At 35.2% G+C, this 60,948-nt stretch overlaps 5 protein-coding genes across 5 annotated transcripts; 4 read left to right on the top strand and 1 right to left on the bottom strand.

Annotated features, from left to right (window-relative positions):
• Positions 1 to 14,341: 14,341 nt before the first annotated feature.
• LOC110707549 (ferredoxin-thioredoxin reductase catalytic chain, chloroplastic) lies at positions 14,342 to 24,403 on the top strand. Its single transcript, XM_021885569.1, has 6 exons — positions 14,342 to 14,556; positions 16,654 to 16,766; positions 17,447 to 17,496; positions 17,589 to 17,660; positions 23,774 to 23,834; positions 23,948 to 24,403. The coding sequence occupies exons 1-6, from the start codon at positions 14,451 to 14,453 to the stop codon at positions 23,990 to 23,992; spliced, it is 447 nt and encodes a 148-aa protein (XP_021741261.1). The 5' UTR covers positions 14,342 to 14,450; the 3' UTR covers positions 23,993 to 24,403.
• A 96-nt stretch (positions 24,404 to 24,499) lies between these two features.
• LOC110707548 (zinc finger AN1 domain-containing stress-associated protein 12-like) lies at positions 24,500 to 26,228 on the bottom strand. Its single transcript, XM_021885568.1, has 2 exons — positions 25,644 to 26,228; positions 24,500 to 25,390 (listed from the first exon to the last, which is right to left on the bottom strand). The coding sequence occupies exons 1-2, from the start codon at positions 25,746 to 25,748 to the stop codon at positions 24,923 to 24,925; spliced, it is 573 nt and encodes a 190-aa protein (XP_021741260.1). The 5' UTR covers positions 25,749 to 26,228; the 3' UTR covers positions 24,500 to 24,922.
• A 12,164-nt stretch (positions 26,229 to 38,392) lies between these two features.
• Positions 38,393 to 39,319, top strand: LOC110707605. The gene has a single exon (XM_021885632.1). The coding sequence runs from the start codon at positions 38,393 to 38,395 to the stop codon at positions 39,317 to 39,319; it is 927 nt and encodes a 308-aa protein (XP_021741324.1).
• Positions 39,320 to 39,421: 102 nt separating this feature from the next.
• On the top strand, positions 39,422 to 40,315 carry LOC110707604. Its single transcript, XM_021885631.1, has 2 exons — positions 39,422 to 40,001; positions 40,170 to 40,315. Exons 1-2 carry the CDS (start codon positions 39,422 to 39,424, stop codon positions 40,313 to 40,315), a joined length of 726 nt encoding a protein of 241 aa, XP_021741323.1.
• A 7,147-nt stretch (positions 40,316 to 47,462) lies between these two features.
• LOC110707547 (U-box domain-containing protein 40-like) lies at positions 47,463 to 51,202 on the top strand. The gene is made up of 2 exons (XM_021885567.1): positions 47,463 to 48,733; positions 50,050 to 51,202. The coding sequence occupies exons 1-2, from the start codon at positions 47,957 to 47,959 to the stop codon at positions 50,827 to 50,829; spliced, it is 1,557 nt and encodes a 518-aa protein (XP_021741259.1). The 5' UTR covers positions 47,463 to 47,956; the 3' UTR covers positions 50,830 to 51,202.
• Positions 51,203 to 60,948: the final 9,746 nt, after the last annotated feature.

Here is a 60,948-nt window from a genome sequence, read left to right as displayed (position 1 = left end):
ATTTAATTTATTCATTATATATACAACTAGTTCATTTGTGTAATTAGTAAATTATATTTGATTTGTAGTATTGCGTTTATTATTTACTAATTGTCATCCAAATATATTATATTGATATATTTTTTTATCCCTATTAAGCATAAATTGGTGGTATTTCCATTGCACAAAGTATTGGATAAGGCAAGCTAGTCTTACCCAAGAATTGGTGAGATGACCCTCATCTCTACATGAAGTCGCACCTACGGCTTCCCATTTCCACTCCAATGCAACTAACTTACTAAACCCCCACTCCAATGCAACTAACTTACTAAACCCGAATGTAGTGATCTATACGAATCTCAAACAAAACCCAATATCTTCCCATTTTCATTCTTTCTCCCGAACTTCTTTTTATGTCAATTTAAATATAAATAAATAAATAAATAAATAAATAAAACAAAAAACCAGGCCATTAAACCCCTCTTAATTTCTATGTATATTTATTTGATTTTTCTGAATCGATGATGATGAAAAGCAAACTAACAAACTCAACTGATCCTGTGTTTATTGTCTGCATATCTCATTTCCTTAAATTTATCCGAGATCTTCCTTTTTTTTCTTCATTATTTTTATTGTTTATTTGTGATTTCGAATTCCACATATTCGCAGATGTTTATAGAATTAGACTCTATTCTTTGAAGCTTCAGAGCATAGTTGGTGTCAATACAGCAGAAGCAAATTTCAGCAAATCTAAGTACTAGCTAGTTATCATTAGTATAATAATAATAATAATAATAATAATAATAATTATTATTATTATTATTATTATTATTATTATTATTATTATTATTATAACTATAATTATTATTATTATTATTATTATTATTATTGTTATTATTATTATTATTATAACTATAACTATAATTATTATTATTATTATCATTATTATTATTATTATTATTATTATTATTATTATTACTACTATTACTATTAGTATTATTTCTATTATTATTATTATTATTATTATTATTATTATTATACTATTAATTATTAATTATTTTATTAGTTATTAATTATTAATTATTTTATTAGTTATTAATTATTAGTTATTAAATATTAACTATTGATTATTAATACTAATTAGAGCAGTTTTCAGCAGGGTAGAGAAGAGTAGAGTGGCTTAAAAGAACAGAGCCTTACTATGATAGACCATTTATTGTCTATAGGATATTAAAATAAATGATAGACCATTTATTGTTTAGAATATTAAAATATAAGTGCTCATGACTAGTACTCTGGTAGTATATATATACAAAAATGGTTTTTGGGCTTTAGTGTTGCAGTGGTAGAGTGATGGAGTTTTCGGTTTAATTGTATCTTTAAATATCTAGGTTGGGTGATATGATTAATTGATTGAATCACGCAGTTAATTGTATGGATGATATTAGTAACTATTTTGATGATATCTTTAACACAATGTTTGGATTGAAAGAATTGGAGGGAAAAGAAGAGAAGAGAAAATAAGAGATTTATCCTACCTTCTTTGGATACCTTTTGATAGGAAGGAATAGAAGGGAAATGAAATGATTCATTTTTCCCCCCTCTTTAATAAACTAAATTCTTCCAAGAAAGATTTGGAGGGAAAATGTAATCTTACCTCCCCCCCTCCCCCACTTCCATTCCTCCCCCTTCCTTTTTCGTCTTCCCCTTCCCTTTATCTTCCACTTTGTTATCCAAACAAATCATAAGTGTCTATGCTAGATGATATAATTAATTAGTTGGATGACATGATTATTTATTTGGATGACATCATTTAAGTGTCTATGCTTGTTGATATGATTTATTAGTTGGATGCCATGGTTAATTGTTTGGATGGTATCAGTTGTTATTTAGGTGATATTGTTAAGAGTCTAGGTTGAATGATATGATCAATTGGTTGAATGACATGGTTAATTGTTTTTTGGATAATATGATTAATTGTCTGGAAGATACTAGTAGTCTTGAATGATATCATTTATTGTTTGATGATATTAATCATATGAAGAAAAAAAATATATTGGCTGGATGATATCATTTATTTTGTAGATGATATGATTAATTGTTGGATGATATCTGTAACTGTATAGGTTAGATGATATCATTCATTCTTTGGATGATATGATTGATTACATGGATGATCTCTTTTAGTGTTTAGGTTGAATGATAAGATTAATTGGCTAGATGATATTGTAATACCCCGTATTTTTATACGTATATTAATTTAAAACATTATTTTATGAAACATTTAAATAATTTGAAATGAATTATTTAGGGTATTTTAATAATTTAAAGAGGTTTATTTTAATTAAAAAAACCATTTTTATTTATTTATTTGTTTTGGAAATATTTTACTTCATTATTTAGAAACTTTGGGGCATATTTAATTTATAAAAGTAAGTTTTAAAGTCAATGGAGTTTTAAAGAAAGTCAAATGCCAATTTGAATGGGAATATGAATCATTAAGGGTGAAAAAGGAAATTAAGTTAGGAGGGTTTGAGAGAGAGTATAAATACCCATCTTATGAGCAAATTAAACTTTGCCCAAGGTGGAGAATATCTAAAGGTAAACTCTCTTTCTCTCTCCTCTTATTTTTCTTTCCCCATAATTTTTCCCCTCCCCTTTACTCACCTCACACGCACGGCACACACCACCACCACCACCACCGGTCGATGGCCGGCTGCCACCACCACCACAGGCGGCCGCCGCCAGCACAGAGCGGTAGCAGCAGCAGCAGCAACCGCGGGAGGTGGTGCACCAGCCACTCTCCCCTCCTTATTTGCGGTTTGCGGTTTTATAGGGGAAAAAAACACTCTTTCTTTTTTGTTTTAATTCAATCTAGCTTTGATTGATCATTGAATTTGGGTGTGTGTGAAGATTATATGATGTTTTAATAATGATTAATATGTATGTATATAATTTTCAGATTTGGTTTTTTGAATTAAAAAGCCCCAAATTGATAACCCTAGGTTTCTAAATTGATGTTTATTGATGAAATTTTATTGTAGTTGATTGAAACTATTAAAATTAATGTTTTTAAACTAAATTTCAAAAAGTTTAAGAGTTTTTATAATACTGGATTTTTATGTAGTGGCTAGAATTAAGTTTCTTGAAAGGATTTTTAATTACCCATTAATTGGGAATAAAAGTAGATGGTTTTAATTAATTTTTAGCATGTTTTAGAAGGTTTAAAAGTGTTTTTAAGAGTGTATGTATATATTGCTGAAAATTTATTATGAATAGGTATTAATGTCTCTTTGTAATTTTGGGTTGTAGTAGACTTTCAAGTGAGTGATTTTGTATAGTCGTGGCGATTTTGAGATCATATTCGAGGTACGTTCACGTACTCGGTAATTATTTAAGTGTGTAGGAGCATGCTAGGACTTGTTTGATTAATTTCGAGTTAGTATCATGATAGGTATTGGTTGGAATTATTGGTTGGATTGATTTGTAAAGCATGAATTATTGGAGGTGAATTATTGATTGGAATTAATCATGAGGGCATGTTGCATATGGACCACACATTTATTATTGGCATGATCAAGAACATGTTTAATTAAACTAAATGTCTAATTTGGTTTGGATTATGAAAAGAGAATTTTATTATAGTTCATATAATTTTTATTGATGCTATAAGCATGGAAAATGAGTTATTTAAGTGTTTATGTACACAGGGATTTATTTATATTTGGTGCCTAAGTGCACTTAAGCTGTTCTAAACACCGAGGGACATGATTTATGGTGCATTATGCGCTCAAGGTGTTATTTAACACCGAGGTAGTTTAAAATGGGTTCAACATTAAATTAATGCGGCTACTAATTATTCAAGAATTAAACTGGTATGTTTGATTGCTTGAATGATTTATGATGATGATTATTGTGTTGTGGATTGAGAGTTATCACCAAGTATAAAATATGTAAAAAACGTAAAGTGAAAGAGATTAAGCACCAAAACTCTTGGAACGTATATACCTCGAGAATGAACATATGGGGGAAGTTATGGGGTTTTAGATTCAACCATAGCTTCTACTGTTTCCTTTTATTATTATGCGCAGGAATTCCGTCACTTACGAGTGGTTCTTTTATACTGGCATGGTTAGCTCCCATGTTAGTACCCATTTATTGGGGCAGGTTAGGGAGAAAACTCGTTCAATGCATAATCAAATTAAATAAGCTATTTATTTGTTCATTAATTGTGTTGTATGCTTGTAAATAGGTGCAACAAGTTGTGTGATGCTAGGATGAAAGCATATTAGTGTGTATTGTTTACGCTTGTGTATTCAGCATTACTGATTGTGTTTTTGTATGTTTGTTTGGCCTTGTCTTTATCTTGGCCTTACGACGACCCATTTCTAATGGCAAGGAGTGGGGACAAAGTAAAGAGAAGCTTTTCAGGTAATAAAGCATATTCATGATGGGCATGAGTGAAGAGCGAATCCTGTTTAGTTTCCATAAGAATATGATGTGTTTTATTTGCTTTGATTATTGTATAATTGCTTGTGAGACTAACGCAACGATTTTAAATATTTGTTTTGGATTTTGAAAAGGGCCTACAATGGTTCCAAGATGTAGGTTGACTTCATTTGACTCTGATTTGACTTTACGTTCGTTTGATTTGACTTTTAAAGTTGACTTGTTTTGAATGGTTTTTAAAGTGAGTCTTCCGCTGTGTGTCTTAGATATTTGCCTTAGCCGTTATCACGGTGGCGGTAATGTCTTAGATTTTCCTATTTCGTATTTTTAAAAGAGCAAAACAGGTATTTTAAAGGAAAGGAATTTCTAGGGTGTTACAAAGTGGTATTTGGGAGCTTTGGTTGAGATTTTTATTACACTAAAGCCGAAAACGTGTTTTCAAGTATTTTGTTTTAAACTTGGCCAAGTGTTTAATTAATGAGTTATTTTATAAAGTAAGTTGTTTTATTTTATTCTACTTTATTTTTTTTTTAAAGAGGACCGATTTTTTTTTTTGTTTTTTTTTTTTTTTTTGTAAAGGGAAGGACTGAAATTTTTTTAATGTGGAGAAATCCATTTTTTTTTTTTTGGGATGTCCGATTTTTTTTAAAAAAAATTTTGGCTGAAAATATTTGGCCTTTTCGGTGTTAATTTTCAGAATTTTTTTTTTTTTTTTACAAAGGGAGTCAAAATATATTTGTTTGTTTGTTTTGTAGGGAAGCGAAGATTAAGGTATGAATTATGTGTTAAAAGTTTTTTAATAGCATGATCGTGAGCTTGGGTAGGAAAGAATTTGGGGCATAAAAGTTAGAATTATTCATGTTCGTGTATGCATTAAGTATTAAGGTTGTGATGCTTGATCATGTGAAATATATGACGTGAAAAGCACGTATTATGTGATTAGAAATAAGTAAGTTTCATTGATTGAACATTGAATCTATATTCATGCAAAAACTGTGTTATTTTATTTTATTTTTCTTTGGGAAGGGAATTCTTTTCTAAGTCTTTTCCTTTACAGGATGCCGATCTTTCCTAACAAACATTCACAAATTGGAACATTAATTAAGAAAGACTATGAACATCCCTTTGATTATGTCAAGAGAATCTGCTTTTATTTTTCACACCTGAGTGATGTCCTTGGAGACAAGCAGTATGATCTTCCTAATCGTGTTTCAGCCGTGATAATTCACTGTCTTCCTGATGAATCCCCATATCTTGCTGTCAAAACAAAGTTTGCTGATTTCTACTTGCCTGGGGACATCCCCAATTATTCTAAATATAAAGACTATTATGGAAAGTGGTACCCTGACTATAGATGTTTGATTTCTTACCTCGTTCGAATTGAGAAATTTCACTGCAAATGCTTACATATTCCATATCCAAATTATTATTATGATAACCCAGCAAGGAATAACTCCCCTTATACTAGCAACCAATCAGGAAACACTTCCCCGTCATAGGGTAATCAAGCAGGAACAAATGGAGGGCAAAAGGAAGGAGAACTAATGGATGAGAGTAACCATACTGTTGATGGTTCCATTATCAAATCCACCCCCAACTCCAATCATTATTGACATTTCATCTGACGACGAGGAAGATGAAGAGTTTATTCAAGTAGAGCAAAATCCAGAGACGCCTGAACCAATGGAGGATGAAGATGACCCTGAATTCGATCCTAGAAGCTACAAACAATCAAAGGACAAGAAGGACAATGTTCAAAAGGACTAGATTTTTGTAGTTTCACTTCTTTATAGGATTTCCTAGTTTTATTTTGCGCAGTTATAGCTATTTCATTTCCAGTAAAGTAATAAGTGGCATGATCACAGTAAGTCAATAAACTTATTGATTTGTGTAGGTTATTCGAACTCATTTCATTTTATTTTCCAGTCATTTCCTTATTCAGAAATAAAATTTATATTCATTTCCTTGTCAAGTGATTCATTTTATTGCCAAATAATTCATTTCGTTACCAAATCATTCATTTCATATCACCACTCCAATGAGCCATTTCTTATCAAATATTCCAAATAGTTCATTTCCAAACTCCAGGGAACCATGGAAATTATTTTTATTTATTATTGTGATGCCTTAAAAAATGTATGGTTGGTTAGCAATAAAAAAAATGTGTTGATTAAGCTGAAAAATTTGGGAGTTGTAAGTTTGTAACCTCAATTTTGTAGCTTAAATTTAAATGTGTATGTGTGAATGGTACAAGTTAATAGGATGGGTGTCTAACTTGAGAGCTAACCACGACCATAATTAATAAAGACCCCTGTTTTAATTCAGGAAAAGAAAGATGGCAGGAGGAAGTGGGAACAATAGTGATGGAGGACGTGAACTGAGTGAAATTGTAAGGCAATTGGCAGTGGTCGCCCAACAGTTAGCAAGGAACTCGACCAACAATAAGGATGCTCAGGGAGAGTTGTTTAAAAATGTGGCACAAAGCAAGCCACCAACCTATCAAGATGAACCAGACCCAATTGTGTTAGAAAACTGATTAAGGGAGTTTGAGAAACTGTTTGGGGCAGTAGGATGCCCAGAAAATTTGAAAGTATACCTATTACCTCAGGGGAGAAGCTAACCTTTGGTGGCAACAAAATGAGGCTACCATTAAGGCACTACCTGGTTTCAATTGGACTATGTTTCTAGAATAGGTTAGGGATAAATTTTACCCTAGTTTCTTATAGAAACAAAAAACTGAGGAATTTTCTAACCTAGCAATGGGAGAGATGTCAGTCACTGAGTATTATACCAAGTTTATTGAGTTGTATGTCAAGGTTTGCCAAGGAATTTGTTGCTACAGAAAAGGCAAAGACTAGGAAGTTTGAGAGTGGATTGACCACTGATCTTCAACTAAAGCTGTGTGGACAAGTATTTGAAACTCTGGATGAGGTTTATGGGAGGTTTGCACACCTTTATGCTTTGGAGTTGAAGAAAAAGAAGGATTTAGCTAAGGTGGAAGGCAAGGAAAAGAGAAAGGAGATGGGACAGGGTTCTGGAAACCATCAAGGTAACCAGAACAGCTTCAAGAAGCAGAAATACCACCACAACAACATCAATAGTTTCAACAACAACAATAACTTCCACAATAGCAATCGCCAGGGTGGATGAAACTTTAGTGCAGGGGATAAGAACTCTAACCACGAAGCTGATACCACGAAGGATGTTATTACTGGTACTTTTTCTATTAACTCAATTCCTAATAAAGTTTTGTTTTATTCTTGTGCAATTTTTCTTTCATTTCAAAAACCATTGTTTCAAAACTGTCGCACTGTTTGAAAATCGCAGATATTATAGATGTACCTATAGTTATTCCTACGGGAGGGGTAGTGCAATGTACCAAAACCTTTAAAGATTTGCATTAGAAATTAAAAGAAAGGTGTTTTTGTCTAACCTCGTTGAATTCGGGTTGAGTGACTTCGATACCATCTTGGGAATGGATTAGCTAAGCAAGTATAGTGCAAAGATTCGATGTCGATCGCAGAAAGTACAGCTAAGTAAAGCTAAGGGTGAATTCGTAACACATTTGAAGCATGGGGAATCAAAGTGTCCAAGGATCATCTCTATGATGAAGTTGGCTAAGTATATATTAAGAAGGGACATCCATTATATTTTTGTTTTGTAAGGGACTTGGACCACGAAGAGACAACTAAGCCTGAGAACATAGAATTGGTGAATGAATTTCTAGATGTGTTTCCAGAGGATTCCAGGGATGGCACCTATAAGAGGGAAATTGATTTCATAATAGAGTTAGTCCTAGGAACAGCACCAATTTCCAAGGCACCATAGCGAATGGCACCTGTAGAAATGAGTGAATTAAAGGAGTAACTGCAGGATTTGCTATAAAAAGGGTACATTAGACCAAGTGCATCGCTTTGGGGAGCTTCAGTGTTGTTTGTTAAGAAGAAGGGTGGAAGTATGAGATTATGTATTGACTATAGGGAGTTGAATAAGGTCACCATAAATAACAAGTACCCATTACCAAGAATTTATGACCTATTTGACCAATTGAGGGGCGCATCTGTGTTTTCCAAGATTGATTTGAGGTCTGGATACCATCAAGTGAGGATCGCAGACGAAGGTGTCCCTAAGACAAAATTTAGGACAAGGTATGGACATTACGAGTTCACAATAATGCCATTTGGATTGACGAATTTTCCAGCAATCTTTATGGATTTGATGAACAGAGTGTTCCATCCATTTATGGACAAGTTTGTCGTAGTGTTCATATATAGATGATATACTGGTGTATTCAAAAAATAAGGAGTAACATGTAGAACACTTGAGGGTAGTTTTACAAACTTTAAGGGAGAACAAGCTTTATGTGAAGTTTTCAAGTGTGAGTTTTGGTTAGAGAAGGTAACATTTCTGGGTCACTTTGTATCCAAGGATGGGGTAGAAGTAGATCCAACAAAGATTGAGGCAGTAAAAGGATGGCCTACGCCAAAGACAGTGTTTGATATTAGGAGTTTGTTAGGTTTAGCAGGGTATTATAAGCGTTTCGTGAAGGACTTTTCTAAGATTGCTAAACCTATGACCTCTCTAATGAAAAAGGACAAGAAATTCGAGTGGGATGAGAAGTGTGAGGAAGCATTTCAACTTTTGAAGCACAAGTTGATTACGACACCAGTGTTAACATTGCCAAATGATAGTGGAATATCTATGATGTGTATAGTGATGCATCCAAGAATGGTCTGAGGTGTGTGCTTATGTAAAATGGAAAGGTGATTGCATATGCATCGAGATAATTAAAACCTCATGAAGTTAACTACCCTAATCATGACTTAGAATTAGCTGCAATCATTTTTGCACTAAAGATTTGGAGGCATTACTTGTATGGGGTGAAATGTAGAATCTATACCGGCCACAAAAGTTTGAAGTACATCTTCACCCAAAGAGATCTAAAGTCATATAAAAGGAGATGGTTAGAATTTGCAACAGACTACGACTTAGACATACAATATCATGAAGGGAAGGCAAATGTAGTCGCAGACGCTCTAAGTCGTAAAACCAACCATGGATTGAATTCTTTGATAGTGGCTAATGAATTATGTAAGGAAATGAGCAAATTGAACTTAGAAGTGATAGAATGGGGAGGGCCAGCAGGTATACTTGCGAATCTAAGCATTCAAACAACAATATTCGATGAGATAAGAGAAAATCAGGCAGGAGATGTAAAGTTGGATAGGATTCGTGAGAAAATAAAGCAAGGAAAAGCTATAGATTTCAAAATTCATGAAGATGGGAGTTTAAGGTACAAGGATAGATGGTGTGTACCACAAAAATGTGAGGAATTAAAGAAATTGATGGAAGAAGGGTACAATACACCATACTCAGTGCACCCTGGAGGGGACAAGTTATATAAAGACTTGAAAATGTATTGGTGGCCTAGAATGAATAATGAAGTTGCGGAATTTCTAGCAAAATGTCTAACCTGTCAAAAGAGGAAATTAGAGCACAAGTGACCACAAGGAACCATGCAATCATTAGAAGTCCTTGGATGGAAGTGGGATTGCATTTCAATGGACTTTGTGACTTGCCTCCCAAAGTCAAAGAGTGGAAATGATACCATTTGGGTCGTGGTGGATAGACTTACCAAATCCGCAGTGTTCATACCAATGAAGGAAACCTGGAAGATGGAGTAACTTGCACTACAAGAAAAGCTATTTTCTGCAACTTGCACTACAAGAAAAGCTTACATCAAGAATGTTGTGAGGTTACATGGAGGTCCAAAATTTATTGTGTGTGATAGAGATTCTAGGTTTCTTTCAAAGTTCTGGAAGAGCGTTCAGGAAAAATTTGGTACAACACTAAAGATGAGTACAACACTTCACCCTGCCACAGATGGACTAACTGAAAGAACTATTCAAACCTTGAAAGATATGCTAAGAGCTTGTGTTATAGACTTCCAAGGGGGATGGGAAGATAGCTTGGACTTAATTGAACTTTCTTATAATAATAGTTACCATGTGAGCATAGGCATGGCTCCATTTGAGGCATTATATGGAAGGAAGTGTCATAGCCAGTATGTTCGAACGACATAAGTGAAACAATGATCTTAGGGCCTCAAATGATTGAAGATACAGTCAAGAAATTGAAGGAGATTCAAGCTAAGATTCAAGCAGCATAGGACTGTCAAAAGAGTTATGCAGATTTGAAGTGTAGGGAAGAAGAGTTTGAAGTTGGTGACAAAGTGTTGTTGAAAGTATCACCGATGAAAGGTATCATGAGATTTGGGAATAAAGGAAAAGTTAACCCAAAGTACATTGGCCCATATGAGATATTACAAAGGATAGGCAAAGTAGTTTATAGGTTGGTCTTACCTATGGAGTTAAGTAAGGTGCATGATGTATTTCATGTGTCTCAGTTAAGAAGGTATATACCTAAAAAGTCACATGTGCTACAATCAGAAACAATTGAGTTAGATCAAAGCTTAATTTATGAGGAAAGACTTGTCAAGATCCTTGACAGTAAAGTGCGTAATACACGCAATAAGGAAGTTAAGATTGTTAAGGTGCTATGGTCTAGCCAAGAAATGGTCTAACCAAGAATATGAGGAAGTAACTTAGGAAGCTGAGGATGAGATGAAAAATAAATACCTTGAGTTATTTCGGGTATGTTGAGTTACGGGGACGTAACTCGTTTTCTTTAAGGGGGGTAGACTACGGTAGAATTTTGCGCTTTTTTCCTATATTTTCAGTTATTTTAGTGGTTTTTGCACATTTTTAACGGTTATTTCGAGTACTTTTGGTTTCAAGGAGACATTAAAGGTAAAAGTATTTCAAAAGAGTACATTAATATTATACAAATTGAGGAAAAAGGAATTCAAAAGTTGGTATTTCTTTACTCATTTGAGTATGAATTTTGATTTTTCGTTACCTAAGTTTCGAGACGAAACTTCTTTTAAGGGGGGTAGACTGTAATACCCCGCATTTTTATACGTATATTAATTTAATACATTATTTAATTTTATGAAGTATTTAAATAATTCGAAATGAATTATTTGGGGTATTTTAATAATTTAAAAATATTTATTTTAATTAAAAAATCATTTTTATTTATTTATTTGTTTTGGAAATATTTTACTTCATTATTTAGAAATTTTGGGACATATTTAATTTATAAAAGGAAGTTTTAAAGTAAATGGAGTTTTAAAGAAAGTCAAATGCCAATTTGAATGGGAATAGGAATCATTAAGGGTGAAAAGGGAAATTAAGTTAGGAGGGTTTGAGAGAGTGTATAAATACCCATCTTATGAGCAAATTAAACTTTGCCCAAGGTGGAGAATACCCAAAATTAAACTCTCTTTCTCTCTTCTCTTATTTTTCTTTCCCCTTAATTTTTCCCCTCCCCTTTACTCACCTCACACGCACAGCACACACCACCACCACCGGTCGGTAGCTAGCTACCACCACCACCACCAGTCGGTAGCTAGCTACCACCACCACCACTTGAAAATTGAATTCAAGACTATCCGAGATATCTATGCTTTCCTAACCAATTTTTCCATTTTTTTTTTTTGTGTTTTTTTTTTTTTTTTTTTTTTTTGTGAAATCATCACCACGGTCTAGAGACAATATGTAGTTTGTTGAAAATAAACGATCCAAATTGAAATCTATTAATTTAGTGATGCTGTATCACGATAGAAGCATGAGAAGTTGAGAACACATCCTTTAACTCAATGAAGAATGTTCCCCTTATATTGTGCATGCCTATCTTGACCAAAAATAAAAAAAAAAAGTAAAAAAAATCTACTTCGTATATAAGTGTGCCATTAATTATATAATAGAAGAAAATTAAATTACTATTTTAAGTGGATCATTTAAATTTGGTCATAAGAAAAATTCTTTATTGGCATTTCTATTTTATAGGGGACTTTTTTTTTTAGAAGGGGACTATTTTTTTTTTTTTTGGGTAGCTTATTAGGGGATTGAGTTTTTTTAACCAAGGGACTATCTTTTTAACTCACTCATGGTTGCTATTTGCCCAAAAACTAAACTTGAGGTCCCAAAAGGTTAAACAAAAAACTAGAATGTCCCAAAAGGTGAATTAATGAAAAAGATAGACCCCAATCTTATACTTAACTCTACATTAGACCTGGCAAATGGGTCGTTTGGGACGGGTATGGGTCAGGTCATTTTGGGTTGGGTCAAATTCGGATCAACAAATATTCGGGTCGGTTTGGGTTGGGTCAGGTCGTTTCGGGTTTCGGGTCTAGTTCGGGCCAACATTTCGGGTCGCCTTTGGGTTGAGTCAAGTTCGGGTCGAGTCAATCTTCGGGTCCATATATCAGGTCAAGGTCGGGTCAAGAAAGGGTCAGGTCATTTCGGGTCGATACTTTGGGTCAAGCTTTATTAGTAGACTTATTTTTATACGAAATAATTATTTTTTATTTTACAGAAAATATAGTTGTTAGTGTTAATATCAATGTAGGGTTTTTTTTTTTAATTTTTACGCACTAATATGATATAAAAAAAAATTATTTTTAGAGACACAATATAAGCATTTATAAGTATATCACATATTATTCTAAAAAAAAATTACTTGGATCAATCTAGATGCCCGAATAAACGGACTAGATTCGGATCCTAAGATGTGAGTCGGATTCGGACTCAGGTCAATCGGATTCGGATCTGAATTTGGACCCGAGTCCACGATCTGAATATTAAACGGATCGGATTCGGATTTAGCCACATCCGACCCGAATCTGATTCGTTGTCATCTTAATTGCGGTTATTTTCTATTTGGGATTGCTTGGGTCAAGTATTTGGTTTAAATTGGTTTGGGTCATTTCAAGTATAAGGTACTATTAGTTCGGGTCACTTCAGATTTCGGGTCTGTTTGGGTCGATTAATTCAAGTTAAATTCAGGTCGGGTCACTTCGGGTATCGGGTCAACTTCGGATCGGATCAACTTCGGGTAAGATCATTTCAGGTCGGGCTACTTCGGGTGGGGTCAACTTTGGGTTTCAGGTCAAAGTCGGGTATGGGTTGGATCAGGTATGGGTTAGGTCGGGTTGATTTTATTCTCGGGTCACTGTTTTCAGGTTGATTTCGGGTCATGGTCCGGTCATTCGGGTCGGGTTAGGGTTAGGATTGCCACGTCTACTCTACAATACTTGGAAAACGGGTCATTCAGGTCGAGTCAATTCAGGTCGGGTTAAGTTTGGGTCAGCAAATATTCGGGTCGGGTTAATTCGGATTTCGGGTCAAATTCGAGTTAGCACTTTGGGTTAAGTTCAAGTCGGGTCGTGTCAGTTCGGGTCGAGTCAATTTAGGTCGGGTAAATTTTTATGACCAATTTTCGGGTCAAGTCAATTCGGGTCGGATCAGTTCAGATCGGGTCAAGTTTGGGCCAGGTCACCAAAATTCACTTACAAAAATAGTTGGAAAAATTAAGTAAAATCGTTAAAAAAAAAAATAAAAAAATCGTGAGTACCTATTACTTAGAAGAAAGAAACCCTATAATAAGTAATTCACCATTTCACCCTATTCATTTACGGTATCGAGTCACTTTGGGTCGGGTTAATTCGGGTCGGATCAATCAATTTAGGTTAATATCGGGCCGGGTCACTTTGGATTTCATGTCACTTCGGGTCAGGTCACTTTGAGTTTTAGGTTAATTTCGGGTCGGGTCATTTCGAGCATTGGGTCACGTTTGGATCAACTCCACTTTGGGTTGGGTTCGAGTTAGTTCAAGCTCGGGTCATTTTCGAGTTAATGATTTCGTGTCAACTTTCAGATCACAGATCAGGTCATTTGAGTCGGGTCAGGATTGTCAGGTCTACTCTACATTGGCCTGTGTTTCCTTCAAAGAAAATTACATTGGGTGTTTTACAGTCCACGTGTAGAGGTCCTAGTATTCAGATTCACATTTTTCATTCTATTCAAGAGAGAAGAAAAAAAAACCATTCGTGGGTTCATAAAAATCCGGCAAGTCGAATTAGAAAAACAAAACAATTGTCGTCAATTTCGAAAATCACCATGAAAGCTCTTCAAGCTTCAACTTCTTACAGCTTTTTCAGTATTCCTTCTTCCCAAATCCTCCGAACACGAACAACTCGTCCACAATGTGTCATTCTTTCAAAAGGTAGTACTTCGTATTCATCATCAATCCTCTTCCTGATTCAATTGAATTTTGCTATTTTGATTTTTATAGTTAAATTTACAATTAAAATTATTTGAATTGATTTATAATTGTCGCTAATTAGGTAAAGATTTTGGATTGTATAGATTAAGAAAATAATCATATGAACCTATAGCTTGATGTTCTGCTGCATTTTTATATATTAAATCACAATCATTTATTTTTTGTTGTTGATTGTTTTATGATTTCTAATGTAAAATTGATAAATCATGATTAAATATGTGGAGAGCATATTTTGATTAGTTGAAATTGGGTCTAATATGTAGAGGAGTGCTAATTTCTACAAAATTTCTTTCATCTATATATTTTCATAAATTTTAATTTTGAGATATAGGATGTTTAGAAGTTTATATTTAAATGGTACTTTACTTAGTTGGAAGGTTGCAATTATGGTGTTTAATGTTCACATTGTTCTAGGATGAGCCGTGTATATAATTGCTACCCACTATCTAGGAAGTTTCATTGACCTAATTCATTAAAGTCTTGTGATTTTATATCCTCAATATCCTTGTTGAGTATAGTTTTTCGGAGTTTCCGTCTTGTAAATGTAGATTTTCAGTTGCATACTACCCATTATTGTCTAGTTCTTCAACAAATCAACCACTATTGCCTATTCTCTTCTGGTTATTTTTTTTAGCTTGCAGACTCAACAAACAACTCTATTTTGATATTTGGTTGGGTAAATCTTGAATTTTCTTTGTCAATCAAGTTGAAATTACTTGCATGAATCAAATCTTAAGTGACAAGATTATTGGGATATCTATGTAACTGAAATGGAGGCCACTTTTGGGTGGATTGTTCACACATTCAACCATTTAAGCCAAAATTTTTATTTTAAATGTCTACCTATTAGGAAAGTTCAGCTAACTCTTTTTTTTTTTTTTTTTTCTTTTTTCTTTTTTATTCCAACCCTCTTGATGGGATAGGGAAAGGAAGAAAATTACTACATTTGCTTATCCATTTTTCAACAACGGCCAACTTACAAAATCACTAAATAATTGTTAAAAACATAGATGGAAAGGGTGGACAACTGGAGACTTGTAGAACAGAAAAATGAAGATCTCGGAGCTCTCCAAAAGAATTTCTTGATGTATCTCTCACTCTCTCATTCTCTAAAAGGAGTTTGTGAAAAGAAACCTTATTAACTCTCCCTCTTCCTTTCAAAATTGATTGATTGGTAAAAACATGAAATCATTTGGACATCTATGTAAAACTAACTTGGGTGGTGGTTAATAAAGGAAGTTGAGGACATTCAATAATAGATTTTCCCATGTATAGATTAACATTGTAAAACTATGAACTTCTATTATTGTGGTGGATAACAAGTTGATCTACAATTGTTCTTCATCGTGGGACTAGTTAGCTAGAGAAATACTTTGCTACACTGCTTACACACATCATTTGTCACTTGTGTTATGTAAAGTCAAAATTTTAGAGTGGTTGACTTTTAAACTTGTAGTACACATTAGTTTTGAGATATATAGGACCAATGGACCATTATTAGTAATGTGCTTGTATTTTAAGCATCTTGAATTGGAATATAGATCCATTTCCTTGTTATTTCACTTATATATTCTTCTCTTATCTCCTTTTAGTTGAATAATAAGAAGTATAATGTAACAATCATGTTATAATCTGTTATAAAAATGACCAGCTAGGCTTTAAAAAGAATTTTTGGATATGCTAGCAGACCCTTAGTCAACACAGTCATATGGGTTTATTGAACTTATTTTATTGTAGTTTCTTAAATTACAAAGTACTCATACTTTGTTGTCGATACAACTGATCAAGACTAATATGTAGCTGATGATAGGCTGATATATCTTTTATAACCATTATATAATTCATATGAGATGAATTACTATCCTTTATGCAATACCTCTCTGTGATTGTGGCTACAGTTGCAATTCGTAACCCTGCTATCGAGATTCCACAAGATTATGCTTAAAGATTTCTTGTACTATTGATTAATTTCTTGATATGTTTCTTTCATAAGCATGCATCATCTGATTGATTCTAACACATCCACTTGTTCTCCAGTGGAACCTTCAGACCAGTCTGTTGAAATAATGCGGAAATTCTCTGAGCAATATGCTCGGAAGTCAGGAACATATTTTTGCGTTGATAAAGGTGTCACATCTGTTGTTATCAAGGTATTTTTATTTTTATTATTATTTTTTGTTTCTTTCTGGCTATGTGATTGCCTTATTGTGACACATCCATTCGGCTATGTTGATATTTAGTGATGATTCCCCCAGCCCTTTTTCTTTCTCTTAAAATTATTCTCTTTAGGATGTCCTTACATGTGTGAAAAAAATGTGATTATATTACAGAAGAGCATTCAGAGTACTACAATCTAATTGGGAAATTTGTTGGAAGTTAAAAAAATAAAAAATTGGTGCAACAGATCTTTAAGATATAGTTTTTCTTGTATTATAAAGATTAATAGTAGATAGGAAGAATAATTATTATTAAATACTTTAATTTGCTCATACAGTATGTCTGATGAGATAAACTATCTTAAGGTGAGTTGTTTTCAACTTCATTTCTGCTGTAAACATAGTTGAAGTTGAACTAAACTTAGTTTGTTTCACAGAACTTAGTTGAATTTTACTGAGATTTTCTTGAAACTCAAGGTATATAAATTTTTCAATAAACTAAAGTTATCTGAACTTAACTTAATGTTATTTTAGTTTAAAATTCTATGAACTTAATTGAAGATATAAAATAATTTGTTGTTTGACAGAATGCACTCTTGACAACTATGGGCTATAGTTCTTTAGATTTCCATTGCCAGCCCATTATGTAAAGGTTTTAATTTGGAGTATGACAGGGATTAGCAGAGCACAAAGATGCACTAGGTGCTCCACTTTGCCCTTGCAGGTAAGCAATATTTTGGTCTTTTTTGAATGCAACACCTTTTATTGTAGATGTTTTGATGATTTAACATTGAATAGTATTCTAACATTCTTCAGATATTATGATGACAAGGCAGCTGAAGCTAGTCAGGGGTTTTGGAACTGTCCGTGTGTGCCCATGAGGGAAAGGTATGGGTCGCTTCCTAGTTCCTACCATAATCTGTAAATTATCAATATATATGCAATGTAACTTGAGAGCTGTTCATTACATTAAATACAAGCCAATTGTTTTGGAACTTATGAAACCTTAATGCAATTACCTTCTAACTAAATTTTTATTGGATGAAAGATCTTGAGTTATGTCTTTTGTGGTTGGTCTCTTCTGGAATATGGGAAATTACATTGTCTTCATCTTGTATCTATATTGCTTTTAGTATCTATAATTGATGTTCTGAGCTGATGTCGCCATGTGAGGACATTAACTGATGTATTTGCAAACCTAGGACAAGTGTTAAGGATGTTATTAGATTCTCTAGCAGAGGATTTTGACTTTTGAAGCAGTTAAATGATCCAAACCTCTTCCTATTGCCTTTATGTTTTGAGATTTTTGCAAAGTGGTAGCTATTGAGTTAGTGAGGCAGCAATTGAGATGCGTGATAACATCTATTCCCTTCATATTCTGGTAAATGACTCAGTCTTTATGAACTTGTTGAAACTACAGCTGTCTATTAAGGACCTGTCTCTATCTGCCAATGAAACTTTTCCCTCAATCTGTCTAGTGTTCTTTCTCTCTCTCATTTAGCTTTTAGTTTTCGACTCTCTAATTTCTACTGTAATTTTCTTGGAGGTAGTTAAGGATTCAAACTTATTCAGATTACTTATTAATTTTCATGAGTTCTGTAATCAGTAGCAGTTTGTATTTTTTTTTTCTGCCTTTTGAGTCTAGTGACTGAGATGCGCAATTACTGTATGTTACCTTTATCCTTTGGTATTTGGCACAGTTTTAATGAACTCGTTTAATTTAGGACGATGTCAGGAATTTGGTGTAATCCCTCCCTCCAAAAAAAAAAAAAAAAAAACTGTCTTGTTATCCTGATAAATTACAAAGTATGATGCTACCTCTGCTATACATTTCTGAGATCACCTTTTACTCACTTTGAACGGGAGCGACAAGTGCTCTGTACTTTCAGCACATTCCACTCTTTTTCATATCCTTGGTCTTCTTATTGAGTTAACTTCACTCAATGTATACTCCGCTAATCACTCATAATTACATTATTCAGTCACACTTCCACTCGTTTTCAATCTAACCTTCAAGAAAGTTCAAGAAAATTTTATAGAACGAATTTTTTTTTGTCAAGAACCCATAAAAATTCTCATCAATTTGGTATGGCTGTTGCTAGTGCTGTTTGGCAAGGGAAAATGTTCTGTCTTTGAAGGTTCGTGCAAAATTTGGTAGAAATCGTGCCTAAAAGCCTAAAACAATTTTGTAAGTCAAATTACTTGGCTTCGTTCTCCTTCATTACTAAAGCTTATGAGGTGATTCTTTTTTCAAATTGGATAACTTTGTCTCGTTTTCGCCTGCAAAATTTTTTAATTTATTAACTTGTGGAGTTGATTGATGTTAATTTTATGGGTTCTTGACAAAACGATTCGTTTTTTAAGTTTTCTTGAACTTTTTTGGAATTTAAATTGAAAACGAGTGGATTTGTAATGATTAGTGGACTGTTCTTGTGACTTTACATTTGGGATATGGAGCTTATTATTTGTAACGAAGGATAACAAACAACTAATTGTCTCTTCCGACGATTAGTTATGCCTTCTCGTGAATAGTTAATCAATTCACAAAAATAAATGTTTATCAATTTGAAATTGAATTTTATTAAAGAAATCAACCCAATTTAAATTAGGATTAACAAACTATCCTAATTAATCTAGAAATCCTAATTAGTATCTTAAACAAGATAAATATTAGATTTTTCTAAATTAATTCCTAAACCCACGTATAACCTAAACACAAAATTTCATGAGGCAGCCACATTTTTTTTTGAAAGAATGGTCAAGGTTACTTGGTCAGGGGTTACTCGGTCAGTTATGGTAGTAGGGGGCTTACACGGTCGGTCAAGGGCTACTCGGTCGGTCAGGGGCTACTCAGTTTGGAGTTACTTGGTTAGGGTTACTCGGTCAGGTGTTACTCGATTGGTCAGGGGCTACTCAGTCATGGGTTACTTGGTCAAAGGTTACCTAATAGGTGTTACTCGGTCGGTTAGGGGTTACTTGGTCAGGGGTTACTCGTGTGTTAGTTGGCCACACAGTGTGCACTTTTATTTAAGGAAATAAATTCCTAATTCTATTATCTATGTGTAACTTTTGGATTGATGCCACTCAATCTCACGGAAAAATAGGTGATTGAACAGAATTTAAAGAAAGCAATTAAATCTTCAATCTTGAGGCTCTTGATTCCTATCAACCCCGAAAACTCACTTCGTGTCACCCAAAACCCACCCGTAAAACCACCACAACCATCGAAATCCTAACCCTAGATTTCGGTGGAGTCTAGATGAGGAAAAAGAGAGGGGTTGGAGTGGAGGAGAGAAAAAGTGGTGGTGCTTGTTGGAGAAGAAATTGAGGCGGCGATGGTAGACTTGCTGCTTGGGAGTAGTGATGGAGAACAATAGAGTGGTCATTAATTAAATAATTTAGATGTAGGTTAAGAGTCATTAAGATTAAATAATGAACCACAAAAGCATGGGTTAGCTCGTTTGAGGATAATTAGTCTACTTAGACTTAATCAATTCTAGGGGTTCACTAAAAAAAAAAAAAAAAAAAAAAAAAAAATCCACCGAATAGAAATTCCGAATATAGAAGGCCTCCTTGCCAAAATAGCTCTTTTGTTCCTTGTCTCGGTTGCAATTTTGGGAATTATTATTAAATTTAGCTCTAGACATAATCCTAGTTTAAGAGGTTTTTTAATGAGTTCCTCACACATATATCATCCATTTTATATGTCATGGAGCTATGCATGTCTAGGTAAATTGCAACTACATTTCACAAGAAACTTATTTTTATTAAATTTTATTTCTAGATAGAATCCTTGCATTAGAGGTTCTTTGATGAGTTCTTCACATATATATCATCCATCTTTATTATGTCATGGAGCTATGCATGTCTATAGGTAAGTTGCAACTATATTTCACAGGATACCCCTAATTGTTTGCCCCAAACCAAAAAATCACTTTATTAAGGCTTGGGCAAAAAATGGTGCACATTGGTTGACACAAATATCAATGAGGAGAGAGATAGAGAGAGTGCAAGTGGAAAAACATGCCGAAAGTAGTATGGTGCAATCTTTTTGGGACACCTAAAAAAGGCAAGTGGAGCAAACAATTGGGAACAGAGGGAGTAGTCGCAAGATAGTAGTTAAGAGAAGGTTGCTTTTTTTCTAATGAAGATCCTTTACTCTTTTAATGCTCCATCTTGTGCACATTATCTCTTATATTTCCACATCACCTTCATCTGGATGTTCTTAGACTTTTCATGTCTCTTCTGTAGTATGGGCACTTGACACGTCATTTTACACTGGAAATGTTACGAAATATTTTTATTATTTTAATATGCAGCCAAGTCTGATACTTGACACTTGATGCTTCACACGTTTGCGACTATGTGTGTCTGACATTAGTTTAGAGTTCAAGTGACATAACAATAACTAAAAGTGTTTTTATTGGGAAATTGTACATTTGTACATGATACCCTCTAATGTAACAATCATATGTGGCAGATTAAATCTTTGAAATTTATATATTGACCTGTACTTGGTTATTTCTCGGTGGAATGCTATGAGGTTTGATAGTTAGTTGAACAACTAATTTTAAAATGAAAGGAAACACCCCCCCCCCCAAAAAAAATAAAAAAATAAAATTGTCAATATGGCGGTCAACATCAACGCCTTTTTTTTTCTCATACTACACTATTAAAGGTGTACAAGAATTATCAGGTTGTGAGGAAGAGCCAATACTATGTACATGACAGCTTCTAGACGTTTTGGTTGTTTGTTTAATACGAAGTGGTGCTTACTAACATGATTCAATAAATTTCATTGATTTGCCTCTGGACCATAAACAGACGTTACTGTTCCCATTGCCAAGTTATCTCCAAGAACTTATTTCCAGTTCAAAAACTGGCGCGATATACAATACTAATAATTTAATGAGGTAGGGAACTTGATTTACTCCTAACAAGCAAGTAGGAACCACTAATACTGTACTTTTCTCGAACCTTAAAAACACTGTATAGTATACAACAAGGTAGTGTTTCAATCAGGAATTTCACATTTAACTAGGTTTGCAAGCAGAGGCTAATAAACCAATTTTAAAAACAATACATGGTAGGAGTTTTTTGTATGCATAAGGAACAATTATTACAATAGTTACTGTCTCAGCTTCATTGTTTTTACCCAATTCTGAATTGTTTCTATCATTTGTAAGAAGGTCCAATGCTTTTGCTTTCTGGTGCAACATTATCTTGGTAGAGCCCTATGTTTCTTTCCATTCAAAATAGGATAGGCAGACTGTGATTGATCTTAACTGTATCTTCTTAGAAAGAGTTAGCACTAAAAACTTGCCAGATCACAAGTTCATTGAAGTATACCGAACTCTTAGAGAGAATAGCTGCAAAAGGTGATGCGTAGAACTTCTAATTGCAAACTTATTATGCAATGATCCTGATGTACTTGTGAAGAAAGACCAAAAATATTTTTCATGATTAGTTCACCCTTAAAAATGTGAGAATGATCAACCTTAAAAAATGTGAGACTAATGTAGTCTATGTGAGTTAGGCAAGTTCTCTGGGATTTGTAGAGATTGGTGTAATGCAGATGCAAACATGTGAGTGGTTGGTGGGAGCAATGTATAAAAAAGCTCAAGGTGTGAGCGAGAGGGGTTCTGCTGTGCCTAGGTGCGCCTCTTTGAAGTGAGGCGCACCATATGAACAATTAAAAAATTTTGGCCAAAGTTTGCTTCAGATGCACCTCATGTGCACCTCGCGCCTCGGGTGCGCCCCGTGTGCCTAACCACAAACGCCTCCGCCCAGACCAAGTTAAGCTCTTACCCCTTATTGTTTTGCTTAGGCGCACTTTTTCTAACACTGGTGGGAGATCGAGTGGCAGTGGAAGAGGTAGAGGCAAGGGATATTGAGAAGAGTGAGTTGAGTCTTTCCATGCTTGTGTAATTTTACTATCCCAGGCTTTCAAGATGTAGGCAATAAAATTTGGCACATTGGGGTCCACTTTCTTGTCAATTCCCGTGCAATTAGCTAGTTTGATCCTCGTGAGAATATAGGAATTTTGCCAATTCTTAAGTAATTCAGCGCTGTACTAGAAGCAGAGTTGCTTTCCTCTATGCCCAGTGTATTTCATATTATGCTGTCGATACTGACGGTGATGCAATGTGATATAACCATCAAGTGGTAACCCCTTCATTGTAGATTTTTTAGCCCATATACATGGAATTCTGAAAAGAAAACAAAAAAAATCCAAAACTTATGTTAATGTCTGTAAATTATTGTGCTCATTGTTGGTTACTTGCAAGTTTGTTTGGACCAAAAGATCCAAGTTCTGACCCTGGTTAGAAGCTGGCTTGATGTTTTATATGCTTACTGTTGAAATGATCACGCATTGCAACAAAGATGTACTTAAGGTTGTGTTATCATTATGTGGTTATTGATAAAGGGAGTTGGATTCAGGAGACTTTTAACTATTTGTCACTGGATATTGTGTCACTGAAGAGAAGTACTATCAAACTAAACATTTTCACTTTGATGTGCTCATTGTATGTGCACAATATAATGTAACTCTGTTACTGCAGAATAGTATTGCACTATTATTGCTATCACAACTGGCATCATGGTCATGGTGGTAGTCTTGATGATTTTACTTGCTGCTTAGATTATGGATCCTTCATGCATCTCTATGTTCAGTGATCATCCGTTTATTCAGGATGACACATAAATTTGAGAAAAGTTGTCACTCTTTATTTTTTCATAAACTAGTTATGGTTTTTGATTTAATACCTTAATTGCCCTTAAAGGCCTTAATGTTGGCTGCGGGATATCAAGTCAAGCAACTGTTCTTTTTAGATGCAAACACAACTGTTCGAGGGTATTTTTGTTAAGTCATGTCATGTCATTAATTGAATAAGTTTAGGAGATTTTGAGAACTAATCAATTCTGAGGTATTATATTTTTTTTAAGCTCAAGTTCAATTTATTGTCCATGTATTGATGAAACATATATTGAATCGACAGGAAGGAGTGCCACTGCATGCTTTTCTTGACCCCAGAGAATGATTTTGCAGGCAAGGATCAGGTAACTTCCACTTGATATTATTGAGACATATTATCATCATTGCATTTTATCTCTTCCGTATAGTTCCCAGGATATTTAACCGTCACTGCAATTTAACCACAAATTTCTCGCAGACTATTGGCTTGGATGAGATACGGGAAGTAACTGCAAACATTTAACATAATGACCTACTCGTTACAGAATTGTTTGGGAACTTGCAATCAGCCTGTACATTTTGTATTTTTACAAGGAAGCTGGGTTAGTGTTGTACTGTCTGCTCACCCATCAATGAACTTAATTTGTGTTTTGGATAGACGAGTATAGTTGATATATTGCTGTGACAATAAGCAATCGTTGCCTTTTTCTTATATTTTGTTTGTAATTAGGCCGATTTGCTCATCTGTAAGCTTATTTTTTTCATTGCAATGCTATATACAGAGCATCATTGAGTTGTAGAAGAGCAAGGCACCCTGTTATATCTTTGTATTCCTGCACCCGTGTTAGTCGTGTATACTGATCAGACTTTAAAAGAGATTTTTTTGGAGAAAAGAAAGGGGAATCGAAGGGATCTTTATCCCATCTTGATTAAACATACCAAATCTTTGCATTTCGTGTCGTAAGCTACTATTTTCTCCCCGTTCCTCCCCGCCCCCCTCCACAATTTAGTATCCAGAAATAAAGTAAAAATAATTCACATCCTTTGAAATTTACCAGGTAGTGCTCCCTCTCTCTTTCCTCTGAATATGGTAGCTTCTATCCTTGTTAGGTTTAAGGGGTTGTAACCAAAAGAAGAATTAGAACAGATGACATAAACAGAAATTGAATCCAATCTTCGATCCCAACTTTTTGCATATATGTCATTCGTATGGATCTGTTCATATTAGCAACAAATCTTATCGTCTACTACTTGCTACTCGTATATTATATAATCCATTGGCATAAAAAATACCAAGTTGTTTACTTGTGGTACATACAAATTGGGGCATGGGAATTCACATGGAAAATTAGGCACTACTTCCCTGTAAGTAATCAATTACAGACTACCAAATAGAAAAAACATATTTGTTAACTGTAACAAAGCAATCCCATTAAATCATTTAAAAATTACATCAACAAGCTTCAACCGAGCGCGAATTGCTTGTAGAGGAAAGCTGCCCACGATTATTATTAGCACAATCTTTTCCGTTTCTTGCAGCAAAAGCAGCCAAAAACTTGTTTCCTGAGCTACCATTATCAGAAAGCGCTGCAACGGACGAATTCCCTCTCCTGCAGGCATGATCTGCAGGGAGCCTATGCTTGAGGCAAACCTTAAGGTTGCAGCATTTACAAACTGTTGCATTAGAGAAGGTCAAATTCTCCCTGCAACGTTTAACTGGACATCGCGGCTTCTTCTTCTTTGAAGGGTCACATTCTTTTGACTTTTCGTGTTTTTCCTTCATAGCTGCTTCCTCTTCACAAGATAGACCCGTGGTTTCCATTGATTTTGAGCATATTTCACACACAATCACCTTCCTGCTTTTGTCGTCCGATTTCGGGCAATCATGTGACTTGTATGTTCTGTGTTCTACGCAGAAAACCTGCAATAATAGAATGGCTCATAATTTAGAATTACTCAAACCTTTTTTTTAGAAAACCTGCAATAATAACCCGCAAATATTGATACTGTACTTTATAATAGAATGGCTCATAATTTAGAATATATAATGGAGGAAGTATAAACATCCAACGAATATTGATACTGTACTTTATAATCCGCAATAGATAAGTAATATTAAATAGATTTTCAAACATACCCTCATCTTATGACAACGGGATTTTTAAAAGTTGTACCTTTTGGCAACGATTGCAGCCGAAGGGGAGAAAATCAAGCTGATGACAATCCGTGTATTGACAATGTCGTCCTAAATCTGGAAAACCTTCTGTTCCTCCTCCCATCTCAACCCCCTTGTTTGTTTTACAGAATAAGAAAATTATGTTGAAAATCGAAAGTTAAAACGTATGAAATTGGTGTGTTTATTGGAAAGGAAGCTTGAATTTATTATTTATAAGTTGCTTGTAGCTTGAAGAACAAGATAGATGCCCAAAAGAAGAATCGTGAATTTAGACTCTATACGACTTATGATGTCAGGGAACACGTTTTTCCTTTTTTTGTTTTTTTTTTTGTGTTTGAAAGAAATTTTTTCTAATGTGTTTGAGTTTAACCAAACCTTAATAGAGTAGGAGTCGACCGGGTGTTGATAGAGTATAGCCATTCATTGTCCAAGTTAATAGTCGTCATCTAATTTGGGCTGACTTTATTTATCTTCTAGAAAAATATTTTATATTTATCACAATGACAAACTTGTAATCACCGTCGGAGTTAAAATTCTTAAGTTGGAGGACAATTATGGATTTTTATTAATCCGAAAAAAAGTCTCAAAGAAAAAAATATTGATCATACAAACTGTTTAATTTGAAATCGCATAGTATACTTATTTCTATATGGCAAAAGAGGACCATAGGAGTTGTAAAAGTTACATCACATGTTAAGAAAATTATCCAGCAAAGTTCGTTTATAAAACCATCTTTAATGGTGAGACTCAACTTTGAGAATTAAAATACAAAATGAGTTGTTTTTCATACCCAATGGTAATACTCAACTCACTTCTCAATTTTACAACTCATGTAATATATAATTGATTTCCAATTATGAGACTCTCTTAAGTATACTAATGTCATTTTCCACTATACCCTACTACATCCAATTAAATAAAAATTTATAAGTTTTTACAAAAACATTAAAATTTAAATCAATGAACCAGTATAAATTTGATAAGGGTTCACTTTTTTTGTCAATTGAGACTAGAGATGGCAATGGGACCCTACCCAAGCCAGACCCTATCGGACCCTACCCTAAAATACGAGCATAGGTATTATTTTCTTAGACCCTATGGGTACAGGTAAGGTATGGGTCTAGGTGGCATCGGGTAGTGTAAGGGTCCGGGTATGATGTTTTCAGATCCAGACCCTACCCACGGACCCTTAATACTCATACCCTGCCCGGACCCGTACATAGACCTGCATAATATATTAACTTAAACAAAATTTCAAAGTCAAATAGAAAAAAATCTTAAGGATATTGATATTTTAGGATGTTAATGATGAAATCAAGTATGATACGAAAGACTATTATAAATAGTAGGCTATTAACTTTCTAGTTGTGCACTTAATTTTTACAAAACTTAATGTATAATGTTCTTATGGATAATAATTATAATTTGTTTATCTATCATTCTAATATTTTTTTTTTATTTAATTGTTTTACGATACGTCAAATTAATCGGTCATGTTCTTATATATTAGTTTATTTGTTTTTTGCACAATACATGCAATCGTACAATGAAGAATAGAGGATTAAATTAAAATTTGGGAAAATAAGGTTAGTAAAGGATCCATATTGGACCCTGGACCCTACCTAGACCTTGTTAGACCCATAAGGTATAGGTAAGGGTCTTAAAATTTTAGACCCTAAGGGGGTGTTTGGTATGTGGGGATTGGGGCTTGGGAATGGGAATTGAGGAGGTGGGAATATATATTTCCTTGTTTGTTTTGTGGGAAGGGGAATTGAAGGTGGGATTGAGAATGAGAATAAAATTGCTCTATTTCCATGATTTTATTACCTAGGGGTAATAGAGATGAAAATTGGGAATAAAGAGGAAAAGATCATTTTGCCATTAATGAAAGCATAAGGATATAACATTAATAAGGGTGTTATTGTAAATTTGCTATTTTATTCCCAATCGAATCCCTTCACAACCCAAACAAGGGATTGTCAATATTTTATTAAATTCCCAACCATAAATTCCAATCGCATCTCCACTCTAATCCCTAAATTTCCATTTCCACTTACCAAACGCCCCGTAAGGATCCGAATAGGGTATGGGTATGGATTGAAAATTCCGAGTACGAGATGGGCACCAATAGACCCGACCCATTGCCATCCTAATTGAGACTCAAAGTTGAGTATCTAAACTTAGCAACTTTTTTTTTCGGGTATCTAAGTTTAGATACCAACTTATTGATATCCCTTACAAAAAATACTCTCTTTTTCCTACAATATAAAAAAAAATTCCAATGAGTCTCACCATTGGAGATGTCTAAGTTGTAATCCTAATTTCAGGAATCCAAATTATATAATCCACTAATTGATGAATTAGAACCAATTATCATATAACTAATATATAAAGCTAAACTTTTAGAAAAATAATAGCGTGGGGATCAAAAGGGTAATTTTATAATATAAAATATAGTTAATGGTGATATATTTAATTGTTAGTAGAAAAGAGAAAGAAAAAAAAAAGAGTAGTGAAAAGGAGAGAGAAATAATAAAAAAATTTGTGAAAGTGGGGTGTGGGGTTGGTAGAAGTGAGAATTAATAAAATAATGGTGGGTCCTTATTAAATACTTCCTCTGTTCCACAATATTACAACAAGGATGAAATTACGCATTCCAAAACACATTTTATATGCTAAATATCTAAAATTATATAAGAGTAAAAATTAAAAAAAAGTTGATATTGTGAAAGTATTTTACGTGATGAATCTAACAAGACCCCACATAACTATATTTTTACTTTACGTATAAATCATAATATATGGTCAAACAAGCGTGATGAATAATGTAAAAGTCTAGTTGTTGCAATATTACTAGAACGGAGGAAGTAAGAAAGTATTGCAAATTGCAATTATTATAAAACGGATATTCCTACCTTATAAAAAGTACTCCCTCTGTTAAATATTATCTGCAACTTTTGCCATTTTTGTTAGATCAGGGTTATGTGCAACTATATGTTTTCTTTCCATTTTTAGTAAACAAAAACCCTTAAAATGACATTTTTACCCTTACTTAAAAATTCTGATTTTCTTAATTTTGCCCTTAACTTAATTTAACCACATTAACCTAAAACTAATCAGATTTCCCTAATTTAATTAATCCTTCCATTCACTCCCAATCGCAACCACCAAAAATTAATGTGATGGTTGATATTCCTTCAGATTCTTCCTGATGAACCTTCATGTTCATCCATTCATCATCTTCTTCGTCTCTTCATCTTCTCCAATTCATCCTTCATAACAATTCCTCTCTCCTCTTCGTCCTTCATCTTCTCTAGTTCCTCTCTCCTCATCATCCTCTTCATCTTCCTCTCTCCTCTTCGTCCTTCATCTTCTCCAATTCATCATCCTCTTCGTCTTCCTCTCTCTTCTTCGTCCTTCACTCTCCAAATCGGGACTTTAAACAGCAGATCTGGATTTTCTGAGTTTTGATTTCATTTTTCGAGTTTTGATTTCGTCTTCCTCTCTCCTCTTCGTCGATTTTCTGAGTTTTGATTTCAATTTTATGGGTTTTGATTTCAATTTTCTGGGTTTTGATTTTCAAGGTTTTGATTTCGAATTTCTGGGTTTTGATTTCGAATTTTATGGGTTTTTATTTTCAAGATTTCGATTTCCGTGGGGGTGGTAGTGGTGGTGGTTTCGTGGGGGTCGTAGTGGTGGTGGTTTCATGGGGGTGGTCTGAGTTAGGGTTGGGTCTTGGTGGCGTGGGTGGTGTGGTGGTCTGGGTTAGAGGTGGGTCTTGGTGGCGTGGGTGGTGGGGTGGTCTGGGTTAGAGGTGGGTCTAGGTGGTGGGGTGGTCTGGGTTAGAGGTGGGTTTGGGTGGTGGGGTGGTCTGGGTTGGAGGTGGGTCTGGGTGGTGGGGTGGTCTGGGTTGGAGGTGGGTCTGGGTGGTGGGTGTTGTTAAAATAAGGTATCTAAAACAATAGCAACAAAATGAACCCGGAAAAATTAGAAAGGAAATTCGGTGTGGCGTGAATAATCACTGCCTTTAAAAACGAATTCCGGTGCAAGCGGGGTGTTCAATTGTATTCACCGGATCGTTCCCTAAGGTTACACACCACTCTCATGCTAAGACACTTTAGAATGAGAGGTGGAGCCTATGTAAACTTATGCCCAAAGAATATGGAATGTATTTAGCTTAGTGTGTTTAACTCTTGTGTTTTTCTCATAAAAGAATAATCAGAAAATTTCTGACTTCAACATATATAAAAGATAAGAAGGGAGATGAAAGATCAAGGAAGTGAAAAGGTTGGAAAAATCAGAAAAGACAAGTGTTTTAATTAACTTAAAACACCTCTTAAGTGAGGGGTTACAAGAAATTGAAGTAGAAAATAATCCAACGAAAATCAAGAAACTCAACAGCCCGAACTCGCGCCTAGTCGGGCGAGCATCACCAAAAGATTGGCTGCTCTCGCGCCCGGTCGAGCGGAGCTCGCCTGGTCGGGCGAGTTTCCTTCAATTTCTACGCTCCCTCTCGCGCCCGGTCAGGCGATGCTCGCTCGGTCGGGCGACGAAACTAAGAAATTTACGGCTCTTTCTCGCGCCCGGTCGGACGGAGCTTCGCTCGGTCGGGCGAGAATCAGCCAAAACATTTGCTGCTCTCGCGCCCGATTGGGCGGGGCTCGCCCGATCGGGCGCCCGGGATAGACTTTTTGGATTACTTTCTTTACACCAACAATCCGCCACTAAAGGAAGGAAGGAAAAAATCAACAAGAAGAGGACAAACAACATATTGGGCATAAGAGGAGTTTAATACATAACACTTAGATATTACATAAGTAATTTGAAATCTTAGTGCTTAGTTAAATGAGGCAATGAGCTACAAGTACAAGGGTGGTTATGACCTTGAAACCCTTAGACTCTTGATCATGGAGTGGACTAACCTTGAAACTCCAAGACTAACTCAAAAATCCTCACAGCACATACATCACTCAAAATTTACATAGACTCCGCGAAGAGATATTCTCTTTTATAGCCAAGCATATTCACCTTAGGTCTAGTGGAGGCTCTAGAAAACCGGCCAGGTTTTCATAGAAGATGGCTAATCTTCACAACCACATAGGTGAGTCCTTAACTGTGCGTCTCAATAGCACAAGGACCCATTAAGAGTTTGATTAACTCAACCTCACAAATCAACCATGCATTACAAATAACATCACCATAGGAACTAAGAAAAAGTAATGCATCACATGGCCTTAAGTCCTATTCCCCTTGATGATTCTTTAACTTGCTTTCTTGCTAACCCTTTCGTCAAAGGATCCACCAAGTTCTTTTCGGACCTTACATAGTCCAATGCAATGACTCCATTTTTGAGAAATTGCCGTACAACTTTATGTCTCATACGCATATGTCTCTTCTTGCCGTTGTAGTTGTTGTTATTGGAAACTCCAATGGCCGCTTGAGAATCACAATGTATAGACACCGGAGAAGAAGACTTCCCTCACAATGGAATGTCGGCTAGGAGACTCCTAAGCCACTCCGCTTCATGACCTGCCAACTCAAGAGCAATGAATTCAGATTCCATGGTGGAGCGAGCTAAACATGGTTGTTTTGAGGACTTCCATGAGATAGCTCCTCCACCCAAAACAAAAACATACCCACTAGTAGAAACTACTTCATCATTATCGGTTACCCAATTAGCATCACAATAGCCTTCTAAAACATTAGGAAAGCGATTAAAATGCAAGCATACCTCCATGGTACCTTTGAGATACCTTAGAAGCCGACGAAGAGCAACCCAATGATCCTCACTTGGATTGTGAGTATATCTACTAAGCCTACTCACCGCATAGGCAATGTCGGGTCGAGTGCAATTCATCAAGAACATGACACTACCAATCACCCTTGCATAGAGCTCTTGAGAAACACAAGAACCTTTGTTCTTAGCTAATTTGACAGTGACATCATAAGGTACCTTGCTAGGAACAACATCAAAAGAATTAAACTTCTTTAATATCTTTTCTACATAATGAGATTGAATCATGGAAAAACCATTATCTGTTTTCTTTAATCGAATTCCAAGAATAACATCGGCCTCTCCCATGTCTTTCATTTCAAACTTAGTAGAAAGCATGGCTTTAGCATCATTCACAATAGCAAGGTTAGTACCAACTACAAGCATATCATCAACATACAAGCAAATTATAACACCAGATGACCCAAACTCTTTAGAGTACAAACAAGAATCTGATGAATTAGCAACATAGCCACAAATCTTAAGAATACTATCAAACTTCTCAAACCACTGCTTAGGAGCTTGCTTAAGGCCATAAAGAGACTTTCTAAGCTTACATACTTTATGCTCTTGTCCTTTCACCACAAACCCTTCCGGTTGAGTCATATAGATTTCTTCATCAAGGTCTCCATTAAGGAAAGTCGTTTTAACATCCATTTGGTGAACCACTAAGTCATGAATTTTCGCAAGGGCTACCAAGGTTCTAATGGTGGCAATCTTAGTCATGGGAGAATAGGTGTCAAAGAAATCTATACCTTCCTTTTGTGTGAAACCTCTAATGACAAGTCTAGCCTTAAACTTATTTATGGTCCCATCTGGTCTAAGTTTCTTCTTGAAAATCCACTTACAACTAATAGGTTTAGAACCCTTAGGCAAGTCACAGAGGTCCCAAGTATGGTTGGACATAATTGAATCAAGTTCACTCTTAATGGCCTCTTTCCAAAAACTTGCATCTACAGACCTCATTGCCTCATCATAAGTTTTAGGGTCTTCCTCCAAGAGAAACAAAGACACAACATGCTCATTCAAACAATTCACATCAAAGTCCTCTACCACAAAAGAAGTCAAAAAATCTGGTCCAAAGGAAGACTCTACTCTAGGTCTCTTACTTCTCCTAGGTATAACTTCTACCACTTTGGTAGAGGAGGAGGGGAGACTAGAACTAGACAAAGAATCAAACAAAGGCACACTCACACCTGACTCACTAGCATGTATATCAACATTGGAAGACAAAGACTTATTCATAGAAAAAATATGCTTAAAAAATACCGCATCTCTAGCTTCACAAATCGATCTATAATTTAAAAGCGTGAATCTATTGGCCGCACTATTATGAGCATATCCAATGAACACACAATCAAAAGTTTTAGACCTGATGGTGAAATTTTTAAAGTCCGGAAAATCCACCTTAGCCAAACACCCCCACACTTTCAAAATTTTAAAATTTGGACTATAGCCCTTCCAAAGTTCATAGGGGGTCTTATCCAATTTTTTATGGGGCACTCTATTGAGATCATAACAAGCGGAAAGAACCGCCTCTTCCCATAAACTATCGAATAAACCGGAACTAAGAAGCATGGCATTCGTAGTCTCTTTTAAAGTTTTATTTTTCCTTTCGGCAATACCATTTGATTGGGGTGAGTAAGGTGGACTTGTTTCATGTATGATGCCATTGGCTTCACAAAAATCTTTTAAAGAATCTTTTCCATATTCACCACCTCTATCGGTCCTAACTCTTTTGATTTTTAAGTCCAATTGATTTTCAACTTCGGCTTTGTACTTTAAAAATGCACTTTCGGCTTCATCTTTTGTTTTTAAGCAAATAAACTTTCGGCTTCATCAACAAAGGTAATATAATAATTTTTCCCACCCCTACTAGTGCAATTTTTAAAGTCCGCTAAATCCGAATGAATCAATTCAAGTAATTTTGTACTTCTTGAGACCACTTGCTTAAACGGTTTCTTAGTATGTTTGGCCTTAACGGACATGAACTTGATTAATTTTTCAATGGATGATAAATTTGGAATTTGTCAAGTTTATCATCCATTGAAAAATTAATCAAGTTCATGTCCTTTAACTTTTTCAAATAAGAAGAATTTAATGTCCCAAAGGATTGTGCCAAACATCCAAAGACTCAACAATATAAGCAAAAGAAGTACTTCCATTCTCATTCATAACATTCAAAACAAACAAGCCATTATTGAGGTAACCTTTCCCAACAAAGTCTCCATTTTTAGACATTACAATCTTGTCGGCCTCAAAGACAAGTTTTAGGCCGGCTTTGTTGAGTAGGGCTCCCGAAACAAGATTTCTCCTAAGAGAAGGAACATACAACACATTATTCAAAAATAAAGTTTTTCCGGAGGTAAGTTTGAGATGGACCTTTCCTTTGCCAAGGACTCTGGCGGTACTACTATTGCCCATGTAGACATGATCGCCGTCAGAGGCATCTTCAAACTCAATCATCAAGGCCTTGTTTGCACAAAAATGCCTCGATGCTCCGGTGTCCAAAATCCACTCAGTTTTGTTCTCCACCAAGTTGGCTTCAACCACTACCGCTACAATGATGTCCTCCTCAACAAGATTGACTTGAGAGGTCGAACCATCTTTCTAATCTCCATGCCTACGGGTGCATTGATAGGCCTTGTGACCAATGACTCCACACACATAGCAAGTCACTTTCGCCTTTTGGATTTTGTTGTTATGAGTGGAATTAACTTTGGACTTGTTGCTCCCTTTCTTCTTGGAGAATTTCTTGTTTTTAAAAACATTTAAAGAAGATTCAACCAGATTAGCCTTAGAAGAATTAAGAGACAGAGTTTCGAACTTATCCTTGAGGCGATTGGCCTCTTCAGTTCTCATGTGGCTAATAAGTTTTTGGAGGGTCATGTCCTTCTTCTTGTGCTTCAAAAGGTTCCGGTAGTCATTCCAAGAAGGAGGGAATTTCTCCAAGAGTACATTGGCTTGAAGAGTCTCACACATCTTCATGCCTTCACCAAGAATCTCGGTCACCAAATTTTCATAGACATGGACTTGAGACATGATCGGCTTCTCATCATCCATCTTAAAAATAATCCACTTTCCCACCACGTACTTCTTTTTACCGGCATCATCCGATCCATATTTCTTCTCCAAGGAATCCCTGAAAGGAATGGTGTCCTTCCAACAAGTGTATTATTCTGATGGAGGGTTCAAAATTATTAAAGAGCTAATTCTTCAGTAAGGTCAAGTGATCGGAATGCCTAGGTGGAGGCCGCTTTCGATCAGTAATATTAAGGTACAATCAATATTACAGCTTAATCTTAATTGAACCCTTCGGGTCGAACCCAATCGAACAACCGATCCGAGACGACGAGGTAATCCGAAGGATTTAATGAGTCGACGGAGTTTTACAAATACAGACTTCGGATATCGAGCCTAGGGCGTCGAGACCGAGCGTCGCAAAATCACAAGCGACAAGTACGAGCATAGCCGTAGCTAGGCTAGGCTAGCTCATCGCAAGCTCAGGCGCACCGTGTGTGTGCTAGCACCATGGTGTGCTAGGCGAGGCATGATGCCTAGGCGCCATCGCAGCCCTAGCATCATGCACTAGGCACACCATCGCTGGCACTAGGTGCTGGCGTGCGTGCGTGCCTAGCATGGCAGCACCATCGCTAGCACCAAGTACTAGCATGGGTGCTTGCCTCGCATCACAACACGCTGGGCGTGTGCGAGTGCCCAGGCACCATCGCAGGCCTAGCACCACGCACAGCACCATCGCAATGCCAAGGGCTTGCGTGCGTGCGTGTGCTTGTGCCTAGGCCTATCGAACCATCGCAGCACGCAGCCTAGGCACCATCGCAGGCATGGCACCACGCACGGCACCATCGCAATGCCAGGGGCTTGCGTGTGTGTACGTGTGTGCTTCGCATCCTCACAGCAGCAGCCTCGCACAGCAGCATGTCAGGCAATGCCCTGTGCGTGTGCGTGTACGAGTGCCAGTGCGTACTGGCTAGCAAGCAGCAGCAGCGATGATGCGTGGGGCTGGTGCGTGTGTGCGTGCGATGGGGATGCTGGGCAGCAAGGGAGTGTTGGCTGGCTGGCACGCTAGCTGGCTGCCAGCCTAGTAGCCCATGTGTCGGTTTTGTGTTTGCTTGTGGGGACCAATCAAGGGGCCTTGGGGTGCAAGGCAAATGGTCCCCCCACCTAGCCTTGGCCATCACTCATTAGCATGTGATTGTGCCACTTGTCGCAATGTGATTAACTTAATTATTTATTTAATTTGGAATTAAATAAATTATTGATTTTACCAACTCTCCCACATTGATGGGAGATTGGAATCAAGGGTATATTTCCCTATAAATACCAAAGGCTTGGGTATTTGGGGAGATACAACCTTGAGTGGAATTAAAAGGCAACTCTTGATTTGAGTAAACCTTGATTCGTAAAACTCATAGTTTTATTTGTCCGGGTCTCGACTAACCTTCGAGACTTAGGACGCTCGGGTCGGGTTCGAGGGTACGATCCCGTTGGAGACCTCGTATTTTCGGGGTTCAAGTAAGAGCTCATTGTTGAGCGAAGCACGCGTCAAAGGTATAATCTTTTATCCTTTCTTGTGTTTAATTATATTTTGCTTGTTAATTGCATTTATTATAGGGGCGGGTCTTGGCAGGTTTCTTTCCGCGTAGTGTGGGTCACTACGAAACCCTACAATCCCATATTATCTTGCTTGACCTGAAATTGACAAACAAATCAAATTGAGTGTTATTCATATGGTTGAAGAGATGGCCACGAACAAGCTTGTTGTCCTTCTCCTTATTTTTCTAAGCTTCCGTTATGGGCGCCGGGATTACCTCAGTAGCGGTCTTGGCAGCTTCCTTCGCATTCTTGAGGGTTTCAATGACATCTTCATTCAACACATAATCAACTTCCAACTGTTCAAAAAAGATTAGCAACTTTTGTGACCACCTCTTATAGTTGTTACCATCAAGCGGTTCCAGCTTAGAGAGGTCGGGAAGAGTCTTGTTCAAAATTCTATTAGTAATAGACATAATTCGTTTTCAAAATTGTTGTTAAAATAAGGTGTCTAAAACAATAGCAATAAAATGAACCCGGAAAAATTAGAAAGGAAATTCGGTGTGGCGTGAATAATCACTGCCTTTGAAAACGAATTCCGGTGCAACCGGGGTGCTCAATTGTATTCACCGGATCGTTCCCTAAGGTTACACACCACTCTCACGCTAAGGAACTTTAGAATGAGAGGTGGAGCCTATGTAAACTTATGCCCAAAGAATATGGAATGTATTTAGCTTAGTATGTTTAACTCTTGTGTTTTTCTCATAAAAGAATAATCAGAAAATTTCTGACTTCAACATATATAGAAGATAAGAAGGGAGATGAAAGATCAGGGAAGAGAAAAGGTTGGAATGAAAAATCAGAAAAGACAAGTGTTTTAATTCCCCCATGCCTTGTTCACCCTAGCTTGCCCGGTCAGACAGGGCAAAGAAGGATGAGCAAAATACGGAGTATGCGTTGCAGCCCTTAAGTGCCCGGTTGGGCATGTCTTGCCCGGTTGGACCGGGCATAGAGGAGTTAGAAGATAGCTAAGAATTTCGAAGGCAACAAGTAATTTGAAGGCCGCTCGCGCGCCCGATCGGGCATGGTCAGCCCGGTGGGACCGGGCACGTGGTGGAAGAAGAACTACGAAGAGGAAGAAGTGTCGTATCCCAACCGCCCGATCAGGCATAGCTCGCTTGGTTGGACCGGGCACTGCTTGCGGAATCTGACTTGCTTATTTTCGTAATTTTATCTTTTTAAGGGTATAAATACCCTTTGTAATCACAATTAGAATATACTTTTATTATGTCCATTAGCATTATTTTTCTCTCTAGAACCCTAGTTACTCTCTTTTATGCAATTTAATTCTTCCATTAGATTTGATTATTTTTCATCAACAATTTGAGTTATTTCAATTGAAGCATCATTGGTATTCATCTATTTCTCTTCTCTTTCAATTATTATTGCTTTTTTATTATGTTCTCCTTATTAAATATTGTTTTAGGTTTTGCTAGTATGTGTGAGTAGATTCATAATCCAGGATCTTGCAAAGCCCGGATATGATTAATGCTTAGATTGAATCTTTAAATTCTCCAATAATATTCCCAATTGACATGCTTAATTGATTGTGTTTATGCCAATGCTAGATTAGGAATAATTAGTATTACTATCATCCCTTTGTTCTTATTGCAACGAAAGTTGAATATTAACGGGATTTGGGTTTTTCAATTAAGGGTTTGAAGGTCATCACGGAAGTAGATGATTGAATGATTAGGAAGTTAAGTATTGTGTTTAATGTCCCATATTTGCTCGATTCCATGGAAATAGGCTTGATAGTTGATTTGGGAAGCCATTGATAACTCGGAAGAGACCTTTGGTATTGATTAGGGAATGCTTTTCCTCTTGTCGATTGTATTGTTATTGGGGGTAGAATTGTTTATGCATTAATTATATTCATGGTAATGCTTGATCTTGGATGCTTTAGTTCATTGATTTATCACCTTCTTTAGATTAATTGAGTCCTTTATTTATTAGTTCTTAGAATTTCATCACCTTTGATTTGTTACTTGCTTATTGATTACTTGAGTCTATTAAATTAGGTGAACCTTAGTCTCTTGGGATTCGATCCTTACTTGCCCGTCTACATAGTAGTGGTCTCGTTAGATTTATTTTTGTTAGGTACGCGACACGCCCATCAAATTTTGGCACTATTGCCAGGGACTAACGGTTTCTTTCTGATTATTTGTGATTGTTTTTGCTAAGCTTTATTCGTTGCTTCGGCTATTGTCTCTTGTGTTTTTTATCTCCTCTTTTTAGTTCTTTGTTGCATGCAAACTCGATGTTCAAGTTTAGACAGCTTAACACCTTTTGACTCTGAAATCGAAGCTACTGCAAGGAGACGAAGAGGTAGAAGAAGGAGACATCAAAATACAAGAAAAATGACCGAAAGAATCAAATCTTTACTGGAGTACGACATTCCTGATACCGCAACCGAGCTCCTATCCAGCATTGTCAGACCATCTATTACCGCTCAGAGCTTTGAATTAAAACCTCAATTCATACAGTTCATCTCCAATGACTCATTTGTAGGCACACCTCATGAATGCCCTGTTAGTCACATAGACAGTTTCTTGAAGAAGTGTGACACCATAAAGCTCAACGGTGTTACTGATGATGCTATCAGACTTCGTTTGTTCCCTTTTTCACTACGGGATAGAGCGAAGGAATGGTTACGAGACAAAGGTATAGGTTCCTTTGATGCATGGGATAAGCTTGCCAAAGCTTTCTTAGTAAGATTTTTAGGACAAAAGAAGACTGCAAGGTTAAGGAACGAGCTAGCTACCTTTCGTCAATCTGATAATGAGTCTTTATATGAGGCATGGAGAAGATTCAAGCGCTTACAGAGACAATTCCCTCATCACGGTGTCCCAGAGTGGATGTTGATCCAAACATTCTACAATGGTCTGACCCATGAGTTTCGCATATACATTGATGTTGCATCCGGGGGTTCTCTCATGACTAAGAGTCCAACTGAAGCCAAAGAGCTAATTGAGAAGATGGTAGCCAATGATAATTATCATCCAAGAGGTCGACATAGTGTGAAGAAGGGAGGTAAATTAGATGTTGATGCTCTAACTCTTTTGACTAGCTCTGTGCAGGCATTGACAAGCAAGTTTGACAGACTCCAAGCCGGAACATCTACTAGCTCACCGAAGACCTATCAGATGTGTAATGTGCAGGGTCACATTGCACCTAATTGCCCCAAAAATTCCAGTGAGATGTCAATTGAGGAGGCCAATGCATTCTACACCTCTAATTCTAAGAGGCCGTATGATCCTCATTCAAACACATACAATGAAGGGTAGAGAAATCATCCAGACTTCTCTTATATAAACACTCAAGCTCAATTGAATTCTCCGTCACCACCACCTAGTTTTCAAGCAAGGGCATCTTTTAATCACCAACCCATGAATCAACAATTACCACCGCAAAATTCAAAATACAATCGTGATTCCATTATGGAGACTTTCACTACTTCCCAACTTCGACAGCAAGAGCTTATGACAAAGCAATTTGAGCTACAAGCAAAGCAAAATGAACACTTTGAAAGCTCGATTCAAATGCTTATTGCTCAAAATAAGAGGATAGAAACTCACCTTTCTCAACTTTCACAACAAGTGAGTCATTTATCAACTCTTCATGATCAAGCAAAAGTCCAAAAGGAACAATGCAATGCAGTTTTCTTGAGAAGAGATGAATTATTTTCGAGGAAAATAGATGAGAAAGTGTGCAGTGTGGAGTCAAGAAAAGATGAAAAGTGTGAGGATGTAAAAAGTCCCAAATATGTTGCTCCACCAGCCTATGAAGAACCGATGTCCTTCTCGCAAAGGTTGTCAAAAGCTGTGCTCGATAAACATTTTGGGAAATATTGCGAGACTCTTAAAAAGGTACATGCTTCCATTCCTTTTTCTGATCTTTTAATTCAAATGCCTCAATTTGCAAAATTTATGAAGGAAATTAAAGATCAACATGATGATAAGGAAGTTAGTAAATGAGAAACGCTCTACTCTTTTACGTGATAGCCTACCACCTAAGCTGCATGATCCTGGTAGTTTTACTATTCCCTGTATGATAAACGAAATATTTTTTGACAGGGTCTTGTGTGATTTAGGTGCTAGTGTAAATTTAATGCCTTATTCATTATATGAAAATTAGGTTTGCAAAAACTTAAACCTTCCCCTATTTCTCTTCAAATGGCTGATAGGACTGCTAGACTCCCTAAAGGTGTGGTTGAGGATGTATTAGTTAAGGTTGGTGAACTTGTTTTTCCTGTTGATTTTGTTGTTATGGATATGAAATAAGACCATAAGATCCCGATTATATTTGGTCGCCCATTCCTTGCCACAAGTCAAGCTCTAATAGATGTTCCTAAAAGACAAGTGACCATTAGGGCCCAGGATAAACAAGTAGTGTTTAAGCTCTTTAATGAACATAATTTTATATTTGATGGTGGTACTTGTTTAAGAATTGATGCTACTAACCCTTTGGTTGATAAGTGTGTATGTGATAGAAATCTTGTGAGAAACGAGGACAATATTCCACCAAATAATGTGTTTAGCTACATGAAAGTAAGTTCGGATACAAAGCATGTCAAATATAAAATGAAGGAGTCATTTGGAGGCGGATATTTTTATGGGCAACATCGCGGAGTTTCTTCTTTGTGTGGCGCGACCTAGGCTGAGCTAATAAAGAAGGTCAAGCTTAAGACCTTAAACAAGCGCTAAATGGGAGGCAACCCATTCCTTTTTATTTTATTTTATTTATTCTTTATTTTATTTATTTATTTATTATTTTCCTTTTACTTTTTTTATTTTCCTGTTTTGTTAGTGTCTAGAAAACAGACAAACAAAAAGGTCATCACTGCCCCGAGGTAATTTTCCAACTCCCACACGTTGCAATGAGGCCATTGCTGAGTGTAGCTTGGGGGAGACTTGTGTATATCTATCTCGGTATTTTCTCTTATTTTCTTTTGCTTTGTTGGTTTGTTTTATTGCTTTGGTTTCTATTGCTTTGGTAGTACAAAAAAAAATGAAAAAATACGAGAATCATGATAATGAACGGCCAATGAACTACTTCCCTGTGCCCCTATCCTTAATGCCAAAAGGTTTTTGATTTAATCTCGATTGAAAGATTTGCATTGCGAATTAAATGATCATGATTTGACCTCAAATTGTTTGATCCCTTGTGGGAGTCAACGTTGTTAACCATGTATGAGTTTGGAGCTTGACTGTGTTAACAGTGAGGCTTGAGCCTTAATTATTCATTCATGTGTGTTTAGTTCCTGGTGTGATGTTGATCTTAGTTTTGACTCTAGACTTTTAGTAATGTGTCATAATACATTGCACGTGCACGTTGATAAGGACGAAGGCCATGTTCTTTAGGTGACTTCCAGACGAATTTAGAAACGTATGTTCCCTTCTTGCTTGCCCATGTTGTAGCCTTGACCATATTTTTCATAAAGTCTAGCTTGGGGGAGCTTATATCATGGTGTTTGTGTTATTTTGTGATGTAATTGGTGCTTAATGTGGGAGCTCTAAAAAAAAGAGAGAGAAAAGAAGGAATCATAAGCATAGAGGTTTTATTCTTGAAAAGTGAAGAAAAAAAAGGAACAAAGAAAAGAATTGATGCAAAAGAAAAGGAATTTTGTTTTTGAAAAGAAAAGAAAGAAAAATTGATAGAAAATAAGAGAAAAAAAAGAAGAAAGGAATTGGAAATTTGAAGAATATAAAGGTAGTAGTGGATGTTCTTGATGTAATTGGGGTATGTTCTCTTGTTAATGAGAATGATGGATCGAGGATGTTTATTGATTGCATTTGATAGCTCCCCGGTTAGACTATGATCGCCTACATTCCCCAAATTTATTTCCTACCCACTTTTACTCGGCCTACATTACAAGCTTGAAAATACCTTCTGACCTTCGTGCATGGTATTGTGTTCATGTGAAATGAGTCTTTTGTCAAAATGCTGGAGTATATGTCACATTTCGAGTCGACATTTGACTAGGTTGAGCGACAATATAACCCTTTAAACACGCGAGTGTTGTGAGATGGGGGGTTTGCATTATTGGTGGGGATGGTGAGAGATCGAGCTCATTATTAGCTTTCCATGTAAATAATGTGTTGAGTGACCACCAAGGTGAGATACTTTAGTCATCGATTCTTGAGTTGTACATGGTTGATTTCTCTTGACGACTATTTAGGTTGATTGATGGTTTGAGTGACTTGATTGGTTGGCTAAGATGCGTGCTTGTTTGATTTCGATTCTGAGTCCTTTGTTTTCAATTGCATTATGAGGTGAAGTGTGTTTACTTGGTTGTTTGTTGTTTTTAATTGCCTTGCTTGAGGACAAGAAAGAGGTTAGCTTGGGGGAATTTGATGTATGAGTTTTATACCATGTTTTATCCCGGTTTTACAATGTATATTTGCATGGCTTTGGGCTCTTTGGAGCCATTTCTCGCTAACGATCTCTTCTCTAGTGTGTTCGATGTATTTTTATTGAGTTTTATAGGAATACGGAGTTTCTTGTACGAATCGGACGTATTTTGGATGAATATAGAAGAGGTTGGTGTATGAAGATGAAGGTTTCCCCCATGCCTTGTTGACCCTAGCTTGCCCGGTCAGACAGGGCAAAGAAGGATGAGCAGAATACGGAGTATGTGTTGCAGCCCTTAAGTGCCCGGTTGGACCGGGCATAGAGGAGTTAGAAGATAGCTAAGAATTTCGAAGGCAACAAGTAATTTGAAGGCCGCTCGCGCGCCCGATCGGGCATGGTCAGCCCGGTGGGACCGGGCACGTGGTGGAAGAAGAACTACGAAGAGGAAGAAGTGTCGTATCCCAACCGCCCGATCGGGCATAGCTCGCTCGGTTGGACCGGGCACTGCCTTGCGGAATCCGACTTGCTTATTTTCGTAATTTTATCTTTTTAAGGGTATAAATACCCTTTGTAATCACAATTAGAATATACCTTTATTATGTCCATTAGCATTATTTTTCTCTCTAGAACCCTAGTTACTCTCTTTTATGCAATTTAATTCTTCCATTAGATTTGATTATTGTTCATCAACAATTTGAGTTATTTCAATTGAAGCATCATTGGTATTCATCTATTTCTCTTCTCTTTCAATTATTATTGCCTTTTGATTATGTTCTCCTTATTGAATATTGTTTTAGGTTTTGCTAGTATGCAATGTGTGAGTAGATTCATAATCCAGGATCTTGCAAAGCCCGGATATGATTAATGCTTAGATTGAATCTTTAAATTCTCCAATAATATTTACAATTGACATGCTTAATTGATTGTGTTTATGCCAATGCTAGATTAGGAATAATTAGTATTGTTATCATCCCTTTGTTCTTATTGCAACGGAAGTTGAATATTAACGGGATTTGGGTTTTTCAATTAAGGGTTTGAAGGTCATCACGGGAGTAGATGATTGAATGATTAGGAAGTTAAGTATTGTGTTTAATGTCCCATATTTGCTTGATTCCATGGAAATAGGCTTGATAGTTGATTAGGGAAGCCATTGATAACTCGGAAGAGACCTTTGCTATTGATTAGGGAATGCTTTTCCTCTTGTCGATTGTATTGTTATTGGGGGTAGAATTGTTTATGCATTAATTATATTCGTGGTAATGCTTGATCTTGGATGCTTTAGTTCATTGATTTATCACCTTCTTTAGATTAATTGAGTCCTTTATTTATTAGTTCTTAGAATTTCATCACCATTGATTTGTTACTTACTTAGTGATTACTTGAGTCTATTTAATTAGGTGAACCTTAGTCTCTTGGGATTTTATCCTTACTTGCCCGTCTACATAGTAGTGGTCTCGTTAGGTTTATTTTTGTTAGGTACGCGACACGCCTATCACCCGGTCGGGCGAGTTTCCTTCAATTTCTAAGCTCTCTCTCGCGCCCGGTTCGGGCGATGCTCGCCTGGTCGGGCGACGGAACTAAGAAATTTACGACTCTTTCTCGCGCCCGGTCGAGCGGAGCTTGGCCCGGTCGGGCGAGAATCAGCCAAAACATTTGCTGCTCTCGCGCCCGATCGGGCGGGGCTCGCCCGGTCCCCGGGATAGACTTTTTGGATTCTTTTCTTTACACCAACAGTGGGGTGGTCTGGGTTGGAGGTGGTTAGGGCTAGTGGTGGTAGTGGTTTCGTGGGGTTGGTAGTGGTGTTGGTGAAGGCGGCGGTGGTGTTGGTGAAGGCGGCGTTTGCTGATCTTTGCCACTTGATTACATTCTCTCTCCACCTTAATTACATGCCACAAGTTACTTAACTTTCTCTAATCTTTGCCCTTTAAAATTTGCATTGGCAACCGTAAACTGTACTTTAGTTGCAGATAATATTTAACGGAGGGAGTATAGATTAATCTTATGAATAGTGTGATACCAATTATACATTCAAAGATGTGTAATTACATGTTTACCCTCATTAATATGTGGAGTACAATTTTTTTTTTCTTTCATTATTGTTAATTGCTTTTTTTTTCTTTAACTATTTAAATAATGTAAGGACATTTATCCCTGGCTAAAAATATTTATTTACATATTTTCACTTATTACTATAACCAATAACTGAAAAATCTCATCTAACACGACTAGCTTATGGTGCACATTGCGCGCGTTAAAAAGTTAGTGTTACAATGAAACGGAATGAGTATAATTTACGTTTATTGGCGCACTAAAGAAACAAATAATTACTTTAATATAAGAATAGTTGAGAGAGACAGTTGTTCTGCTTGTCTTTTGACCTGATGTACAAATTTCAAAAGGGCAAAGTAAAATATCATCTTACTTTTTGCCTTTTTGAGTTTTTGGGGATGAAAAGTCTTGATAATAAATTATAATTAGTTCAACCTTAAACAAGTCATAGCTAACATTATTACTTCATAATATCAATTTTACATAGTTGACATTATTTCGTTCTTTAACCGTAAATTGCGATAATCTAACACTGATTTTGATTTCACCGGACTCTTGTCACAATAATACATTGTTATTATATCAGTTTCCTTATATACGAAGGTTTTGACGTTTGCCAAAAGCTAGCTTATAATATTACAAGAACATATAATGAGGATCTATCTCTTGAGATCGGGAGAGAAGCTCTTACCACTTGAGCTATCTCTCACTTTCATGATCATCCACATTGTTTAGCCACTTCATATATGATACATAACCAATTAGTTAAGTAATGGATGGTGGTTACACCAATAATCAAATGGGGTTATCTTGATGAATAAAAGGTTATCGTGATAGAAAAATGGGGTTACTCTTATTGAAAAGCGGAGCTATATATTCTTTTAATAGTCAAAATAAAAGAAGGTGGGGTTACTTATGTTTTTTTTAATTAATTGATGTTATTTGCATAATAAATTATTAGGGTTACTCTTATGGCCAAATTAAGGTTACGCACATGAATAATTAAGGTTACTAATATTAACAAATGTTAATTATTCTTATAAACAAATGTGGCCACACAATGTGACTGGCTACTCATAAGACTTATTGAATTTTAAAATATTATAGTTGCTTTTTTTAAAATTTTCCCTCGATTTCTTTTTTCTTTATTTTGGAATTTTGACACTATCATTAATTAAGAAACTAATCTCAATATATATAAAATATAACAGTCTTGTTTGATTTTATTTGTTTTGTCTCAATAAATACTTTATTAATATTCAACTATTATATTTTTTTTACTAATATACAACTATATTACAAGGATAAACTATATTACAATGTTTCATTCAAATTATATAAAATAAAATAGACTAATCTTAAGTTTCCCTACTTTTATATCAGAAAATTAAGCTTCGTATACTTTTTTCAAAGTGATTTTAGAGTATTCAAAATTAAAAAAAAAAAAAAAAAAAAAAAAAGGAAGGTGATTTTAGAGTAAACTTTAACAATTTTGAAATCAATGTTAAAATTTTCGGAATTTTATCTCATTGTGTATTGAATTATTGAATTAATTACGAAGTATATTTGTACATTAAAGTCTTTATTAAAGGGAGAGGCAGAGTTAAGAAGGTTTGAAAATTTAAATACTACGTAAAAAAAAATAGAATAAAATTGGAATTAGAGGAAACTTTAAGATATTAGCTCAAATATAAATAAAAAGGAAAAAAAAAAAAAAGTAAAAAAGGCGAAATAAAAAGAAGGAAGAATCTTGTAAAGTTAAACCCTTTACAATGGCGCGTACATTCATAATGACAAATCCTACTAAGATAACCATTTCGAATCCCACCATAACTAATTATTAGTACTTCTACTTTGCATAAGGGATTATCCCCTGCTGTAATTATATTTAATTAAATATTTGATTATTTGGTATGAGTTCTTTATTCTGATTTAGGAACTGATTCAAAACAATAACTCAATGGTTCTTGTGTTTTAAAATAAGTCAAATTTAGCATATATATCAATGCACTATTTTATCTTTAAAATATATAATTAAATATTAGTAATATAATAGAAAAAAACAAATATTATGAAAATTTATAGTAATATCTATTCAATAATATATTTCATGATAAAATTTGTTTCAATAATTTACAAAGAAAACCTATAGTTAGATTTAGTATATATGTATTGAAAATATATATTCAAATGTGTTAGCTATTATGCAGGGAGTACAATTCGAGGTTTTTAGGTCTTTGACTGTTAAGAGCAGAAATAATCTAATTAGTTAAACACAAAGTTTACATGTAACTGGTCACACGTGTAGTCGGTGCTACTTATTATCAACTAATAACCCCGAACCGAGTAACACTTGAATAAGTAACCTCTGACCGATAGTAACCCTAAACATGTAGTACTCCCTGAATAAGTAACATCGGCTACACAGTGTGGCCAGCCACATAATATCACGTTGTTATTTAATTTGTAATAATCTAATTATTTAAATATTAATTTGAACTTTATTTCCTTATTTTTATTCAGCTGTTTCTGTTTAATATATATAGAGACTATATGAGGTTTTTTTTTTATATATATTTTTTTTTTATGGTATAGTGTCTTCATTGTATAGTATATCTCCCTTTGTTACGGAGTATCATTTATTGTTTTGGATTTCTAGTTTTTTTGAAAGCTAAAAACAAAAATATGAAAAATTAAGAAAAAAAAATAATGGTTTCCACTTTTCAAATGCCAATTTTCAAGACATACTTTGATTAGTATAAATGCGACTAATTTTAAGTTCTAAATACAAATTACTCCCTCTAATTTTATCCGAATTTATTTGACCAAATAAATTTATTTAAGAGTCAGCAATCAAATAACCAAGAAATCATTATAAACAACTAGTCAGACTAGTCAAGAGATCAACAAACATCCAATTGTCGAACAAGGTCATGATAATTTTTACAACGACAACAATCGTGGACGATTATTGTTAAAATTTCTTAATCTTAAAATACGTAGTAGTAAAATCTCGGAGGGAGTAAGGGCATATTCTGTTCAGCATAATTTCAGTTCAGTTCAGCTCCAATTAGTTCGGTTCAATTCAATTCAGTTCCTAATTTCCTTTTCTCATAATCAATTCATTTCAGGTATATTCAATTCATTTCAATCAGTTCAGTTGTTTTCAGTAAATAGGAATAGATCCTATCATCCGCACAACACAACGAAATAACTGTTGGTTACTCGTAATCTCGAATTACGCAAACAACAATTAATGTTCTCTTGCTTGCTTTATTCATTCTCAACGTTACTCACTTCTCACAAGTCAGTAGTCACTGCTACTGCTCACCACTCCCCCTGTTCTTCTTCCTCGACCTCTCTCTTCCCTTCAAACTTTTCCGCCTTTCGAATATATTCTCCCGCAATTTCGCAAACAATTCATCTTTTTCTTTTAATCATCTCTTCAACTTCCAAATCCAACTGCAACTTCAATTATATTCCAACAAATTCCAGAAAAAAACAAAAAAATTCTCACAAAAATGGGTAGTGGAAAGCATCGATGGAAAATCTCAATCTACAGATCAACATCAACACCAACCAAACCCGAAACCCGACCCGATATACCCCCAACTGAGTTCATCTGCCCGATTTCCGGGTCACTCATGGCTGACCCGGTTATCGTCTCAACGGGTCAAACATTTGAGCGAGCTTGTGTTACAGCCTGCAAAAATCTAGGGTTTACTCCCACTCTAAATGACGGTTCTACCCCTGATTTCTCCATGGTTATCCCCAATTTAGCTCTGAAAACCTCCATTTTCAACTGGGCTAAGCTTTCTCTTTCCTCCCCACCAACACCCCTCGAACTCGCCGATGCTCTGAAGCTTCTAGAATCGTTAATGGCGGAAACGAAGGAAAATGGTGAGATTTCGGGTGAGTTGTTACGGAGAGTTGATGACCCGGGTTCGAATCTTCTGGAACACTCTGAGAGTGAGTTAACTCGGAGGCAAACTCGGTTCGACTCGGGTGAATCGCTTTCTGGGTCTTTTAGAAGGACGCCGTTCGTTCTCGCGACTCGGCCCAGTTGCTACTCTTCTTGCTCATCGAGCTCTGAGTTCGAGTTGTCGGAGTCGGGTTCGTGCGTTGATGAGGGATACGTATCGAAGCTTAGGAGTCAGCACGTATATGAGCAAGAGGAAGGTTTGGTTGCCTTAAGGAAGACTACTAGAAGTAGTGTGGTGTCTCTTGTTAGTCTGTGTACCCCGCGGCTTCTGTCTGCTCTTCGGTCTTTAATCACGTCCAAGTATACTGACATTCAGGTAAGTTTATTTGTGTGTACGGTCTCGAATTAATTTTCACGTTGATATTTTGATTTAAATTAGTAATGCGACAACGAAATTTGGACTGGTGATTTGAAATTATGAATTTTCATTGAATTTTAAGTATTGTGTTGTTTAGTGAGTTGAAAATGTATGTTGGTCAATGTTGAGGTTTTTCAATGTTTTTGTAGTCAATTTTTTTTTTTTTAATCATTTTGGTCTACCACATATATAGTTAATTTTCGAGATTAACATCTATATAAATCAAGATTACGTGGTTTTTATACATAAAACTAGGATTATGTGGGCAGTAAACATATAACTATGATTATGTGGGTATTGACGTAAAAACTATGATTTTATATTAAGTATAGCACTTAGCACAATTTTATAATTTCGAATTAGAGAAATATAGTTTTATCATGAAAATGCCACTTGATTTGCACTCTTAGTTAAAACAGGAGATTAATTGGACATTTCTCCTTTTCAATGACACTTAAAAATTAGGATTTCTATTTAATTTATTAATGTGACAGCATTGATCTTGAATAGTTGTCTTTGCAATCCAGTCATGACATAATTTCTCTATAAGGGATTGTCGATGAATGTATGTGGTAATGGTGTGGTCAACTGATTAAGTACGGGTAAATCACAATCCAGCTTCATTTTGTGGGAGCAAATTTGTTCCAACATATGTTACTTTTAAACTAAAAGAAGAGTACTTGAGTTTTGGTTATGTTATATGTCCGAATAAAAGTGGAAGATTTCAAGAATGATTATTGACAGTTTGATATATAATTGTATCAATTATTTGGGAGGTCATTGTTATTGAGAGTGTCTGGGCGCTCAACTTCAGCATGAGTGACAATATAAGGGGAATAATCCTTCCTTTTACAAAGCATTATCGATTGGGATGTAGCCAAGTAAATAGGAAAATCATTGAAGCTATGATAATCTCTATGATTAGAGACAGACCTGATGTCTGAGCATTATTCCTTTTAGTGTATGACGGCATTTCCTTTGGGCTCGAGTGAAAGCTACAAATTTGGGGTTTGGTAAGCAGGTAGGTAAAATAGAAAAAAACTTCTGCTCTTACCCACCTCGAATGTGTGCATGCAGGGCGGTTTGTATTGTACCCATATTCTCATAGACTTTCTATGAGAAATGGTGAAATTTTTTAACTAGTTTATCTGATCTTGTAATACGAGCATCCTGTTGATTATTGCAAGTTTTGATCTTTATAATAGCAGTTTTTGCAAAAATGATGCTAAAAAATTTGCTACTTCGTATGATTTCTCACTGCAATTATTTTTTAGGTGAACTCGGTAGCAATATTGGTCAATCTGTCTCTAGAAAAGGTTAACAAAGTAAAGATTGTAAGAGCAGGATTTGTGCCCCCTCTGATTGATGTGTTGAGGGGCAGATCCCCCGAGGCACAAGAACATGCTTGTGGTGCTCTCTTTAGCTTAGCCCTTGATGATGGGAATAAAACTGCAATAGGAGTTCTTGGTGCATTACAGCCATTGGTTCATATGTTGATGAGATCAGAGAGTGAACGAGCCAGGCATGATGCGGCTTTGGCTTTGTACCATCTCTCATTGGTCCAGAGCAACCGATTAAAACTGGTCAAATTTGGGTCAGTCCAACTACTACTTGGCATGGTAAAGTCGGGTCAAATGCCAGGGCGTGCCTTAATAATTTTATGCAACTTGGGGGCTTGTAATGAGGGGAGGGCTGCTATGCTAGATGCTGGTGCAGTTGAGTTCTTGATAGAGTTGCTAAGGAAGGGTGAATTTGACTCAGAGTCAACTCAGGAGAGTTGTGTTGCTGCACTTTATGCTTTGGGTCATGGAGGGGCTTTGAGATTCCGAGGATTGGCTAAGGTGGCTGGGGCAATGGACGTGCTTAAGGTCGTTATTGAAAAGAATAATCGGGAACGGGCAAAGGAAAAGGCAAGACGGATTATTGAGCTGTTAAAAGCGAAGGAGGAAGAGGAAGAAGAAGTCGACTGGGAGAAAGTGCTGGAGACAGGGTTCCAAAGTCGAGCCATTACTCGACCAGGAGGCCAATCATGCAGGAATTCTACCGAGTTTTGACTGCTTTCTTGTGCTGGTTGTGTTTATATTTTTTGGGGTGCTTTTAAATCCTGCTGGGTGTTTGGCTATCTTGATATTATCTAACTCTAAGGTGTAAATAATGGTTTAAGTTAAAATCAGTACAGAAATGGAGTTCAGATGATGGTTTCACGAATCACGAGGCCTGTTTATGTAAATTAATTGGTCGTTAATGACCCTTTTTTTGATTCTTTCCTAAGCTTTCTAAAGGTTTCTGAACTCCAGAAATTGCAACTTTGAATGGGCTGTCAACTTTTTAGTTTGTAATACAACTCAATTAGTAGGGAAACAGGTATTTGCTGTGAGACGTGAGCAAAAACTAATTGCTTACAATTATTTCAATCTGCTTTTTTTCCTCCTGTTGTTTTCACGTGGTTGGCAACACTTTTTAGTCCTTTATCTTTTGTTTGGTAAATTAATTAAAACTGTTATATTATTATATTATATTATATTATTTACTTCCTTTGTTCCACAAATTGCAACAAGGATGAAATTACGCATCTCAAACTACATTTTATATGTTAAATATCTAAAATTATATAAGAGTAAAAATTATAAAAAGTTGATATTGTGAAAGTATTTTACGAGACGAATCTAACAAAGACTCCACATGACTATATTTTACTTTACGTATAAATCATAATTTGTGGTCAAACAAGCATGATGAATAGTGCAAAAGTCTAATTGTTGCAATATTACTAGAACGGAGGAAGTATTTATTATGTTGGCACTATCCTCACGAGTGTCGTTTACTGGTACAAGATTAAGTGCAGATTTAACCAAAACAACGAAAAGTGAAAAAGGTTCTGAAATAAAATAAAATAAAGGGAAATTGTTTTGTGTACCCTTGAGGTTTTAAAAAATATATCGTGTATCCCTGAAAACTTTCAAATGCATTGTGTACCCCTAACAAAATCAACATTTAATTTGTTATGAGTCTAGGGGTATTTGATGCAAATTTATAAAAAACTTAGGGGTACACAGTGCATTTAAAAATTTTTAGGGGTACACGTTGCATTTTTTAGAACCTCAAGGGTACACGGAACAATTTTCCCTAAAATAAAATAATACTCCCTCCATTCCATAATACTTGGGACGTTGGGGTGGACATGTAGTTTAAGAAAATTACAAGTTTATCTATTTAAAACATTTGTTTAATATATAAAAGATTTTATTTTGTATTTTTATATTATAAGAAAACAAAAAGTGGGGGAGGTGGGGTAGTGAGGAGAGTGAAAATGTAGGTTTTAATTGGGTTTTAGGGTTTGTGGTCCCAAAGAGAGTATAGGAAATATTTTTTTAATTAGTGGTCTCATTCTATGTTTAGTAACGTGTCAAGTATTTTAAGACGGACGAAAATGATAACTGTGTCAAGTATTATGGGACGGAAGGAGCAGAAAAGAAACAATGTTGATAACTTGCAGCTATTCATCCTGTAAAAACTCACAGCTTAGTAATCGAACCTCTAGTACTTAGCTAGGTATAACCAGACACCAGTGTATTTTCGCAATTTACAACAATTTTGAGTTTTAAATTCCTACTAACTACTCCCTCTGTGTTTAAATAAATGAAACATTTCTCTTTTGTATGTATGCCAATGCAAGTCAATGTAATACTTTGACTGATAATATCTTTAATTATCAATAGCTAAAAATTATAACAATTGAATATTAATAAACTATTCATTGAAATGATTAAAACAATTACCCACAAGAGTATGTGATAGAAAATGTGTTAATTTGAATGTGATAGAAAATGTGTTAATTTGGATGTGTTTATTTGGATGTGATAGAAAATGTGACTCTCTCTCTTCTTTTTTTTCATCAGCTTCATTTATTCTCTATCTCCTCTAGATTTCTCATCAATAAAGTATGAGATAGAAAATGTGTAAATTTTGATGTTTGTGCCGAGTTCAGTGAGGTCGGGTACATATTGGTTTAAGTCATGCTAAATTATTATGTCCATATAATTCGAAATTTGAATTTATTTTTTTAGGTTGGTTTCAGATCGGGTCGAATCAGTTTTTGACACCTCAATGTGATTGTATACATTTATCATTTCACACATTTGTTGCTATATTTCGAGCTTAATTGTGTTGTTTGGCGATAAAAGAATCATAATTTGCGAAGAAAGTTATTGGAATTTTTAATTGTAAGGTTACTAGGTTAGGACCCGTGTCATGCATAGTAGTTTTAGTATCCCTTTGTTTCTGTTTGTTAATCCCAATTAGAATCTTTTGACTATTAAAAATTAGAGGAAATTTTCTAATTTCTCTTTATATATAAAAACGAACATAGATAGTCATATGAGATCTAGTTTTATTCGTCTTGACAATAAGTACATTATTAATATCTAATTTTTATAACTTTTGCTAGTGTGAGATTAAAGATATTTGCGATAAAAAATTTACATCGATATACGTAAACGGACTAACAACATGAAATAGAGGGAGTATTAAATTTTAAAAAGATTTTTTTGTTTGTAAAAATAACATGGACAAAAAACAAATATAATGTAGTTTGTATTTATTTTCTTCTTATTTTATATATATATATATATATATATATATATATATATATATATATATATATATATATATATATATAATGGAATATAACGAAAGAGTTGATTAAAAAATTCAATGACAAATGAGTATCATTATCCTTTTTATTAGCCTAACAAGTATTTGAATTAAGCATTACACAAAATGGACAAGGCTTCCATAATTGCGTACAAACCTTGGGAGGGTTTTTCTGGTTCCCTATAAGGTTTTTCCCTTGGGAGGGTTTTTCTAGCTTCCGGTGCTAGATTTTTTTTTGCTTTTTTGAAGGTTTTCCTTCATTCTTCTCATTTTCTCTCTTTCTCCTTCATCTCTTTTCTTTTGATCTCTTTTGTGAATCTTTGTAAGGGCTTCCATCGGTGTTTTTACCGGTGGTAAGCCCCAAAAAAACTTTTTAATTGCTTTCAATAAATGGATCCCATCTTTGAGATGGTGGTTATTCTATTAGGGTTAATTTCTTTTTATGTTTGTCTGTCGAAAATTGAAGATTTAGGGTTTTATAATCTCCGAAAATAATTAGAAGACCATATGAGTATTTTCACTTAAACAACTATTCGTCAGTGGATCTTAAGCCAAATTAGTGCTAACTCACAGATTGTATTGCTTCGAATGAAGTTTTTTTATTAAGGCGATCGTCGATCAAATCTGCGATACAACTAGTTCTAAGGTGATTTGTACTTGTGCTGGAATTCTAGTTTTCCTTAGAATTGTTTGTAATTGCCGTTTGGCTATCTTTCATTAATGAAATCCTTTTTCTTCTTGTCAAAAAAAAAAAAAAAAAGCATTAACCAAATGGAAAGGAATAATAGCCCCGTTTTAATGATATTTGGTTAATTTTTTTCCCTAACAAAATATAATAATTAACTTTGAACTATTTGAGATAAATATAAAAAAGATGAAAATTTAACTAATCAAATTATCTTACTTCGTACATGATTTCATATATACATAGATCTGGATTTGTAATGTTAAGCTATATTTTTTTGACACAATGTTAAACTATATTGTTATACTCCCTTTATTTTGTTGTACGTGTTCTTTGTATTATAATTAGGCGAGAAACTAATTAAAACATTAAAAAAAACCAAAACTCCATTTGATATTCTAACCAAATTATTGAGAAGATAAAAACTGCATTGTAACTTAAATAATTGTGCATTTAATACACTTTGTGGTAGTAGAAAAAAATGAGTAATACATAGATAGGTGAAAATTACAAATAAAAATACAATAATGTTATTTTTGTCCAAGAAATATGGTATAGTGGAAAGATATGTGTATTGTACTATCAAAGATATTTCATACGGAGTAATATTTATAAGAGTATAAAATAATAGATGTGGAAAATAATTTACCACAGACATAAATAGTATGTTAATCAAAATTACCACAACTTTGATATATAATTTGATTAATATTTTGTGTGTAGATTATAGTATGTGGCATTGGCTTAAATAAGAAAAAAAAAAGTAATAAAGGGAGAGGATTTTGGAGGGAAAAAACAACACCAGGTAGTGACATGTGTTATTTCTGGTGGTTGTTTTAGTATTATATATAATGATTGAATTTTATTGTTATTTATTGGGTTTTTTTTTTTTTTTTTTTTTTTTTTTTTTTTTTTTTTTTTTACGACCAAAAAAAAAAAACCGAAATTGTTTTTTTACCATCAAAGTTCTATAACTTTTATTTTACCACCAAAAAAAAAAGTTTTTTACCATCTACCGTCAAAAATCCGATAAACCTAACCTTTTTTTTTGAAACAAAATTTCTATTTTCATGCGTAAAACATGTTCTGTATAGGTTTAGGGGGTTATTTTGATCGTTAGGTCAAATTAAAGGTTAGAATTGACAAAAAATGATCGAAAGTTATGGATCAGAATTATTGTTGGGGTGATGTTAAAACTACCTGTAAACGCCTACTTAATTTTGGCTTCATAACCCAAACAGATTGTGCGATGATGAGACAAGAACCTAGTTCTCAGTTGGATTGACGCTAAACAAATTTATGGACTCTATGATGCGAAATTAAGTATTTTAATACTACAAATATTTTATATGATTTTCATTGTATTGTAGACGCACATATACATTTTAACTAGTGAACATATTTTATTATTTGTTATTTAGTTGTGTTGTATGTAAAAATGTTCATTTATGTAATTGTAAATGTTCATTTATATATATACTTGTGTTTATGGAAATATATGTTGTACGTGTTATTTTTAATGATTATAACTGTTTTGTAGTTTCAAAAATAATGTTCAGTTATGTAACAATAAATGATCATTTATATTTTTACATATGAAAATTTTACAGTAATTGATCAAATGCATTATTGTATTGAACATTATTGCTACTGTATGTGTTCATTTTGTTACATGTTTGGTTATTGCAATGAAAAAAAAACGATGATGTTATTTTTGAAGAAGCATGTTGAAGGTATTGAAATTATAGACCTAAGAGTGCTTTAGAGAAGGCTTATAACAAAGCCACGGGTCAATGTATGATGAAAAAGTCAGTATACTCTCGTTGTAAAAGGGCTAAAGGTCAAACAGTTGTTCAAGTAATAATAAACATTTATGTTATTGTGGTTGATCATTCTTGTCAAATAAATGTATTTTTATTTTTCCTTAGGAATTTGATGAGAATGGATGTCCTATTTCCAATGCTAATTCTTTTAGTAATTCTAATGAGCTGATTGTGCTTAAGAATCCACTTACCTGGTTAGGTAAATGTTAATTTGTTTTCTTATTTTATTTATTTATTTTATTTATTTATAATTTCAGAAATAATTAAAAGATTTTTTTTTTTTTTAATTTATTGAAGGCTGGTAATAATAAATCAGTGTTGTAGAAAAAAAAATTTCCTCTACTAAAAAATCAGATGATGGTTGTAATTTTTGTGTGGATGGTGGTTGTAATTATGTTTTTGTCCTGTGTTTTGACTAGTTTCTGTATGACTTAAGCATTTTGTCTCACTCTCTAAACTCCCACAACTATTCGATTGGTTCCTAGTGTTCAAAACGATGCTCAAGTTCCTCCCATACATCCTAGAAATGTTCAAAATGCTTCAAATGTTCCAAGAGATGTTGAAGATGCTCCTAGTGTTCCAATTAATGATCAAGCTTCCTTAAATGTTCTAAGAAATTTTCAAGCTACTCCAAGTGTTTCAAGGAATGTTGAAGTAACTTCTAGTGTTCCAAGAAGTCTTAGTGGTAATTCTGGACAGATTTCTTCTAAGTATGATAGGTTGTTAGCTTTTTTTTGAACTAATTGTAGGCGTCGTTTGAAGCGCGCCTACGTAAGCATGTTGTGAATATGCTTGGCACTCTTAGGAAGTAGGAATTGACATACGATTAGGGACACGATTAGGGACAAAGCATTATAGGGAGCTGCCAACAAGTTTTTAAGGAACTTGTAAACCGTTCACGGATCATTATAAGGCAACCACGATAAAGGGACAACAATATTCAACAACGATATGATTGACCCGTGAAGGTTACACCCAATTCATAATCCATGAGATTACTAACTTCATATGGTTCGGAACCATGAAAGGAGGATCGCGGATGGTGGTACGAAGTGAGTCATGGAGTCACATTCGCCCGTATTGGCCTCTACTCGATTCTTATTGCAAAAAGTGATTCCTGCGATATCAAAGACATACAAACAAAGATTCAATTTGCTCGAAAATATTATTAAGCTAAATTGGTTAAATATTAATGCAACACATAATTCTAAAATATTAGTGATCACTTGATTAAACAATAAGATTAAAAAGGAACCTAAACCGGCCGTCCAAATTATCTTATTAAGTATTATGTTCAATTACATATTCCCTTTAAACATACAATATGGTGATCAATAAATATAATAAAATGGACATCAGCACTGAAAGCAATTTAACCATAATATCGTTAGTCAAATAAAATCATAATCAATAACACTAATCATGATACTAGCAAGAAGAATAAAAATAAGAGTAATCAAGTGAATTAACTACTCACGTTTTGTGCTTCTTTAAATTGCTACATCATGAATAAAACGTTAGTAACTTCAAAGAATAATACTACCTCCGTTTACGGTTATTTGCAACAGTTAGACATTTTCCCTCTCTACTTTATGTCAAATCGTTGCAAATATCTGTTAACGGAGGTAGTAAATCAAATTGAAATTACTTAAATAAAAGTAGAGTTGATTTGGTCCAAACCCTTACTCGGTTCTACTTTTCATGCCTTGGTTTAAGTGTGGAATTTCGGGTAAAGTACGAACTCCGGGGAGTGTTTAAGGGATGTATTGTGGAAGAATAGGGAAGGCTAGTGTTTAGGCCAAAGCATAAGAGAGAGAGAGAGAATTATTTGGTGCCCCAAAACTGAGAAATTAGCCTCGTATTAATAGAAGAAATGAATAGGGTGATGCACGAAACCCTAGAAGTGAAAAGAGCCGCGGAGAAACCCTAGAAATTTTCCGTGTCACGCCTCAAATTGCCGTAACATGGTGCAGTTTGCCGTGACACGGCAAAATCTGCGTGCGCGGTAAACAAGTTTTCCTAAATTCGGTCTAAAATCATTTTATTCGTTATTAAGCATTAAGCATGTGATAAATTAGGCGCCATTTCAGTGTTATGGACTTATTTTAGGCTTAGGGTTTTAATATTTATTAATCAGGTTTAATTAATAAATATAAAGAAATGGATTAAAATAGATTGGGTTGAAATGTGAATCGGACTGAGTTTGAATAAATGCTTGGACTGATTTGTGGACTGAATATGTTTAACTATATATGGATTTTAAGTACTCCCGAGATTAAATACTCGACCCGACTAATAATGGCGGTGAAAGGTTGTTCATCATCGGATTTGGTTTTAAGGAGACATTTTTAAGTGTCTGTAGAAGCCCCCACTTTGACTAAGTTTGTAGAAACGTGAGTTTCGAAAACGATAGTCAAAGTAGTCGATTGGGACGGAGAATGATTTAAGATGTTCGGCGATCCTAAATCACTCTATATACGCCGATACCTAAAGAAAAGCGTTAGCTCCACAGATAAAAGAGTAAAGGGATAGGATATGTATCTGACACCAGTACATGGCACAAACACATTTTGGTAGCTTTCTATGCCTCGAGAAATCCACTGGATGATAATTTTCCACGCCTCGGGAATTCTATTGTGAACCACTACGCCTCGAGCGATATAATAGACAAAAGGTGACAAGCTTCCACTCATCGAGAAACATGTCGTAAACTCCTACGCCTCGAGCAGCCTACTGAATGATGATCTTCCATGCCTCGTGAAGACTAATATGAGATAGTTTCCATGCCTCGGGAACCCTATCATGAGCTTCTACGCCTTGATTAACTCACAAGTTAAATTCCATTCTCCGAGAATAACACTAAGTGTCCACGCCTTGGGACACAATCGCCGACTTCTACGCCTTAAGAAGTATGCAACAACTGACCATTTTCCGCGCCTCGGGAAAACATGCCTGATGATAAAAAATTACAAGTCTTTGCGCCTTGAGAAACTTGCAACGTGAATCATCCGCGCCTCGGGATGATCACTAAGTGTTTGATAAATGATAATGGTTCGATTGTCCCCGAACGTGGGTTGTAAATGATAATGGTTTGATTGTCCGCGAACGTGGGCTGTAAATGATAATGGTTCGATTGTCCCCGAACGTGGGTCGTAGATGATGATTTGTTCGATTATCACCGAACAGAGGTTGTACCTGAGACCTACAAAATACAATTTGCCAAAGGACTCGTATAGATAGTGATTGACTTAAGACTGAATTGACTCAACCAAACTTGACTTGACACGACATGACATGTGTATGACTTGTGATTGTGTGTATGTGTATAATTTGAGTGTGTGCAGACACAAGGAATTGAAAATGCAAAAGCAAAAGAAAGACGTGAAAAACGAAGTAAAAGCTTTTGAACTTCCCTCGATGAAAAATTTTTAAAAAGTTTTCGAACTTCCCCAAAAGAGAATAAAAAAAAGATGAGACAAGGAAGAAGTTTTGAACTCCCTTGATGAGAAAATTTTGAAAAAGTTTTTAAACTTCCCTAAAAGAAAAAAGATGAAAAAAGGAAGAAGTTTTGAACTTCCTCGTTGAGCAAAGCGTGGTGAATTACATAGATTTTCTTCTTGTCAATTGAATCGCTTGTCTTGTAAATAAAGTATGCATGATGAATGTTATTAGGCCAGGAGGCTAAGGACAATTACATCATGTGACACGATGAATGAATGCACTTAGGCCAGGAAACTAAGCACAGTCTAATCATAGTTTATTGTTGATATATGTTGCTTAGGTGAGGAAGCTAAGCATCATATATAGTGTACAATCTTAGATGTTGTTTAGGTCTGGAAGCTAAGCACGTATACAGTGGTGCTTGCTGAGTATTGCTTAGGTCAGGGAGCTAAGCAAGTGTAACAACGAATCTTGATGAATGTTGCTTAGGTCAGGGAGCTAAGCACAATATGTAATTTATGCAATAGTGAATATTGTTTAGGTCAAGAAGCTAAGCAAGTATTCATTGACGCTTTTAAACGATGATGACGTTTGCTGAATATTATCGTGAAGCATGCGTGGTGTGGGAACAAGATTTATGATAAGGGGTTAATTCCTAAGGGAAGGGTGATATGGCTATGTATGTGGGAATGAAGTGTGTGAAAGTGATTCTAGAGCTAGCTGCAAAGGCTACGGCGATGTAAATAGATGTGGGAAAAGTCAAAGATAGTGACTCTATAGGCTAGGTAGGGTAAGTGATGTGGATTCAAGCCCCCAAGTCTAGCTCTAGATGGATAGGGATGAGCATTGGAAATGTTTTGACTTGATTATATATGAATGAATGTGGCCGTCTCAATGTGAGGTTGCCTACGTATCCGTTAGGAATTAGGCCGAACGTAGCTCTAGTCGAACTTCGCACAAGTATGTGTACACCTCGAAGAGGTTTTTTTATTTTTTTTTTTGGGGGGGGGGGGGTTGTAACGTGGTTAAGCTAATGGTTTGAAGAATAAAAGGGTAAAAGGCTCAAGACCCAAGAGGTTGTGTAATTGTGTGTTTGAAATTTAAATTTGCAAGTCTTATTTTTCACATTTTTTCTTTGCTTTGATTTTTTTTTTCTTTTTTCTTTTTCATTCTTTTGAATCAATGTGGGCAATCTCGGATCATGCGGTCCATCACCCACTTATGTAATACCCCATATTTTTATACGTATTTTAATTTAAATAAGTATTTCTTAAAGTATTTAAATAATTCGAAATAAATTATTTATGATTTTTATTAATCTAAAAAAGAATTGTTTTAATTAAAAGTTTATTTTTAATTATTTAATAATCTTGAAAATATTTATTTTATGATTTGGAAATATTGGGGCATATTATTTTATAAAAAGATAATTTTTAAAGTCAATGGTATTTAAGGAAAGTCAAAATACTAGTTTGACTAAGAAAGGGATCATTAAGGGTAGTAAAGGCATTTTAAGTAGGAGGGATATGAGAGGGGGTATAAATACCCATCATATGCCTAAGGTGGAGTGC

Source organism: Chenopodium quinoa, unplaced genomic scaffold (assembly GCF_001683475.1).
Source record: "Chenopodium quinoa cultivar QQ74 unplaced genomic scaffold, ASM168347v1, whole genome shotgun sequence".
Taxonomy (NCBI): domain Eukaryota; kingdom Viridiplantae; phylum Streptophyta; class Magnoliopsida; order Caryophyllales; family Amaranthaceae; genus Chenopodium; species Chenopodium quinoa.
The sequence above is the reverse complement of the archived record's forward strand: the minus strand, read 5'-3'. Positions and strand labels throughout refer to the sequence as shown.

What these genes read in the sequence shown, in the direction of transcription:
- LOC110707549 (XM_021885569.1), top strand. Translation starts at nt 14,451, where the DNA reads ATGAAAGCTCTTCAAGCTTCAACTTCTTACAGCTTTTTCAGTATTCCT. An exon ending in TGTGTGCCCATGAGGGAAAG is followed by an intron (nt 17,661 to 23,773) that starts GTATGGGTCGCT and finishes TTGAATCGACAG; the next exon opens with GAAGGAGTGCCACTGCATGC. An exon ending in ATTTTGCAGGCAAGGATCAG is followed by an intron (nt 23,835 to 23,947) that starts GTAACTTCCACT and finishes AATTTCTCGCAG; the next exon opens with ACTATTGGCTTGGATGAGAT.
- LOC110707547 (XM_021885567.1), top strand. Translation starts at nt 47,957, where the DNA reads ATGGGTAGTGGAAAGCATCGATGGAAAATCTCAATCTACAGATCAACA. An exon ending in CCAAGTATACTGACATTCAG is followed by an intron (nt 48,734 to 50,049) that starts GTAAGTTTATTT and finishes ATTATTTTTTAG; the next exon opens with GTGAACTCGGTAGCAATATT.
- LOC110707605 (XM_021885632.1), top strand. Translation starts at nt 38,393, where the DNA reads ATGACCGAAAGAATCAAATCTTTACTGGAGTACGACATTCCTGATACC.
- LOC110707604 (XM_021885631.1), top strand. Translation starts at nt 39,422, where the DNA reads ATGAATCAACAATTACCACCGCAAAATTCAAAATACAATCGTGATTCC. An exon ending in ACATGATGATAAGGAAGTTA is followed by an intron (nt 40,002 to 40,169) that starts GTAAATGAGAAA and finishes TATGAAAATTAG; the next exon opens with GTTTGCAAAAACTTAAACCT.
- LOC110707548 (XM_021885568.1), bottom strand. Translation starts at nt 25,748, where the DNA reads ATGGGAGGAGGAACAGAAGGTTTTCCAGATTTAGGACGACATTGTCAA. An exon ending in GCTGCAATCGTTGCCAAAAG is followed by an intron (nt 25,391 to 25,643) that starts GTACAACTTTTA and finishes CTATTATTGCAG; the next exon opens with GTTTTCTGCGTAGAACACAG.